General features: G+C 44.6%; 4 non-coding genes across 4 annotated transcripts; 1 reads left to right on the forward strand and 3 right to left on the reverse strand.

Moving 5' to 3' along the window:
* Window positions 1–29,048: 29,048 nt before the first annotated feature.
* On the reverse strand, window positions 29,049–29,121 carry TRNAT-CGU (transfer RNA threonine (anticodon CGU)). The gene has a single exon. It is a non-coding gene; the product is annotated as a tRNA-Thr (tRNA).
* An 856-nt stretch (window positions 29,122–29,977) lies between these two features.
* TRNAT-CGU (transfer RNA threonine (anticodon CGU)) lies at window positions 29,978–30,050 on the reverse strand. Its single transcript has one exon. It is a non-coding gene; the product is annotated as a tRNA-Thr (tRNA).
* A 389-nt stretch (window positions 30,051–30,439) lies between these two features.
* TRNAT-CGU (transfer RNA threonine (anticodon CGU)) lies at window positions 30,440–30,512 on the reverse strand. Its single transcript has one exon. It is a non-coding gene; the product is annotated as a tRNA-Thr (tRNA).
* Window positions 30,513–32,294: 1,782 nt separating this feature from the next.
* Window positions 32,295–32,367, forward strand: TRNAT-CGU (transfer RNA threonine (anticodon CGU)). The gene has a single exon. It is a non-coding gene; the product is annotated as a tRNA-Thr (tRNA).
* Window positions 32,368–72,089: the final 39,722 nt, after the last annotated feature.

Raw genomic sequence — 72,089 nt, forward strand, 5'->3', positions numbered from 1 at the left:
TGTTAGCTCGCCTTGACGACAGACCTTTGTCAGAGCAGTGAGTGCTTGAAAGGTGACATGATCTGTCTTCGCAAAGAAAATCAGTGAAGACCTTATTGAGCTTTTTGCGTGGCAGTGGCCCATTGTATAGTCTATAGGAACCCAGCTCACATTTTTTAAAGTGCGAATGCACTTTATAAGCGACCCTGAATCTGCCGTCCGCTGTGCGCCTCCTCTTCTCCCCTAGGAACGGCGCGAGGAGCGGAGAGGAGCGTCTGTAGCAGCGGCGCAAGGACGTCACACACCACGTGATTGCACGCGCTCCGCTCTCCGCTCCGTGACTGCGCGTGCCCGCGCGCGCAGCCTCGACTTGCTTGAGGTCGGCAAGTAGTCATAGCTATGGATCCTTCGCAGGCATCAACCTCGACTGCGATACCTCCAACAACGAGTACAGCGCAATCAAATGCAAGCATTGCACGCGTCGTTGAAGATGTCGCGCCGGTTGAAGACAAGGTAGCGTGGCCAAGGGCCCATGATGCCGAGCGCAAGCGGGCGAAGCGGGCCGCGGACATAAGCATCATTATAGTGCGAATTTACTCTCACATGTACGCGTGAACTCACCAAGACTTTCCGAGAGGGTCTAATGGTTCCTGGGAATCGCAATGTGGTCACAAGGGGGAGTAACGTTAACTCACTGGCGAATGCCAACGGATTTTAATTTTACTCCCCCTCATAGCATCACCCCGTGCATTCGCACTCAACCATGTTCACCCTCGGGGAAATGCTTTCGAGTTTTTTTTCTTCGCGCATCTATTCCGCTCTTCGCCTCCTTTCCCGTCTTTCTTCCCCATTATCCCTTCCCTTAGTGCAGGGTAGCAAACCAAGTGCTTCAATTTCTGGTTAACCTCACTGCCTTTTCCTAATTTTATTCTCTCTTGCAAGGTGTCATAAGAGTTAAGGAAAGGAAAGAAGACAACTACCCATATGTAGCTCGAAGCCACAGCTTCCTTGTGGCTTTGTGCTACATACGGGTAGTTGTCTTCTTTCCCTTTTTTACAGTGCTTTACATTCACCCCAAAACCCAAAAGGCAAAAAATATTGAGAACTATTCTTCTCCTTTGGTTAGAGCGCTTCAACTGAATTGACAAAATTATGGTTTGAAACTGTTCTTAGGAATTATTCTGCAGGCTGCGCCAAAACTAAGTACAGTACGTAACACTGTTAAAGGGAACACTCGAATGAACACCGTCAGTACTGCTGGCCCTCTAACAGCAAGTGGAACAATGTTCATTCACGTCGTTAGTCTATTAAAAGGGGTCAGAACTGTCACCCACTAGCAGTCTTAGGGAAAATCTAAACCACTGTTCTTATGTAAGAAAGCGAAATTTATCGCATTGTGCACATCGTTCCCTTTCATTTTGAACACATCTGTACACGCTCAGGTTAACATATATCATGAACAATGTTCTTGTAAGCTTCTTCGTTTGGTGGGGGGGGGGGGAGAAAACATGAGGCGCGACATTGTTGTTATGAAACATGCCGTGGTGACACAGCTCCATCGTACACAAAAGTGGGTGTTTCATCGAGGGCTATTTCTTTTGAGTTACTCTCAACCTAATGAAAATCTACAGGCAATTATACTATAAGTGGTATCACTCGTTTTTTACTGTAGTGAAGCAATTACCTCGCAAATCTAGAGGAATTAAAGGGAGTAAGCGTCAACTCACCGCCGGTGATGGCTGAACCTACAACTTTGGATTGCGGGTAATCCGACGGTTGTGGCTTTTAGTACCAACCGCAGGTTCCTGCTGTAAGCTTTCTACAGCTCATTATTCAACCAGTGCAAAGTGGTGTATAGAATACGTCACTTGAAATGTTAAACGAATGCAGGCAGTATTAGGTTTAAACAGATAAAACCTACAATACTTACTTATACAGCAGTCGGCTTGCGAGAATTCGCGTTCGTTAAGCATCTCCGAAGGCCAAAAAATTAGGTTTATTAAACTAATAGCGGAAAATTGCACAAAACGCTCAAAAATTATCCCTTGCGTAATGATTTAGCCTACATTCGTCTATTGAAAGAAGTCACTAATTATTCTGTGCAGTAGTATCTATGCTATTTGGTTTAATATTTATTGTAAATGGCCTTTGATATGAAAAAAAGGAGGACAAGAAAGGGGGGGGGGGGAAGAGGTTCAAGTCGTTAGCAAGAAGTATTCTTTCCTTGCAGCTTGATATGCTGTGTTTATTTACTGACAGTAAAAAAGCAGTGGAATATTCTTGTAGTAGTATAACCACGCGATGAGCTACCAAAAATACACCAAGAGCTTGTTTGGGCTTGAAAGTAGCATCTTGGAAGAGAACAATGGAAGCTATGACTCGCAAAAACACAGTAAAACCTTACGCAGGCCAAGCAATAGTTGTCGATGTGTCATAAGTATTTCCTCTTTATCTTATCTGTTTTGAAAATATAGTTATTATAGACAGCAGAGCAGGGATTCTATGTCATACGCGTTATAGTATATTTTGTCTTACTTCTTCTTGCTTTTACTTAGGTGTCAGCTGTACTCCGACCATTACAATGAACTCACACTGTATAAACCACGCCGTACGTGAGCCTACACAAGCGAGCGAAGTTAATCAGTCCCTCAGTTATCAGAGTGGTGTCTCAATTGGCTTAATTGAGGCTATCTTTTGTACTTGCGCCAGCACTAGTTCCACGCAAGAGAGGCCAAACCAGTCATTCATTTGATCGATTACAAAATCTGACGACGCGTGGAAACCTCGCGCAGCCTGGTTGCACCTTGTGGATGTTTTCTGAAGAGGCGGCTTCCACAGCTTCCCGATTTAGTTGCCTCCAGCTGCAGAATGCCCATTCTCACCCTTTACAGCAGAAAGAGAGTGGTCAAAATACATAGTAATATATCTATTCGCATATCCACGTGTGCAAATATATTCCACGTTAAAACCAAGGCCACAACAGCTGCAGTATTGCATGTAAGTAATAATGTGTTCTGGAGAAGTGGCCGATCAGCATTTCAATAGTCGCCCACAAGCAGCGTGGAAGTATGCAATTGCTTTGGCTTCTAAATCAAGTTACAGCTTACACGTTCATCACTAGGACTTATCCGCTGGCTCATATGAAGCGTTGTACCCGAGATCGTATTGCACTTCGTATATCTCTACGGTATATATGTTCAAGCAAGAAGCAATTAGCACTGTTTCAGCAGCTGTGCTCGAATCCTGAAAGATGAATAAGTGTCGTTTAAATTTTATCTTTGTTTCTTCATTACGGCATGCCACAAATAGTGATTGCGGCGCGTCAAAACCTAGAATGCATTTAAATGCAGCATCTGGATCAAGCTGTAAGATTATGTTTTAAAGCATGCAAGATGGCTTCATGTAGAGGCCCGCTCTTGGGCAGCAGAGTGTGTGGCCATTGGCGAATACAACTTTCTGAAAAGGCCACCACACCACAGATGGCCACTTCGAAAAGCCCAAAATATAGACTGTGAGCTAGTTCGTCACTGCGCTGTCGAAACTCAGACTACTGCGCTGAAATCTGCCCTTAAAATTCCTAAAAGAAGGCAAAGTTTTGGTATCAGGAAAGAGTATATAAAACGCAGCCGCACGCCTACGAATGCAACAGAACTGCAATTTGTCGTAACAAAATTTCAAGCATTTTTCGACCATTCCTTCTCTGAGCCTCTTACACACCCTTCCTTTCACCCGTTATGCTCTCTACACACGCCTAAACCGACAGGTCTAGCCTTCTAATACAAAACGCACTTCCAAGCGTGTTCATGCCTGCGAGGACGACCATTAGATGTACGCACGTGCGCTCTGGTTTGGCTGACGACCTGATCGAGGCTTGCATGTCGATGTTTCACCACGTATGCTCGGTAGGGGGAGCACCTTGCCATTAATGTCCCTTCTTGCGGGAGTGCATTCCAAACTGGCGTTTCGCTTCCCCCCCCCCCCCTCGCACGCGTGAATTGCAAAGTGCGGGAAAGTGACTATCGGTGGGAAGCCAATATGCGAGGAGGGGCCCCGGCAATTGAAATCCCTCTAAATCCTCTCGTATGCTTACGCGTAGCTTTTAACTGCCGTTTTCACGACTGCAGTCAAGGGGAAGGGGAGAAGGCTGCAGAAGGAATTACGTCTTTTTTTTTTAATTTTAACTTTATTGTATTTGTGCTATTGCAAACTGGAAACGTGCTCATGAAACAAAATCGGACACTTTGCTTCCACGCGAAGCACTTGAAGGCGGTACGCGCAACGAGTGCGTCCGGTGGGAATGCAGGAGAGGAAATTACAGGTGACGTCTATCACAAGAAAAGCAGTGAAATTGGGAGACGTGAACAAAATGTTTAAAAACAGGAGGACAAAATCAAGTTTAAGATGAGATCAGTGCAATAACTCCTCAGAAGGAGTGTTTTTATGGCTTAGGAGGTGGGTCCGGCAAAAGAAAACCTTAAAGCAATGAACTCTATGAAGGAAGCTGTTATTGTGGAGATAATACTAAAGCTGACAAGTCGAATAAAGCATAAAAAAACGAAAGATAAATAAAGAGTTAACAAATGGTCAAATATGTGAACAATTTTTGAAATTAGCGCTGCCTTGCTTGGCTGTTCGTTCACGCTCATTTATATTTATTTGTATATTGCTGGTGGCCTGAAAGACCTACCAAAAAGAAAGTTTTGATACCCTAGGCCTTACTTGGAGTAAGGGTCCGTCAGTAAGGACTTTTAGGGTTTATAGCGAGAACAACGAAACTCTCTGTGGGGTATTATAGGAAGATACAAAAAACGAAAGACGAACCAATAATCGTAGTACAGAAATTAAAAATACGCATCTTCTACTACGGAGATACGCCAATTTTACGCTTCTTGTTCATCAGGGTGCGTTTGTCTGGCTTTCGTCTCAATAAGGTTTTCTTGATCTCGTGACACGCCAAGTAAGTCTTGCGCTTTCATGATGTATGATAGAGATGACGTTCCCAACAATATTAGGGCATCGTGATTTTCCTTTTTTCTAACCAATACAGACAATGAAATCGCTGAATATATGAGGGAGTTGTCCGGACATTCAAATTGTGTCATCTATATTTCTATCCTAATTTGGATAGAAGCATCACGTGTCTTTATTTCCACCGTTCTTGGAAACAACCTGACGATAGTTATAACATGATAACAGAATGATGACAAAGAGACAAGAAGGAGACGAGCGCTCTTTTTGTCGTCATCCTGTTCTCGCGTTATGACTATTTTCAAGTCATACCAACTAGCCCAAGCTGCCATACTGGGAACAACCGTTTTGTTTATCTTACCAGGATTCCTTCGTAGGGGTTCAGCTGTGCTGACACGCGTGCATTAAACTAATATAACATTACTGAGCTATGAATCTTCCTTCGAGTGCTAGAGTGAAAGCCATTCTGCTTGTTCTGGCCATCCGTCGCTGTTTGTTTTCACATATCTCCTCGGTTTCATCACAGCGTCTGCATGTCTGATAAATCGACCAGCCCGATGTATTTTCGTGCGAGTCCAAGCTGACTGCTACACATATAGTTATTCGCATCACGTTATCATCTTTATTCCATTTATGTGGAGCACGTACGAGAAAGAAGTTAGTCTCGCTATCTGTCCATTAGTCTGGAGTCGCATAAACCCCCGCACATGCGAATCGATGTGGGCTAAGTATTGCCTGAGGAGTCGACTTCATGTACGGGCAAATAAGAACAATGTGCTTACTGTGCCACATGCATTATGCATTATTTGTACTTATCCCTTAACTAACTGTCAGTGGCAGTAGTAGGTTGACCAAAACATACACATTTATCTTCCTTGCTAGCCCGCCGTCCCACGAGAAGAAAAAAAAACAGCGCAAGATATTTATTACCACTGCTTGAGGTAATTTCTTAAACACCTTATAATATATTTTCGAAGACACTGCTCAAGATATTTTCTTGAACAACTTGAGATATTTTTAAATGAACCGCTAAACCAGAGCCTTCGAAGAAATGGTCAGGCCGATTTCTGGTCCCAGCACAAATTTTAGGCAATCATACCACGACAAACCCTATACTACTACTCTAAAGACAAGAAGCCACACCTAATCGTGTATATTTCTTCTACAAATAAATATTTATTGCAACATCAAGGTCACTTTGAACAGGTTGGCATTAACTTCTTATCAACCACTCAAGTACGTATACACCACAGATATCATAACAGTACCACTGTTTCGATGCATGGACGATGATAAGTGTGGTATATTAAAAAACGAAGAATAAGCTCAATTCTAGCTAACGTAATGTGCTATGTAACTGAAATAGATTCATTGCTTTTCCATACGGCTATTTAGTGATGAACTGTTCCCTTCAAGATTCAGATAAAAAGGGATCGAATTTCAGTAAGAGGCGTGAATTTAAAAAAAAAGACTTGTCACCTCTCACTGATCAACAGCCAAAATATTGCATTCTATATTCCTTATATATTTCATTGAGAAGGAAAATTGTATTGATTGATATGTGGGGTTCAACGTCCCAAACTACCATATGATTATGAGAGACGCCGTAGTGGAGGGCTTCCAAAATTTCGACCACCCGGAGTTCTTTAAAGTGCACCTAAATCTGAGCACACAGGCGTACAACATTTTCACATCCATTGAAAATGCAGCCGTCTCAGCAGAGATTTGATCCCACGTTCTGCGGGTCAGCAGTCGAGTACCTCAGCCACTAGACAACCGCGTTGAAGGAAATAGGAAACTGTAAGCAAACCTTATAACTGTAAGATAATTTTTATTACCTTTTCAGTGCACGTAATTGTTTATAGAAGATATGCTAGACTGTTCACCAACCTATTAACATTAGCGTGCCAACGCTTCCATAATTAAGGTACATTCATTGCTGCCTGACATGCAGATTATCAACACAACAGCACTTATTTGCGCTACAAATATTAAGGTGTAGCACCTTCGAGATTTAATTTTAAAGAAAGTCTGCTTTCAAGAAGCCAGTGGTGTAACACTTATCTTAGAACTATTTACGATTATACTGCATAAGGTAAACAAACCCGCAAAGATATATGTGTTGATGTAAGGAAGCCGCTGTCCTCAGGAATATAACTTTTATTACAACATGCAGCTGAAAAAGGTTTACGAAGCTGATACATGTACAAGCAGTTCACTATAAATAACGATTGTTTTGACATTTATTGGGCTGAAAATAGGAGGTTCACCTTCAAAAATTGCTGCAAAAAATTCACAATTTGCATTACGAACAACTCAATCAGTGAAAAAGAGAACAATCTAATAAAGTCGTGCAGTAACAAAGGATTCGAATGCATAAAAAATGGCAGCATGTCCAGGGGGTGAATGATGGAGAGTGGGGCCAAGCATCCGTCCGTCCATTTGTTCTTGCTTCCGTCCGTCCATGCGGCCGTCTGTGTGAACGTCCGTGCGTTCATCCGCCTGTCCGCGCGTGCGTCTGTTTGTGCGTCCGCACGTCCATCCGTGCGTCCATTCCTGCGTTCGTCCATGCATCCACCCCTGCGTCCGTCCATGCGTCCATCTGTCCGTGCAGCCATCCGTGCGTACATCCATGCGTCTGTCTGTGTGTCCGTTCGTCCTTCTAGCCAACACTCCAAGTATCACCATCTCGCATCTTCTCATCATATATGCGTCCGTCTGTGTAACCGTCCATGCGTCAATCCGCCCATCCGTGCGTGCGTCTGTTCGTGTGTCCACACATCTATCTGTGCATCCGTCCCTGCGTTCGCCCATGCATCCGCCCCTGCGTCCGTCCGTACATCTGTCTGTGTGTCCGTTCGTCCATCTAGTCAACACTCCAAGTACCATCATCTCGCATCTTTTCATCATATATTCCGCATATAGAAGCACCGCCAACCAACGGACATTCCTAGGACTAAACGAGAGGTGGCACACGCACACTTTCTTACGGCTTGCGCTTGGTGTCTACTTCCCACCTTTAGCGACCTTGAGTTCATGGTATATACTAGTTCAATGTATTCATGGCCCTGCGGCCCAACGCTCGCTAAACCTTTCTAAAACCAAGTAGGTTACGCCCAACGAGTATAACGTAGAAACCCTTTCTTGCAGATAGTGCTCAATGTACATGCCAATGGCTGCTAATGGGGAGTGAGAGACAGAAGAGTTCGGCTTTTAGTTAACGCGCATGCTGCGAATTTTTTATTGTTCAACAACGCACAGGAGAAATCTCCCACAGGCACCACCTTGCAGGTCAAAGCGTAAGACAGATTACGCACTACTACGAAGGACGAACGGGTGCCATTTTAAGGAGCTTCGCCCCTAAAAGGTTCCATGCGAGAGCTTTTTTTTTCTTTTTTCAAAGAGAAAAGAAAGCACCGCTGGTTTTGTCACGGCCAACCGAGTATCATAAAGGATGAGAATTTAGCGTACGAGTAGTACGAACGATAAGTATTGTACGGGCGACTGCGACTTTGCGTATCTTTCTTCCGAAAGGGTGGGTAATTCCGAATAACGCACGCGCAAAAAGGCGCATCGAAGAACACGAAAGGGGAAACAGAGCAATCTCTGTTTGATGCCAAGTGACTGGGTTTCATAAATGCGGTGGGGATCCCACCCCGTTCATCATTATTGCGCATGTCACGATAACTAAACCGACGTAGGGAATCGTACATACCGCCAAGTTTATGCGTGAACGAGAGGGGACCAATGTAATTAGCATATACCTTTTTTCGTCATTGTTTTGTTCAAAGTTTTTTTTTTTCATTTCACTGCGTAATGTACCCCGCAAAAAGCGCACTACACATACGTGACTTGACGGCAGATAGAGAAGGGGAGAGGGAATCAGCGTGGAATAAAATGCACGCCATCAATATCTCCCAAAAGACGAGGCCACGAGAGAATGTGAGAGAGGCGGTGCGCAGTAACTGCACGATGCGTGCAGTGCCGGGGGAGCAGATTCATTTGTAAGTCTGCTTATTTGCATACGTCGGATAAGGCCTGCCCGGTTGTTCCGACATTTAGAGCATCAATGTTGCTTCGGCAACACGCTCAATGCCCTACTGAGCTGCGAGGTAGGAATACTAAATAAAGGGACATATGCAAGGAGCAATCTCGCTTCGAACACGGGAGGAATTGCGGACGCTGGAAGGGAGAAAATAACGACGATACTTCGAAGAGTCACAATAAGGAAAGCGCGCCTCAGTTCACACTAGATGAATAATCATTGCGCTGTATAACGAATGGCAGCACAGGAATGGGTGAGTTTGACGAATATTTGTCGTTGTCTTCTTGTCTATGCAGTTTTGGCTCTTCGCCACTTTTTCCGCTTTGGAGGTTGCTGGGGAAATATCTAGTAACGTAATTTGGGCTCTGTCGCCCTTTTCTCTCGCTTTCCTCCTTCATGTTTTGTTTTTTTTTCAATTATATTAACGGAACCACTGAGTTGATTGTGCTCGTTTGCTTTTTATTTCATCGTGGCGATGCTTAGCAATAACGATGAATTGTTGGCAAGAAGCCGCGTGAACGGGTATGCCAATTATTTCCTCCTTAATCTTGTCAGTACTCCAACTTTAATACCGTATGACAAACAATGCTTCGCTAAAATTAGGTAGGCTTGATGGGAGCGGCAGCAAGGAGAAAAAACGCACCGTGACGCCTGCTACGTGTTGAACTTGGGAAGGAAGACCAAGAGAAGGTGAAGGAAACTGCAAGCCGAGATGGTGGGGAAAACAAATCTCATTCGGATCGAAGTTCTTCTGGTGAGGAAGGGATATGAAAGACGGGGCAGTATCAAGCAGAGTTTATCTAATATTGTTGATAGAATTTATTGGAATTAAATGCAACAAAAAACTAGGAAGGGGCAGTTTTCAGGAAACTGTGCTGCACGTAACTTTAGTGTGAGGTTAATTGAGTCATACATACCGAGTGCTCACCTGCCAGGGAAGAAGCCCCACACTGAAATTAAATTGGGAGCGCTGGTGTGGAAGACAGCAATTGTTGGCGACCGTTAAATATACAGAAGGGTCTGTGCGGAACTGTTATGCGGGGTTCCTCAGCTCAGCAAAGGCGCAACTTGCCCGCAGATATGCTCAATAATGCCCGTAGTCTAATTCTCGAGTTAAATGTATGCCAACGCAACCTTTCACGCCGAGAAAACTTGGCCGAGCAAACAAGTCGAATCGCCAATTGGCGCAAAGTTTTCTTCGCTACTTCACTAGGCTACTTTGTCATGTTTCGAAGAAAACTAAGAAAGAACGATCCCCCGTGTGACCATGAAAGCTATTTGTTTTTATTATAACACGATTGACTGGAGCGTATCAACTTGTGTAAGCTTTCATCCCAACGACATGATGTTTTAGACATCATGTCCAAGGTTAGATGGTCTTCACGTAGCAATGGTAATATATGTGTAGGCCTGTACCAGCCATCTAAGGAATGTCTTAAATCAATCTTTGTGTTTCACTTTCATCAGACAGCCTTCTAATAAATATCATTGATAACATTTTTGTCCAAGGCTTAGAGCATTGAACCAAGCCGTTAAAAAAAAGGTTTTCCTTTCTGCAAAGTTTCTTCAGGTGTGTTGACGAAAGAATGAATTGACGTAAGAAACGTACATTCACATCGGTTCGTATATTACGAAAAGAAGCTTTTACGCAGTTAAGGGTGTAAAAACACCCAAACGTATACACTCGCTCAATATGCGAGTATCTGCGGGGATGGTACATTAACTGTTTCAAATGTCTATGCATGTATTTTCTGATGTTCGCTTGAAGCTGCTCCGCAAGAGGTTACGATTCGAGACAAGCAAGGAATAACCTGAATAATAATAAACCCCAATCAAGTCCTTGACAATAAAGTAGATTTTTATTAAAAGTGCCAACAGGACCCCGCTGAAAGGAGCGCACACTGCTGTATCATTGACGGTTAGGTGTGGAATTCACAAAATGTTATTTCTTCCGCACTAGAATTGCCAACAACGTTCTCTGCAATGCCTGTCGTTGCGTGGAGACGCTGCGGCACATCCTGTGTAACTGTGCGGTCTATAATGTTCATAGACAGTCACTGGCGTCCGTTATAGGGCACCTTGATAATAGAAAAACCTCCATTGAATCTGTTCTTGCATGCCGTCAATAGAGAACATCGCATTTGAAGGCGACAAAGGAAATGCAGAGGTCTTTCAGAAAAAACGCACCTGGAAAAGGAGTTGTGACAGTGAGGTCGCGTTCCACGCCAGATTGGTGTACTATTGACTATGTTCTTGTGCACGTGCAGTCTGATGTGCCATCTTTCTTTCTCTTTCCTCTCCCTCTTTTAATCTCCACCATCCACGTGTGAGAAGCAAACCGGTTGTCCTGGGCTGGGTGACCTCCCTGCATTTTTTATCTATCATTTATTCTCTATCGATATAAACTTAAAATATCTTATTCACTGAAAATTATAATTAGCTCTAGTTTAAGTATGCTTACGGGGAAAGGTTGCTTATTAGAGAAACAGGACTGTCTGAATTTAGAGTGTAAATGCTTCAATTCGATCAATACGAACATTGCGTGATGTACTCCTTTGTGGAAGCAGGTAGATAAGAAAAATGAGAAAGAGGACAGTGCATGGGAAGTTTTAAAATTTTTATAGTTCTATTTATTTATTTTGTTAGTAAACGTTTTTTGCACTACAGCGTTTTCGCAAGGGGCTATGGATCCTTCTGTGGTGCTGTTATTGTCCTTCAACATCTCGAGGCGATTCATGAGAACGAGGTGTCAATTTCTCCGCTGAGAATGAGGCACAGTATGAGCGCAATAACATTTTTGTTCATTCATCACACACATGTACGCATACATTTGACCACTGCATACTTTTATTTGCCTTGATTATTTTTCAGCAAGCCCTTCAAGGACTAAAACTGATACCGCGCATTTAAGCTGTGCACCACGTGCTCCTTCACCCGTGCAAAGTGAAGCGCTTTTTTCATCGTTGCATTCAAGGGCGCGATCTCTTATAAGGATTGCGTCCTACTTCTCATTTCGCCATGCTGTAGAATGTGCTTAGTACAGTGTGCAGAAAAGTACATGGTCCAAATATTCATGCCAATATTTTTCTCTCTTCCTTATTTTTAGCTATTTCTCCATACATGTGGGCCATAACGATGCTCGAGTTTGCGTGGTCTTTTAAAAAATAGAAAATTGCGTTCATAAGAAAAATGTCGAAGTAGTTTAATTTTCGGACAGCATGTGATTTATTTCTCGACCCCGTAACTTTCTTGTCGCAGAGATATAGATGAAAGACAAAAAAAAGCTCTTCTGTTGGCATTTCTTTCTTTACAAAAACTTGGAGGATTAGAGTCACAATAGAGAATGAAAGAGTGTGTATTCATGACACTATGGTGTCTTTTATTTTTATGGCTATTCCACGTGCCTTGCGAAAGCCACATAGAATAAAACATTTGAATTCTCTATTTTTTGAATAGCCCCAGTCAATGCTCTCTCATAATGTCATGAATTTGATTGATTGATTGATTGATTGATTGATTGATCGATTGATTGATTTATATGTGGAGTGTAACGTTCCAAAACCACCATCTTATTATGAGAGACGCCGTATAGTGAAGGGCACCAGAAATATTGACCACATAGAGTTCTTTAACGTCCACTCAAATCTGACAACACGGGCCTACAGCATTTCCGCCTCCATCAAAAATGCAGCCGCCGCACCCGGGAATCAATCCCGCGACCTGCGGGCCGGCAGCCGAGTACCTTAGTCACTAGACCATGATGGTGGGGTCATGATGTTATGTACTGGAAACAAAAGACGCTAGGGGCATCTGTGATATAAACGGTAATAAGCCTAAAAAAACCTACCACCATATATGCGAAAGTCTCAATTCACCTGAACATTATATTTTGATTTTGAATAGCAGCATGCATTACATTTATTACTACTCAGTTTATGCGCAAGTATTTATTAAATGTTCCAACTTTTTGGCGATTCTGCCAAAGACAGTACATATTGAAAACGTGATAGAATCTGCCTTGTGTATAAATGCTACTACGCGCGTTTCTCATTCTCTCTTTTTCATTCAGTTTCCGCCCTCAAAGACAGTCAGGAAATTCTCAGTGGAAACTGCCCCCCATTGTTTGAGAAGGTTCGCGGTTATTGCAAATCGTTCTGTTAAGATTGCGCGCAAAATGGGAAATCTTGAAATTATTCCAGAGCTTACGCGACGACCATTGATAAGGCTGGAATAGTCGACGGCACAGTATGAATGTCAACGTTCTTCTGCGCTCGTCAGTTGATCTACGGCTGACGCTCCGCTCGCCGCTATCAGTGCCAGTGTCTTTCTTTAACTTGACTTTCCTTTTACGTGGCCGCAAGTTTGCTCCAATAAAGAGTTTATCCTGAACATGCAGTCTCTTCCCTTCGACCACGTCTCGACACCGTGACAATATTTTCAGCATTCGCATATTGCCTTTGGTAAAGAAGTAAACAGAGGGTATACGCCAAGTCATCCCTATAAAAAAATCACAGCATATCCACGGAGTGAATGACAATGAGCGGGGCGAAACGTACGTCCGTCCATCCGTGCACTACACAAAATCAACATATATACGGTAACCACTAGCCCGATACATCGATAATATTTCCAAACGCAAATACACACAACCCCATCTATTGAGCGATTGATAAACTAAAAGTGGCTACATACTACTACTGCTACGACGACGACGGCTACTAGTACTACTACAAAGGAGGGAATGGCCCACACACTAAGGATCTTTGCCCCTTAAAACCAAAACATTACCTGACGCATGTATGTGCGTAACCGAATGGCTTGTCGGGACATATATTCTTTGCACTGCGGAAAATGAATGGCTTCTCTTGAATTCACGTTGATCTTTTGTCTTATTTTGGCCAGTCGGGGCTGCACTTTCCTGAGAAATTCACTGCCGACTACGGATGCAACCGTAAGTGCTCGACCATGTGTAGGTCTCCCGAAAAGCCAACTGCTGGTTCATGTGGCTTTGAGACTACAATACAGTCCTCGACGTCCATGCTCGTGAATTCGGGCAACTTACTCGGCCTTCCATCCTGATCAAGCAACACGCGTTCTTCTGTCTGCCCGATGTGATTTTAACGCTTGAAATCGGCATAAATATTTCTATGTTCAAATAAAGAGACAGCCTTCATATGCATGCCACTTCAAGCTTTTCCGCATATAATATAGAATATGCTATTATTTCGCAAGTACATGTAGAACTTTTAAATATAACCAGGTTACCGAGAACATTAAGCAAGGTTCGATAAAAATATGAGAACAACACTATACGAAACTGAGCGAAGTAAGTGTTTATCATAACCGACTAAGTTCACAGCACCAAAAACATGGACTTTCTTCGGCGCTGTGAATTTATTCCGTAATGTCATACAAACTCGCCCTATGTTTTCGTGCTGCTCAGTAATTGGTCAATGCTTACAAGTGCTTGTGGACAACAGCATTGCAAATGATAGAAATCTTTCCTACATATTGTTACGGGGAAGATTTATTCACCGGGAGCTGGTCTTGCTAACGGCTTAAAGAGCGCACAGTCATGCAGGCCAACGGGAGAAGCTCTAGAGTCTAACCCACTAGAACCACGTTATCGTCTTCTTCATTTGGGTGCCAATTCAGCTGTGTCTAGGCGACAGTTTCATACACGTATCATCACCCCGGCCCGTAAGGCACCGTCTCGGTGCCTGTTAAATGAGCGAGTCGGCGTTGTAGGGCTTGAGACGAGAAACGTGGACTACTTCCGTTCTGGGTGCAGCAGCTGATGAGTTTGTGGTAGCGGAAATCTCGTAGGTCACAGGTGTGACCTGACGAATGACTCGGTAGGGCCCGGCGTATCGCGATAGTAGTTTCTCGCTGAGGCCAACACGTCGAGACGGGAGCCACAAGAGAACAAGAGATCCCGCAGAAAAAACGGCATCTCTATGTCGACGGTCGTAAAGGGACTTCTGTGCTGTCTGCGACGACGATAACCGAGCGCGCGCTACCGCGCGTGCCGTGAGGGCCCGGGAGATCGCATCCTGAGCGTACGAAGTGGAGGATGGGTGGTCTGATGAAAGCAGTGTGTCGAAGGGCAGTAAGGGATGACGTCCGAAGAGTAGATAAAAAGGGGAGTAGCCCGATGTTTCATGACGCGACGAGTTATAGGCGAAGGTTACGAACGGAAGAGCTATGTCCCAATCAGTGTGGTCGGTAGATACGTACATGGAAAGCATGTCCGTCAATGTGCGGTTTAGGCGCTCCGTAAGGCCGTTAGTCTGAGGGTGGTAAGATGTGGGGAAGTTGTGACGGGTAGCACAAGATCGGAGTAGGTCATCAACCACACGAGATAGAAAGTAGCGACCACGGTCTGTGAGCAGGTGAGTCGGAGCGCCATGCTGGAGAATAATGTCGTACAGCAGGAAGTCGGCAACGTCGGTTGCGCAGCTGGTTGGTAGCGCTCGAGTGATTGCATACCGAGTGGCATAGTCTGTGGCCACTGCAATCCATTTATTTCCAGTTGTAGAAGTAGGAAAGGGACCTAGCAAGTCCAACCCCATTCGATAAAATGGCTCGGCTGGAACTTCAATAGGTTGAAGAAGACCGGCAGGGGGAGTCGTAGGCTTCTTTCGGCGCTGGCAGAGGTCACAAGATGTGACGTAACGGCGAACAGAGCGGTACAGACCCTTCCAGAATACTCGTCGTCGACTGCGGTCGTAAGTTCTGGAGACTCCTAGATGTCCAGAAGTTGGAGCGTCGTGGAATTGTCGCAGAACATCCTTTCGCAGGTGATGTGGTACGACGAGTAAAAGTTCCGCGCCATCGGGGTGTAAGTTGCGGCGGTACAAAATGTTGTCTTGAAGCAGGTATCTGCTAAGAGAAGGGTCAGCATGACGCGATTGAAGGCGGTCAATGATGGTGAGCAACGATGGATCTCGGCGCTGTTCGTCAGCCACGTTCAAAAAGTCAGTGATGGCTAAAACGCAGGCATCGGATTCCAAATCAGTGGAGCTAGGTGGATCAACGGGGTGCCGGGATAAGCAGTCAGCATCGCTGTGCAGCTTTCCAGATTTGTAAACAACCGAGAACGTGTACTCCTGTAATCGAAGAGCCCATCGGCCGAGTCTTCCTGTAGGGTCTTTAAGCGTCGACAGCCAGCAAAGCGCATGATGGTCTGTGATGACTGCGAACGGACGTCCGTATAAGTACGGACGGAATTTCGCGATAGCCCAAACGAGGGCTAAGCATTCCCGCTCAGTTATAGAATAATTTTGTTCCGCTTGCGACAAAAGGCGGCTAGCGTAGGCTATCACACGGTTGATGCCATTCTGTATCTGAGCGAGTATAGCACCAATGCCATGGCCGCTTGCATCGGTGCGAAGCTCTGTTCGAGCCGTTGGATCAAAATGAGCCAACACAGGTGGTGAGGTGAGGGCGGTAATTAGCGACGCGAAGGAATGTTCTTGGTCCCTTCCCCAAGAGAAGGCCACATTCTTTTTGAGGAGATCCGTGAGGAGCCTAGCAATATCCGCGAAGTTGAAGACAAAGCGGCGGAAGTATGAGCAGAGCCCAATAAAACTGCGAACTTCTTGTGTGGAACGCGGAACCGGGAATTCTCGGACTGCACGGACTTTGTCAGGGTCGGGTTGAACACCAGTGGCGTCAACAAGGTGGCCGAGTAGCTTAATCTGCCGACGTCCAAATGAACATTTCGACGAATTCAGTTGGAGACCCGCGCAACGAAAAACGTCAAGAATTGCCGAGAGACGAGACAGGTGGCTTTCGAAGGAGGGCGAGAAAACTATTACATCATCCAGATAGCAAAGGCAGGTCGACCATTTGAAACCGCGAAGAAGAGAGTCCATCATACGTTCAAACGTTGCCGGGGCATTGCACAACCCAAAAGGCATGACCTTGAATTGGTAAAGCCCGTCGGGTGTGATGAATGCTGTCTTCTCGCGGTCGCGGTCGTCGACCGAAATTTGCCAGTATCCGGATCGAAGGTCAAGGGTCGAGAAATAGTTGGCACCGTGGAGGCAGTCGAGCGCATCATCGATTCGGGGTAAAGGATAAACGTCCTTCTTGGTGATCCGATTCAGGTGGCGATAGTCGACGCAAAAGCGCCAGGTGTTGTCCTTCTTTTTAACTAAGACCATAGGGGAGGCCCAAGGACTCGATGACGGCTCAATGACGTCTTTACTGGGCATTTTCTCGACCTCCGTCTGTATTACTTGGCGCTCAGCACGCGACACGTGATAAGGGCGTTTGTGGAGTGGACTGGCGTCGCCGGTGTCGATGCGGTGGGTTACGGCACTTGTGCGGCCCAGGGGACGGTCGTCGACGTCAAAGATATCCAGGTAAGAAAACAGAACACCCCGGAGCGCCGCAATTTGGGAAGGTAAGAGGTCGCTGGATATCATTTTGTCGAGGAACGCCTTATTTTGCGACGTGATGACAGGTTTCGCCATGGTCCTAGTGTCAGGTGTAAAAGAACAAATCGAACATTCATCAAGGGTGGAAAGATCGGCTAAAGTGATGCCTTGGGGAAGAACTTGGGTCGACGTAGAGAAGTTCAGAACTGGAAGTAGCACCGTGTTGTTAGCAACAATCACTATAGTATGTGGTAGTGCGATGTGGTGCGTAAGGGTCAAATCAATGAGGGGAGCTACCAGATAATCTCCATCAGGAACGGACGGGAAGGGCGACAGAGGAACGTACATAGCAGCCTGGGGCGGTAGCCGTAGAGACTCCACGGATCGTAGCCGAGTGCGACTTGGAGGAGTGAAATCGGAGCGCAAAGGCAATTCGAGCCGTAAGATACCGGTAGAACAATCGATGAGGGCGGAGTGGGTGGTTAAGAAGTCAATTCCAAGGATGACGTCGTGTGGGCAAGCATCGAGGACTGCGAAGAGAACAGAAGTGTGGTGGCCAGCAACAGTAACACGGGCAGTGCACATACCAAGTACCGATGTTCGACTTCCGTTAGCAACTCGAACAGTAGAGAACATAGCTGGTGTGAGAACTTTTTTCAGGCGAGATCGAAGTGTAGAACTCATAACAGATACTTGGGCACCAGTGTCAATTAGAGCAGTAACGGCGTGGCCATCAACGAACACCCGAAGTAAATTGCGTCTTGAAATTGTACCCGGTTGAGGGTTTTCGTTCCGAGTCGTCAACGCAGCGCCACCTCCAGGAGCTGCACTCGTCAGTTTCCCGGGGAATGGCCAGAATAAGCCGGTGACGGAGAGCGGCGGCGTTGAGGGGAGCGTGACGGCCGACCCTGAGGTGACGGCGAGCGGCTTGACCAGGTTCTTTGGGCGACGACGTCAGCGTAGGACGGTTCGGAGCGTGGAGATGAACGGCGGGCTGAAGAGTCCTGATTATGGTCATCCGAAAAACCGCGTTGCGAATAGTGTCCACGGTCCTGACGGCGGTCGACAGTACGAAAGCTTGGCCGGAAATACCCCCTGTTGCGACAATGGCGGGAGATGTGCCCAACTCGAGAGCAAGAAAAACAGATGGGTCGATCATCATGCGTACGCCACTCAGATGGATTTCGGTAGCGTGGTGTAAACCGAGGAGTCGAAGCTGCCGCAGCGACAAGTGGGGCCGAGTGGTGGTCAGCGTTGTGGACAGGAGTGCTCATGGGCTGCGGCTGGGGAACCTGGACGCCCAGGTTAGCAAACTCCTGGCGTACGATGGCTTGAATGAGCGAGACTGTTGCCCAGTGGTCTTGCGCAGGGGGCTGATAGGAAGCGGGTGCCATGGCTTCCAGCTCCTGGCGAACAATTCTTGCGATATTGGCAGGAGGCGCAAGTGAACGGGGCGCTGCAGAATCCTCGCAAGACGAAGTCGCAGCAGTGTTTGGTAGTCTCGCGATGTGGTGGGTGATTCGCCTGCTTTTTGCTTGTTCAAATCGTCGGCATTTGGATATGATGGAGTCGACAGTGGTGCAGTTCTTGCACATTAGTATGTTGAAAGCATCATCAGCAATGCCTTTCAACACGTTGCTGATTTTGTCCGCCTCGGACATGTTTTTGTCCGTCTTCCGGCACAGTGCCAGTACGTCTTGGATGTACGTGACGTACGACTCCGTCAATAATTGAACACGCGACGCGAGGTCCTGCCTGGCTGCCATCTGACGAGCAACTGACCGACCGAACAAATCGCGAAGCTTTTGCTTGCATGAGTCCCAGCTGGTTAATTCTTCTTCATGCGTCTCATACCAGGCGCGTGCCGTACCCCTTAGGTAGAACAGAATATTTGCCAGCATAAGCGTTTCGTCCCACCTGTAGTGCTTGCTGATGCGCTCGAATAATGCGAGCCATTCTTCGACGTCCGTGCTGTCTGTCCCGGAAAACGTGCCAGGGTCGAGAAGATAGGGGGGAATCACAGGTGATGGAGCCGGCGCGGATGGCGAGGCCTGAGTGCCAGTTTCAGGCATCGTGGCTGGAGAAAGCTGGCGTCCACTGCGGAGTTCCAGAGCCGGGTTGTGTGAAGAACCCGCACCTTCCACCAAAAGATGTTACCGGGAAGATTTATTCACCGGGAGCTGGTCTTGCTAACGGCTTAAAGAGCGCACAGTCATGCAGGCCAACGGGAGAAGCTCTAGAGTCTAACCCACTACAACCACGTTATCGTCTTCTTCATTTGGGTGCCAATTCAGCTGTGTCTAGGCGACAGTTTCATACACGTATCAATATGACTTCATACTGCGTCAGGTTTGTGCATAGGGGTGCTATAAAGAGTTTCCCACCAGTGAGGTGGCAATGGCTGTAATTGTTTCTCGAACGTGAAGGCAATAACATTGTCTTCGATGCGCAACTTCTTCGCATAGCAATGGACTTGTTCACTGTATAATTACCAACCCACATTAAATAAATAAATTACCTACTTCGTACAATACCTTCTATCGAGTGGGTCTCACGCCCGAAGGTATTTCATATTGAATGTATGTCAAAGCAGCCAAATCGCAAGAACTTGACAGCGCAAACAAACTGGACAAAATCATAATGTATGCCTTTTTTGCAGTAACCTACTTGTGATATCGGCCGTTATTTGCTATATGAACATAAAGGTAAATAAATAAACAAGCGCGCCTAAATTTTGATTGAATTAGGTGCATGAAACAACACAAATTGTGCCAATAGCCAAAAATAACGCATCAAGGAAGGGCACTTAGCTCTTACATAAACTTTCGCAGAGACAGTGTCGCCTTATAAGCGGATCTCCTGTCAACTGACGCCTAATCCTAGAAAACAATGGCAGGCAGTAGAAGAGATGTGGGCGTGTAATGCGGGGCTTCCCCGGAGAGCAGCCTAGTGTGTGATCTACATACTTCTTTCTGTCATCGCGGCCACTTGTCTCAAGGGCCTCCGCAGTAAAGTTGTCGCGCGTGCTGAAGTAGATTCGTATGGAAGCGTAAGAAGGGGAACAAGTACTTATGGTTGCTGCTAATGCGAACAAAAGAACGTTGTTTCCGGGAAACGTCTTGGCAATTTTCTCCTGGTTTTTGGAGGTGCTTCTCTCGCTTTCACTCTGCTTATTTAACCTAGTTTGCTTTCGGCAACTTGATAATTTGCATGTTACTTGTTGTTTACTACTACCTGTGATAGAATCTTGTAGCTTCTCTTTTCTTCATATTCAACATTTTCTGCAAGCATCCCGGCTGAACAAAACCAAAGTTATTAGTCACGTATGCATTTGTTAAAACGGTTGTCTCGCAGTTCCCAGGGGTGCTGCACTGACATACTTCTTCCCATATATATATATATATATATATATATATATATATATATATGGCTGACATGATTAGCATAAGCAGAGAAGGAAGAAGTGCTTGGAATAAATATGGCGTATGAGCCAGTCCATGCCTCCCGTTCATACTAGCGTCACATGAGTCGACAGGATGAAGACCCTGCCACTGCTCATCAGCCTCACATCATTCACGAAGCCACCGGCAATATTATCGACCACAGAAGAGGTGATCTCAGGCGAATGCATTTACCGGCATCATGACAGAACCATGGACTGACCGTCCCCTCCCCAAGTACACCGGAGCAGCGGACGATGGACCTGGACAGGACCGGTTGGACCTGTTCGTGCTCCACGCTACCGCTGCATCATGGTCGGAACGGTAGATGGTTACAAACTTCAGTGAGTACGTGACTGGTGAGGCATCCAAATTTTATCTCACTCACATATTTGAAAATGACAAATCGTGGCAAAAAATCAAAAAACAATTGATAATTAGATTTGAAGATTAGGATAAACATTCTCGTACAACCCACGATCTGAAGGCAATCATTCTCAGAGGTCACAACCACCAGCAGTCTTCAAGCACTAAAACACCCAAATTGAGTCAGCTATTCCCATTCCGACAAGATCAATTCAAACATACGCTCACTGAAAGACATCAAGATCTGTTTCCAGGTAAAGTTAATCTTCCACCGTGTTATGCTACGGCACGAAAATCGACCTTTACATCATTACTGCACCATAGGACTTGTGTTACCGAACCACCCAGCGCACTGTACGCCCCACCTCGTGCACTTTGCCTACCACCTGGTTTTCCATCACATGGCTCTTTAGTTACTCACAACGCCCACCTCACGCCACACACGCTTGCTACAGTTGGTATAGAGCTGTGAAACTCAGAAGATACTCAGCCATGCTCTGCAGCTTCCATCCAGATGCATGGGTCAGAACAGCTTAGCTCATTAGTTGCACAGAAAGATGGTCACTCAGAACCGAAATCTCACCAAACCACGCCGTTTGTGGTCTCACCATTCAGAGTGCAGCGATCTGAAAGTTCAAACACCGAAGGCTCGTACGCAACAACTCTGACAGGTTGGCAGGTGCCAGATGCCTACGTAATGAATGCAGTCGCAGGCGCCTCTGATGTTCCTCCAGTCAAATCTGTCCAACCAACTTCGCTGCCTGAAAAGCGTTGCAACAGCAACCAACTGGACACTATACGTCAAGTTGCCAAGAAAAACAATGTCCTATTCCAAAAGGGCTGCCACCTCAACACTTTTCGCAACATCAGCAAGACCAGCGCAATAAAATCGACCAGGTTGAGCGCCATGTTATTCGACACGGATAACTACAGTCGTCGGAAGAACACACACGGCTTAAAAAAAGAAGTTTGCACACGAGTCAATGAAAGCGATGGCATATTCAAGATGTCTTGCTCGAGACAAAAAATGTATCAAATCTAGGATATTTTCCCACGGGACATCGAGTAAGTTTTCTTCAGCAGAGATCAACACTGAGACAACACGACACAGAAAGGCGAAAAAGGTGCAAAACCACACTTTGTATTCCAGAAGAACGTGGAAATTGCCACAACAGCCTTGGTCAACAACGGGTGGCACCTCATATTGGACAACAACGGGTGGCATCTCATAATGGACAACAACGGGTGGCACCTCATATGTACCTATCAAGGTCAAGATCACGACGCCTGCGCAAATCGTGCTGCTGGTACTCCAAAGACTTCACACCACGTTCATTCCTCGCAGGAATACAAGCAGTTTTATCACCTGATGTTTTCGCGTTCAAGGTGTACTTGTGTTTTCTAGTACGCAACAGTCAGCCTCGCCTGCCCGAACTTTAGCATTCACCGGACTGCTGCCCTCTCCTGTGAAGCTGTAGTGTGTTTACGGAACATTGTTAGGACATAGAACATTCCGCCTTTTTTTTGAAATTGTTCACTTCTAAGCCGTGCATGCTCAGTTTTGGTTGCTGTTCGTCTGACGCGACTTCTTTCGGGGATAGGGGGAATCCTGTGACTTAAGAAAGCAGGGATGGTTAGTAGAAGCAGAGAAGGAAGAAGTGCTTTGTGCTTTGGAATTAATATGATGTATGAGCCAGGCCACGTCTCCCAGTCATGATAGCGTAACACACACACACACACACACACACACACACATATATATATATATAAATATATATATATATATATATATATATATATATATATATATATATATATATATATATATATATATATATATATATATATATATATATATATATATATATATGCTTTCGACAGTATACTAGAGGGTGCGACGAAGCTCTTTGAGCCGCCTCAGCATTGTTGGTACTGACCGCCAGGGATACTAAGAAAATGGAACGCTCACTGAACACAGTGACACGCTGAATTGTCAATGCCCTTTTTGGCACGTTTTCAAAGAACGCTTCCTGGGCGCTTACATAATCAGCCGTGACCCCCTTGCCCACAACTAAAAAAGAAAATGATATGCAAGTGCAAGTTCAGTTTTGCTGCGACTACTCGCCAGGCTACGCCTTGGAAAACTCGGTTTTTGCTGCGCCTACTTGCTAAGGTGTGTGTCCTGGCGCTACCATCATATCTCGTAAACTGCATTGCCGGGTGTCAATATATAAATATATATATATATATATATATATATATATATATATATATATATATACGTCTCGGTTGTAGCGATGTTTATTGGCCGTGAACTCGGGAACGAACAAGCGCAACGGACCCGCCTAAGAAGCGCTCGTGCCAAGCAGATGATGATTGTCAGCCAGAACATATGATGATGATTGACTGCTGTTCAGATGAGGATGAAGCGCATAATAGATGCCTACACTGATTCCCCCCCCCCCCCCGTGGAAGCGGCCAGCCTGGCCGCTGCGGGCGGGTAGTCAAGGTGACGAGGAACATCGTGTGAAACGCTTCATGCGAGAAACGTGTAAAATTTCGGTGCTGCGGTGCGGTAACGGCGGTCAGTTGGCACGACAAGAGGCGTCACACGATAGTTGACAGGTGAAGTCTGCTCTAAAACAACATATGGGCCGATGAATCGAGGCTGGAACTTGTCGCAGAGACCAGGTGTGCGAATTGGTGTCAATAGCAGCACCTCGTCACCCGGTCGGAATGATACCACACGATGAGAGGTGTCGTAGACGGCCTTCCTTGCTTGTTGCGTAGCTTCCGTGTTCATACGAGCGCGCTGGCGGCACTGGGCAAGGCGAGAAATATATTCTTCGCAAGAAGATGGTGATGTAGGGCCATTGCTGGTGAAGAAGGAAACATCGATTAAGAAAGTAGGTGAACGTCCGTAAACGAGATAAAACGGTGAGTAGCCTGTTGTGCGCTGAACAGCGGTGTTGTAGGCGAAAGTGAGGAACGGTAGAAGTTTATCCCAGTTTCTGTGATCCGGTTCAATGTATACGGCGATCATGTCGGCAAGGGTTCGATGAAATCTCTCGGTCAGACCATTTGTTTGAGGATGGTAGCTAGACGCCATCTTGTGTGTGGTACCAGAAACGCGAAGAACTTCACCTAAAAGCTGTGATAAGAACACCTTTCCACGGTCACTCAGAAGTACACGAGGTGCACCATGACGTAGTATTATGGCCTGAAGGACGAAGTCAGCAACTTCCTATGCTGAACCAGTAGCTACTGAAGTTGTGTCGGCGTAGCGTGTCATATGGTCTACGGCGGTGACTATCCATCTATTTCCAGCACCAGTAACAGGAAGGGGTCCATAAAGATCGACACCGACGACCTCGAAAGGTGTTGTAGGGCACGTCATTGGCTGTAACTGACCAGCTGGGGGAGATGTCGGAAGTTTGCGAAGTTGGCATGGAGAGCAGGAACCCAAGTACTTTGCTACGCTGGTAGAAATCCTAGGCCAATAAAAGCGGCTTCGAATGCGGTCGTAGGTTTTTTGAAAGCCTAGGTGGCCAGCAGTCAAATCGTCATGAAAGGCGTTAAGTACATGATGTTGAAGAGCGCGTGGCAGAACAGGTACCCAGCGTGTGCCGTCAGGATGATATATGTGACGATACAGCACACCGTCCTGAAACTTGAAGTGCTCGAGTTGTCGACGAAGGCGTGCATTGGGTGGACGCGTAGCTCCTGAAAGGTGGTCTATAATGCGCCGACAATACGGGTCAGCCTGCCGGTGAGAACTGAAGGGTTGTTCATCGTCGATTGGCGGTTGGTACATCGAGGCGAGCAAGGCAACAGAAGTGGGAGTCACGTCCGCACTGGTGTCGTTGGAGGTGGCAGCTGGAGTGTCGAACGACGCTGTAGGTAGTGGGCAACGAGAAAGAGCGTCGCCGTCTTGATGTTTTTTGCCTGATTTATAAATAATCTCAAACTGATACTCCTGTAGGCGTAAAATCCAACGACCCAAGCGTCCGGACAAGTTCTTCATTGTAGAAAGCCAGCATAAGGCGTGGTGGTCCGTTACGATGGTGAATTGACGGCCGTACAGATAAGGACGGAACTTTTGTATGGACCAAACCACAGCGAGGCACTCCTGCTCAGTGATGGTATAGTTTTTTTCGGTAGAAGTTAGCACTCGGCTAGCATATGCGATGACCCTTTCCCGTCCAGAGTTATCGCGTTGGAGGAGAACAGCACCTATACCGCAGCCGCTGGCATCGGTATGCAGGAGTGTTGGGGCGGTGTCATCAAAATGGCAGAGTACAGGCTCTGACGTCAAAGCTTTCTTCAATAGGTGAAACGCCGACTGACATTCCTCGGACCACACAAAGGGTGCATTAGATGCAAGTAGTTTGTGAAGTGGCGCAGCTATTGAAGCGAAATTTTGTATGAAGCGACGAAAATATGATGCGAGGCCAAGAAAACTTCGCAAATCCTTAAGTCTTGTGGGGCATGGAAATCGAAGGACGGCAGCGGTCTTTTCGGGGTCAGGGCGAATACCGTCCTTGCTGACGACATGACCGAGAAGCTTGATGAATTTGGTGGCGAAACGGCACTTCTTAGTGTTGAGCTGCAGACCCGCACCGGCGAGGCATGTTAGGACGTCATCCAAGCGGCTCAGGTGCTGAGAAAACGTTGATGAAAAGATGATAATGTCGTCAAGGTAGCAGAGACACGTCTTCCATTTCAGACCACGCAGGACGGTGTCGATCATGCGTTCAAACGTCGCGGGCGCATTGCAGAGCCCGAAAGGCATCACGTTAAATTCGTATAGGCCATCGGGGGTTGCAAATGCCGTTTTTTCTTTGTCGTCATCGTGCATGGGAATTTGCCAATATCCCGAACGCAAATCAAGGCTTGAAAAGTATTCGGCGCCTTGCAGTGAATCAAGGGCGTCGTCGATGCGTGGCATGGGGTATACGTCCTTGCGTGTGATGTTGTTTAAGTGCCCGGTAATCAACGCAAAAGCGCACGGAGCCATCTTTTTTCCGTACCAAAACAACAGGGGATGACCAAGGGCTAGTTGATGGACGAATTATTTCTCGTTGGAGCATGTCAGCGACGTTTTCCTCGATGATTTTTCGCTCAGCGAGAGACACGCGGTACGGGCGGCGATGTACAATAGATGTTCCCTCCGTCTGAATGCGATGCGCTGCAGTGGTATTTCGGCCCAACGTTGAGGAGCAGGTGTCGAAAGAATTGGCGTGTTTCGTTAATAACGCAAGCAACTGCTGCGCCTGCATAGCTGTTAAGTCATCACTGATAAGAGCTGTGAAGGGAGAGGATGAGGCAGGCTTACTCATAGAACGGTCGTTGGTAGAGGCAGGGTTAAGTGGCGTGACGCTGACAGGCACAGCATCCACAACACAGGCTACTGCAGTGCCCTCTGGCAGGAGAACTTTCTCTGGCGTTTCATTCGTAGCAATGACGAGCGCGGAGCCATGGTGAAAGTGTACGACACGTGATGCAAGGGCTGTACCTTTTGCGACGCAAGTCGACGAAGGGGACACCAAGACGTCACCGTGGTCAATGTCCTTAGAGATCAGGGTCACAATTCGTTCTTGGTGTGGCGGTAGTTCGAGATCTTCGCGAGCGAACAGGCGTAGAGGCTTATAGACGCCTTCGTCGAACATGGAGTCCGTATTAGTTAGGTGCAGAATCCGTTCACCACAACATATAGCGGCTGAAGAAGAAGATAGGAAGTCCCACCCTAGAATTAGCTGGTGAGAGCACCGGGTAAGCACAGTGAAGTCGATGTAATGCAAAATGGCATCAATAAACACACGAGCAGTACAAAGAGCAAAAGGGCGGATAGCGTTCCCCTGGGCTTCGACTAGATTGGGTCCATTATAAGGTGTCATTACTTTCTTCAGGTGTTTGCACAAATCATACCTAATCACAGAAACTGTAGCACCGGTGTCCACCAAAGCGTCCACGAGAACTCCTTCCACCGTAACAGAAACCATGTTGAACGGGCGTGCTGGAGGAATATGAGTCCTACTGTTACATGCAGTTTCTCCTCCGAAAACTGCATCATTTAGTTTATTGACCGGCTATCAGTAGTAAACGAGGCTGGCCGAAGAGGAGAGGAGGAGCGACGGAAGGGCGAAGGTGATCGGCGTCGGCTTGAATGGTAAGTGTTCCGCGTCTCAGTCGACGCGGGTGGAGATGGAGACCACTGCTGTCCAGATGAATAACTCCGAGAGTAAGAGTCCCCTTTGGAAAAGTCCCGTTCGCGCATGTCGTACCCGCGACGCTCGTCCTGCTGGCGCTTGCGGCAGAAGCGCGATATATGGCTACGATATCCACAGTAAAAGCATGTTGGGCGAGACGGGCGCCAAGGCGGGTAGTAGAGGGCGTTCGGCACACCGGGAGATAGCGCACTCAAGTGGACTGACGGAGGTTCGGGTGGGATTGGTCGGAAGTGGACCGGTGGTGCAGCAGCAACCGGCGTGAATGATGGCAGTGGTGAAGTAGAGTTTACGTTGCGGGGAGGCGCGGCCGCAACTTGCGCGTACGTTGGAGGGCTAGATGTAGGTGGCTGGACCTAGGCTGGACCGGTGAATGATGTTAGTTCCTCCCTTACGATGTCACGGAGGGCCATGCTTGAAGGCTGTGTGACAGATGGAGAAGGTTGTGGATACCCATTGATTGAAGTTCTTCTCGTAGGATCTCCCGTATCATGTCACGCAGTTCCCGGTCTGCGGTACGGTGTTCACTATTGCCCGACTGAAGGCGAACATAAATCAAGTTCGTCGAGACGCTGACACGTAGAGACGACGTCCGTGACAGTAGAAGGATTCTGGGCAACAAGAGCATTGTAGGCAATGCTTCCGATGCCCTTCAGGATGTGGCGCAGTTTGTCCGACTCGGACATCGAAGAATTGACGCGCCGGCAAAGCGCAAGGACATCCTCGATATAAGATGTGTATGACTCGCCGGGATGTTGTTGGCGAGTATCTAGGGCCCTCCTCGCTAGAGCGGATCGAACGGCTGGCGTGCCGAATACTTGGCGAAGCTGCTGCTTGAAGGCAGACCAGTCGGTGAGGTCGATCTCAAGGTTCAAGAACCATGTCTTGGCAACGCCCGTGAGATAAAGCGATACTCGGCGGAGCTTGTTAGAGTCGTCCCAGTGATTAGTTGCGCTTACCCGCTCGTAGTTATCGAGCCAGTCCTCCACATCTTCGCCGCGGAGACCAGCGAAGATCGGAGGGTCACGCTGGTGGTTTACGATGTAAAGAGGAGGGGCTTGCGGCGCAGTGACGGCTTGCGGCGCAGAGACGGGAGCCGAAAGGGCATCCACTCACTCACTCTGAGACATGTTGGCGGACTGAGGGTCCAAGCGGTGGCCTGAACGGAGCTCCAGCGAGTAGGCGTTGTAAGTAGAGGTACTGGGAACGTCAATCCACCTCCACCACGTATGACGTCTCGGTTGTAGCGAGGTTTATTGGCCGTGAACTCGGGAACGAACAAGCGCAACGGACCCGACCAAGAAGCGCTCGTGCCAAGCAGATGATGATTGTCAGCCAGAACATGTGATGATGATTGACTGCTGTTCAGATGAGGATGAAGCGCATAATAGATGCCTACAATATATATATATATGGCAAATATGCCAGAATATATATATATATATATATATATATATATATATATATATATATATATATATATATATATATATATATATATATATATATATATATATATAACACAATATTAATGAGATATAACAGACAGTAATGCCAAGGAATGTACAGGGGAAGTTATTAGAACCAATGGAATGTAAATAAGAAGAAAGAAGAAAGAAAAGTGGATGAAAAAATTACCAACTGTGAGCAGGAATCGAACCTACGACCTTCGAATTACGCGTTCGATGCTCTAACCACTGAGCTATCACAGCGGCCCTCCCTCCATCCACTTTTTTGGGTTTATCTGTGAATTTAGAAGTAGGAGCGACAGTCAGCGCCATCTATAAGCCAAACAACGAGTGTGAAAACACTCTTATGCGCATGTTTGGCGTCACGTAGCACGTGAACTTATTATGAGCGGGCAGCTGATTAATTGTCCCTCTTATACAACCTAAACACACCAAGTCTGCCAGTACGAGACCCTCGTTCAATGAAATAAGGAAAAGAAGTGTATACCTAAGGGCTCGTTTTTCCGTGTTTTAACACAATATTAATGAGATATAACAGACAGTAATGCCAAGGAATGTACAGGGGAAGTTATTAGAACCAATGGAATGTAAATAAGAAGAAAGAAGAAAGAAAAGTGGATGAAAAAATTACCAACTGTGAGCAGGAATGGAACCTACGACCTTCGAATTACGCGTTCGATGCTCTAACCACTCGACCGAGCTATCACAGCGGCCCTCCCTCCATCCACTTTTTTGGGTTTATCTGTGAATTTAGAAGTAGGAGCGACAGTCAGCGCCATCTATAAGCCAAACAACGAGTGTGAAAACACTCTTATGCGCATGTTTGGCGTCACGTAGCACGTGAACTTATTATGAGCGGGCAGCTGATTAATTGTCCCTCTTATACAACCTAAACACACCAAGTCTCCCAGTACGAGACCCTCGTTCAATGAAATAAGGAAAAGAAGTGTATACCTAAGGGCTCGTTTTTCCGTGTTTTAACACAATATTAATGAGATATAACAGACAGTAATGCCAAGGAATGTACAGGGGAAGTTATTAGAACCAATGGAATGTAAATAAGAAGAAAGAAGAAAGAAAAGTGGATGAAAAAATTACCAACTGTGAGCAGGAATCGAACCTACGACCTTCGAATTACGCGTTCGATGCTCTAACCACTGAGCTATCACAGCGGCCCTCCCTCCATCCACTTTTTTGGGTTTATCTGTGAATTTAGAAGTAGGAGCGACAGTCAGCGCCATCTATAAGCCAAACAACGAGTGTGAAAACACTCTTATGCGCATGTTTGGCGTCACGTAGCACGTGAACTTATTATGAGCGGGCAGCTGATTAATTGTCCCTCTTATACAACCTAAACACACCAAGTCTGCCAGTACGAGACCCTCGTTCAATGAAATAAGGAAAAGAAGTGTATACCTAAGGGCTCGTTTTTCCGTGTTTTAACACAATATTAATGAGATATAACAGACAGTAATGCCAAGGAATGTACAGGGGAAGTTATTAGAACCAATGGAATGTAAATAAGAAGAAAGAAGAAAGAAAAGTGGATGAAAAAATTACCAACTGTGAGCAGGAATCGAACCTACGACCTTCGAATTACGCGTTCGATGCTCTAACCACTGAGCTATCACAGCGGCCCTCCCTCCATCCACTTTTTTGGGTTTATCTGTGAATTTAGAAGTAGGAGCGACAGTCAGCGCCATCTATAAGCCAAACAACGAGTGTGAAAACACTCTTATGCGCATGTTTGGCGTCACGTAGCACGTGAACTTATTATGAGCGGGCAGCTGATTAATTGTCCCTCTTATACAACCTAAACACACCAAGTCTGCCAGTACGAGACCCTCGTTCAATGAAATAAGGAAAAGAAGTGTATACCTAAGGGCTCGTTTTTCCGTGTTTTAACACAATATTAATGAGATATAACAGACAGTAATGCCAAGGAATGTACAGGGGAAGTTATTAGAACCAATGGAATGTAAATAAGAAGAAAGAAGAAAGAAAAGTGGATGAAAAAATTACCAACTGTGAGCAGGAATCGAACCTACGACCTTCGAATTACGCGGTCGATGCTCTAACCACTGAGCTATCACAGCGGCCCTCCCTCCATCCACTTTTTTGGGTTTATCTGTGAATTTAGAAGTAGGAGCGACAGTCAGCGCCATCTATAAGCCAAACAACGAGTGTGAAAACACTCTTATGCGCATGTTTGGCGTCACGTAGCACGTGAACTTATTATGAGCGGGCAGCTGATTAATTGTCCCTCTTATACAACCTAAACACACCAAGTCTGCCAGTACGAGACCCTCGTTCAATGAAATAAGGAAAAGAAGTGTATACCTAAGGGCTCGTTTTTCCGTGTTTTAACACAATATTAATGAGATATAACAGACAGTAATGCCAAGGAATGTACAGGGGAAGTTATTAGAACCAATGGAATGTAAATAAGAAGAAAGAAGAAAGAAAAGTGGATGAAAAAATTACCAACTGTGAGCAGGAATCGAACCTACGACCTTCGAATTACGCGGTCGATGCTCTAACCACTGAGCTATCACAGCTGCCCTCCCTCCATCCACTTTTTTGGGTTTATCTGTGAATTTAGAAGTAGGAGCGACAGTCAGCGCCATCTATAAGCCAAACAACGAGTGTGAAAACACTCTTATGCGCATGTTTGGCGTCACGTAGCACGTGAACTTATTATGAGCGGGCAGCTGATTAATTGTCCCTCTTATACAACCTAAACACACCAAGTCTGCCAGTACGAGACCCTCGTTCAATGAAATAAGGAAAAGAAGTGTATACCTAAGGGCTCGTTTTTCCGTGTTTTAACACAATATTAATGAGATATAACAGACAGTAATGCCAAGGAATGTACAGGGGAAGTTATTAGAACCAATGGAATGTAAATAAGAAGAAAGAAGAAAGAAAAGTGGATGAAAAAATTACCAACTGTGAGCAGGAATCGAACCTACGACCTTCGAATTACGCGTAATTCGAAGGTCGTAGGTTCGATTCCTGCTCACAGTTGGTAATTTTTTCATCCACTTTTCTTTCTTCTTTCTTCTTATTTACATTCCATTGGTTCTAATAACTTCCCCTGTACATTCCTTGGCATTACTGTCTGTTATATCTCATTAATATTGTGTTAAAACAAGGAAAAACGAGCCCTTAGGTATACACTTCTTTTCCTTATTTCATTGAACGAGGGTCTCGTACTGGCAGACTTGGTGTGTTTAGGTTGTATAAGAGGGACAATTAATCAGCTGCCCGCTCATAATAAGTTCACGTGCTACGTGACGCCAAACATGCGCATAAGAGTGTTTTCACACTCGTTGTTTGGCTTATAGATGGCGCTGACTGTCGCTCCTACTTCTAAATTCACAGATAAACCCAAAAAAGTGGATGGAGGGAGGGCAGCTGTGATAGCTCAGTGGTTAGAGCATCGAACGCGTAATTCGAAGGTCGTAGGTTCGATTCCTGCTCACAGTTGGTAATTTTTTCATCCACTTTTCTTTCTTCTTTCTTCTTATTTACATTCCATTGGTTCTAATAACTTCCCCTGTACATTCCTTGGCATTACTGTCTGTTATATCTCATTAATATTGTGTTAAAACACGGAAAAACGAGCCCTTAGGTATACACTTCTTTTCCATATATGTATATATATATATATGCAATTACTCCTTTTTTAGGGGCAACATTTCATATGTTGCCCTTAGATATAGTTGGAACAGAATGAGAAAAGAAGCAAGGAAGGTAAACAAGCTTGGCTCGGTTGGCTACGCAGTACGAATAATAGATCAGACATTGAAAAAGAACACGATAAATTAAAAAGAAAATTAGAAATCAGAACACAGACCACAAACTCGCGCTGTTAATACATGGAAACTGGTGAAGTCCGGTCGCCTTGAAGTAGCTGAGCAGTGCTTTAATGGCCTTGTGCAAGCACGTCACCGTGGGCCGATCTAAGGTATAGTTCGTAGCAGAATGGTATTACTGCCATGATACAGCCAGATACACGGTATTATACACTATTGCCCGATACACAGTATTATTGCTTGTGCAGCACCAACTACACTGACATGCCAGAAAATATTCTAGTGTGGTTTATACAGTAGTCGCACTGGCTCTCAACTCAAATACTTTTTACCAGAATCTGACTACCCTATAGTAGTTCTCTCTTGAATATTACACTTTGTTTTCCTTAAACACGTTGCGCTTCTTCCAGTTATACAAGTAACCTAGCTGCTACTCCAACAGTTCGAGAAAGTACGTTTGTGCGGATTTATTTTCCAGAGAAATGCAGGCTAAATTTCGAGTGTAGGTCGACCATATTTCACACCCGCGTGCAAAACGCAACACAGCATTAAGCATGTCCTTTAGTAGAGGACAACTAGTCTGTAGTGGGGAAAACTAGTGCAACGGCTGTCAAGGTTGCGTCTTGCTGATTGACATTGCAACGGCAAATATGCCAGAATTCTTTTACTTAGAAAGATTTCGCAAATCCATGTAGCTTTAGTGAAGCACTTGCGATGCGTGTAAATTAAAAATATTCACTTTCGTGACTAAACTGAAAGAACTTTCTTGCCTATGAAATACAGCTTTTTTTTTTATCTGGCTTGCGGTGCCTATGTGGAAGAAACAGTGTGGAAGATTTGTTGGATATTTCGCTTGCGCACGCCAGCAACGCCGTGGTCTACGCGATTTCCCTGCCACCCCGCTCATATTCCACAGAGTTTGTCAACTCTACTGCAGAACCTCACCCTCTCATCTCCATTGTTATTTCGCCCAAACAAATTCACAGAGGAGTAACAATTTTTTGTCGCATAAACACCAACAAACTTCTTCTTGTGCTCGTTGTTTACTTTACCATGCGACATTGCTTACTGGTCGTCAACACTATTTCTTTCGTAATTTGTATCTTCCGAACGGCCTAGTATACATGGGCCCTATATTTTGTTGGGCATGAACGATATGAAGTACAGCGGTGTGAATATGTATATAGTGAAACTTGCAATGCACTGCTGAATAGCGCAATCCCTTATTCCTTTTCGTCTCATTTGCAGGTAACCATGGTCACAGAAGTAAAGCCAAGTTTCTATACAATTTCCATACCTGCAAGGGTAAGCCATTTCATTTATTTCATGGACACACTACCACTGACGCACATTTTACTCCTGTATGCTTCTTCCACACGCCGCTGCAAGGTACCCTTGATATTTTGCTCTACTATTTTTTACGTTTTATTCATGCTGAGCCCCTCATGTGCCGTAATATTGCACTCCTATGTCTAAACGCAGAGCTTCAGGTGTGGGCTGGTTCCACTCTGCACACGCAGTGCAAGTATCCCCACCAAGGGTTGGGGGTGGGGTGGGGATTTCTATTTAAACCAAATTATTAAGAAAATCTTGACAGTAACGCGCAAAGAAACACGCATAAACTGATAAAAGGGGAATAACCACACACACAAAGACAGGCTACGGAGGCCGATGGGAGCCATTACGGCCTTCGTGGCGGGGAGCAGATGTCATTCAAAATTCGATGGCCTGGGTAATAAAACACGACCGGGATGCTGTCAGATACATCCCGAGGACGCCAACCCTCGGCACGGCCTCTTCGCTGAGCCGCAAAAACGCATATCGACCCAGCTCAAGATGGTCTTTCAGCCCTCTCCACGCTCCCTAGACATGAAAAAGAGCAGAGAAATGCAACAGCGGATGTTTCTGTAGGATGGGGTCGCGAGACGGAAAGACTCTTTTAGCTGTTTGCTTTATAAGTTTTCTTACACTTCGTTTTATCGGTCATGTTAGCGCTTCCCTTTCTTTTTGTATCATTAATGGGCCTCCTTTTGGTATGCTCGAATGCCTTCCCTCGTCTGGCCATTTAACCATAAAGCTACCTCTTGATGCTTGAGGTACGGTCTACCGACTATTCATATCTGCTTTTTCTTTTCTATATATTACCGATGCTAGTCCCCAAATTCAATCGATTTGAACTGCACAACAAAAATACGGAATGAAAAAAAAAAGAAGTTGGCAATAAGGCTCTCTAATCTTGTTTCTGCTTAGGCTAGCGGTCCTGTGATTTCAATGGTCGCGATGCAGCGTGCCGAAATTTGTACAACTTGCACGTTCACGTTCAAGACTACGCGAAATTCACTGCGTCTCCCTCTTCACCTTCTCCCTCAAATATATTTCACTTCCTACACTTAGTCTCATATAAGATGTCGGATAAGAGCCAAACCAAGCGTGCCTTGATGTCATTATTATTATAGTACCTTAACAAAAAATTTAATATCTTTGATTTCAGGCACTTCATATTTCTGCGAAATTGCGCGCGTGTACTAGAGTAAATCCCAGTACAGCACATTTCTAACGAAAAGCGTGAAACAATTCTCCCAGCGTATCTGCGGGATGCAATCAGTACTTGCTAATCAGGTTGCATGAAATAACTATAACTCATCGCGATAGCGAGTGTCAAACCAGACAGCATCAACCTTAAACTACCCTTCACTTAGCGTAATCATTGAAACCAACTAAGGATTGTATTTTAAATTCCAGTATTAGAATTATCTAAAAGACACAAACAACTTATTTAAAGAAGCCATTAAACAGCTTCGCATAAAAGTGGTGCCGAAGCTTGAGGCATCCTAAACAAACGCTACACGATGGCTACAAAAATTAGAACACATTTTTTTCAGGATTGTCATGGCTAAGTCAAGCTGAAAATTGGGGACTGTGATGGTTAACGTGAAGTCTGAAGGTTACCCCGAACGCGAACAAATTACAGAACTCTTATGCTAAAGTACCTGTTACCACTACTACCCAATATTCTCGAGCAACATACGTAACACTTCCACGTAGTGAATTCGCATCTGTATGAAAATAAAAATATGCGTGAATCACTCCCCCTCCCCATTTTCTTTTTGATTGATTGCATTTCAATCTGCTGTCACACTACCTTTTTTTTTATTTTTAGTGTGTAGATTTTTCAGTTTGGCTAGCTTATTTATGTGTATCTAATGAAGAGAACTGCCATGAGCCCGTTATGCCTTTATGTATACCCTGTATGACATGTTTGCCAAGCCCGGGGGTATACAGACCCTGTCAAACCTGATCTAGAGCTTTACTTTGTGTGCCCCAACTGAGCTCCGTTGACTGTCTTTGTAGCTGAAAATAAATCCGGATGATTGGTTGATTGGTGACTAATTGATTGATGGATCAGATAATCGATTGATTGATTGATTGATTGATTGATTGATTGACAGGCGAAGCTGGGGAGCCTGCCTTCCTTCTCTTTTTCCCTTTCTTCGTGTCTCTCTTTCTCCTCTCTTTTTCTCTCTTTCTTCTATCTCGCTTTTGTGTTTGCTCATTTTTGTTATTTTCTTTGTCTTCCTACCTCTTTCCTTTTCCTCGCTTTCTTTCTTTCTCTCTGTTTCTTTCTAGCTTCCTTATTCCTTCAGCTGCTCCATATTTCTCCATTTCTTCGCCTTTTCTGTTTGTTTTACTCCTCGCTTTTTACTCTCGTTTTTGTGTCTCTTTCTTTCTTTATCATTCCCTCTATATTTCATTGTTTGCCTGTTTTTCCTTCTCTTATTTCTCTGTATATTTCTCTTCGTGTTTATTTACATCTCTTTTTTTGCCTCTCTTCTATGCTTGTTCTTTCGCCCATCAGTATTATTGCATCCCACGCCTTTAAAATCGGTGCACGTGCTCTGGGAGCGAAACAGAAGATGAAGAAAAAGTCGAATAGGATGAAAAGCGCGTGTACTGGTTTATGATGATAACAGTTTGCTATTCACTCTGCACGGACTTGAGATCGGCTCAAGCTGCTACACGGTGTGAAAATGTATTTATTTAGCAAAACGACCTTAATGAGTAAGTATAAATACAGAGAGATGATACCAGACCTATACGAATGAAACGATTGAGCTGGTGACTAAACGTATTACAAAAAACAAAGAAAAGAAACTTCTTGATCTTCTAGCTCATGATTACATCGTAAAGAATTTGATATGTCAGCCGTGCGTACTTCCTGCTAAGGTGAAATTAGCAAAGTCATTTCTATATTCGGCCGTGGAGTCACTCTATTAGGAGCAAACGCGAAGCGTAAGGAAAAACAGAAGCCAGCACAAAATTGTACTTATGACTTCACGGGGCTCGAAAACATCTTTTGAATTCCGATCAGGCTGTAAATCGCATTCCAATAAATGCTCAGGCCGTGGTACTCAGGGCAGTCACACCTCACCATTGCACTGCTGACTAGCCGCCTGTGGCTGCGACAAAATGAATGGTTCAATTTATTATTAAGCAAATGAAATGAGGGAACAATTAATTGCTGAAGAAAGAAAAAAATAGGAAACATAGAACAAACTGGGAGAGACTAAGAAAGGGGATTGGAGAACGTAATTAGAAAACGAAAGAAACGAGAGGAATTCTAAGATAAGAAGAGAAAAAAAATAAGGCAGAACAGTATGCAATCATGAGATCGCTTTTGCGTCTTTCTCGGTCGCTTTTGTGTGATTCTGTTGTCTTCCGAAAGCATTTCCAAAATTATCGCACTAACATTTGTCTTGATTAACTTGTTAAACATCTTGCACTGTTCCACGAGTGCTCACAATGTCTTGGTTCACAATTTACGCGTTTTTTTTACGTTTTTAGGTTTTTTCTCTCTCTCGTCGTCTTCTATTTCCTCTCTCTCTCTCATCTTTATGCCCCCTTCCCATTTCCCCAGCGTAGGGTAGCATACCAGCCATGTGCCTGGTTAACCTCCCTGCCTTCCCTCTTGCTGTTTATCCCTCCTCCTCCCTACGCGAATAACATGTCTCTTGATATTTCCCCATTACAACGTGCCTCTAAACCAAGCTGTTTATATAATTTTAGTTCTTACTTGCGTAGCCTGCTTAACCACGTCCACACAAAACCATTTTCTCAGCTCAGACCATTTTATCAAGTTGCCTTCTATAATTACAGGAATTTTCTTGCAGAACAAACTCCTACATGGGCTCTTTTTTCCCACGAACTATACGCGAGTGGAATCGCCTCCCTGGTGGGATTGTGAAGGCGGCGACAGGGACGTCATTCTTATCGGAGCTAAAAAACTTATATCATGTCTTCCTACCATATTTGTACTCTTTGTTTTGTGACGTTGCGTTGTTAGTACACAAGTGATGTTAGTACGCACTTATATAGGTATTATGCTATGCGCAATTTCATGTCATGCACTGTATATTTTTCTTTTTACCGCGTTAAAACCTGTGTGTCCGTGGCATTCTCTGTGCGTAATATATTGTGAAAATGTTCAGTGTGCTATATTGATATGTTACCCATTCCTGCTTATGGCTTCACTTTGAAGACAGCAGAAATCCTGTAAACAAATAAATAAAATAAATAATATTCAGTAGGTAAGAGCACGGGAAGAAAACAGATATTAAAAATCAAAAATGGCTTATTGAAAATTTCGTGCTTCATGTGCGGAGTAGTTTAAAAATATTAAGTGAAGAGTTGAGTATCCCTTCATAAAAGGCAGCACTATTCCCATGGCTCACTTTTCAGACAAGCATGAAAGCCATGTACATTCGATATTGTTTCTTAGCGCTATAGTAGACGTTGTTACGCAGTACGTGTGAAAAAACAGAAGCACGGTAGATGTTCCGTCAACTGATTATACCTGATGCCGAGTAACAAGGGTGTATCGAAAGCACACACGCATGTGAATCACTCTTTCCAAGTTTGTTTTTCCTCCCACACTTTGTATATTCTTCCTTTCCTTTAACATAGTCACACGGAGCGGGATTTGAAGTGGGCATTTATATCTAAGACAAGCATATTATACATGCATACCATGCAGCACCTGTTACATGTTACCAGTACCCAATAAAATGGGCAAGGCTTGAAATTCATCAGTACTAAGTCACGGTTTAGTCAGATCGTTCTATCCCGCCTTCATGTTTCCTCATCAGTGGAGTTGGCCGTGTATCATTTTGCATCGTTTTCTCTATTAAACCTTGCACGAAAAAAAAGCAAAACCACCGGCAGAAAAAAAAATGAAAAAAATGTTTCGTTACAAAAAGTTAGAAAGTTGTGCGAGAAAAAGACTCAGACAACATTCATTGCAAGTGCGAAACTGTTGCGCCCCTTCGAATGCGTTCTGTGGTTGTTATAGAAACTAGATTAAATTGTGGCGCCACTGCTCGTTCAATACCTTTTTTTATTTGTTTGTTACAGGATTCAGCAAGAAATCAATGAGAACACGCTAGTATAGAAGCAAGAGCAAAGCTACGGATCAGTTCAGAAGAAGGAATCACTCTTCCTTTGTTTCTTGTTCTTGCTACTGTGGAAGCCAGAGAATTTAAGGAGTGGGATGCAAGCCGCACACAAGAGAAATGTAAGAGGTGTCTGCCGGCAGAAAAATACAGGGTCGTGCGTATTATTGGTGAGATATTGCTACCAAAACTTTTCTTTGTGGCCGTTATCTTTTCGGAGCCGCAATTTCTTTCTCATCGCCACATCGCTCGGCTCTTTTCATTCAGCTGCGTGCGACGGGAACTCGCTCCCTGTATAATCTTGCCCCATTAATGAAAGCCGCTGGGAATTCTTCAGCTCACGGGAAAAAAAGCAATTACAATAAACAGTATGCGGTGCAGAAAAAAGGTAAAAAAAAACAGCTTAAGATGGTGTTTCTTAAGAACCACTCGTTTATTACAAGGACGTTTTAAGAAATAACGTTAGTTTTAAAACTGACTTAACCTCTAAATTATGAAGAGGACAAGACTTTGGCTTTTTGATGTTGACGAGAAAGGCCCATCTCAGGGCTTCTTTTAGTTTTTCGGCGAGCGAAAAAGGGACGTGCCTACTGACGTGTAACCAATCAAGAGGAATTTTGTATTTACAACATTTATGACTACAGATAATTCAAATGACAGAAACATGTCACCATATCTCCTAAGAGTAATACACATTTTGCATTATCACGAATACAAAACAAACTGCACGGTTCTACGATAAGGCTGTACATTACGCTGTCGTATTCATTGTTCCCGACCATTTGTGATACCATAAAGAGTTTTTATGGCAGCTGAATATTCTGCACACTCTCGAAGTATTTTGCCATTAGTTTAAAGGTGATGTTATGTTTTCAGACTACATCTATCTAGTGTTTCTTTTCTCATTCTCTTTGCAATTGTCGTAGTGTCAGCGCAAAAGAATATTTCTCTTGGTAGGCTGGACGCAAGAACCATCGCAAGAACCAAGGCACCTGGACGCTGCTTCCAATTAGTTTCGGCCAGGAAGGCTGTCAAAATTATATGTTTCTTTAAAATTTAGTAAACTCTTATGAGCAATATTAGGTGGTAATAATGCTTTCTTTCCCATTTTTTTCTGCTTATTCTCTCTGTCCTTACACCATGCTCCTCTGCACAGTATTTGGCCAGATTAATAATGCGGTTAATTGTCTGCACTTTCTTCTTTTTTTTTTCAGTGTGTTTTTATTTCGTTGAAGTACTTTTTGTGATTCCATGGAGTCGCACTATCAGGCTTCAGTAGCTGTTGCGCATATTACTTCTCAACGATTGTGGTAGTAAACTCGAACAATTGTTTCAGTTGTCGGTATATTCATTTTCGTTGCATCGTTCATGCAAGCTTTCTGTGCGCCGAATGAGAGTAGGCCACCACATATCGCTTACGCAAATCTATTGTCATGATCGATGCGCGTATTAAGAGTTTCGAATGGCAGATGACTTCAAACGTAACGTCATAACTTCTGAGGCGCATTTTTGCTCTACGCCAAGTCCTATATAAAATAATATAACAATAAGTGGGGTTAACGTCGAAAAACAACGATATGATTTTAACGGACGCTGTAGTGCAGGGTTCCGGAAATCTCAACCATCTAGTGTTCGTTAACGTGCATTGACAAGCGTGTAGAAAACAGGACTTCGCCGCAGGACAATACTTCCGTCATGATAAAATAATAAAAATTGGTTCATTTCAACTACCTTCATAACTGTTATCTTTACAAAAAATAAGATGACGAAGAAACATTCATAAAAAACTAAGCAAGGCTAGAGTTTAAAAAAAAAATGATGGTTTAGGTTGCTGAATACGTGAAATGTTTAGAAGTCCTTGCTTTCAGCTGATAAGTTATTTCGTGATACATTTCGTATACATTGGCAAGTGGTTGAAATCTACTAAATTACATAGCAAAATAGGTGCAGAATACTTAGAAACGTAAATAAATATGATCAATATAGGAACTGCTATAAGCATGCTATTGTCATTCAGCCAATGTGACAGCCTTATGTGAAAGAATATTTTTAATAACTAAAATCAGAAGAAAATAACTCAGTAGGCTTACAGCCGAGCTCAACTTGAACACGGCCTGCTAATCGGCGACTTCGAATACGTACGTTTCTTTTGGTTAAGCAGGAGCCTTGGGAAAATTGAGCAATGTCGCAATGCACTTAACTTGAGCTACTAAAATCGGCTTGACGAAAAGATGTGCGGACTGGGCGAACAGTCGTACTTCAAACCAACACCGTTTTTAAAGTTATTCCATCTGTCCGCTGTAGTAGATCCAAGGATGCTCTATACTATGTCTTCCGAAGTGAAGGTGCACCCCGATAAGTGACGCCAGTCGCCGCCATATTGGAAAAGGAAAGACTCGGAAGAAGACGACAAAGTGCGCTTCGTAGCTCCATCCACGCAGTGACCTTTGAAGACTGTGACATGCTTTTGTAAAGCAGTTAAAGATTGTACAAGGCCATGGCGACTTCATGCGTCGCTTATGGCTGCACGAATCGCATCAAGAAGACGCCTGGGATCCCTTTTCACGCGTAAGTATTCTCGCTTCGTTCGCTGACGATCGCCTGTTTTTTCGCGTATTTTGTTAAAATAAAACAATATAAAAGGTGCGCATGCCTTCAATAAATGTGCATAGCTGTATGGAAGGTAACTTGAAGCTTGAAATGCTTGCTGACACGACGTCGTTCATGAGTTTTAATTTTATGGACGAAGCACTTGTGGTCTATGGTTGCACGTAACAAACATTGCAACAAGTAGGATGTCTGAATGCCCTTAAATTTCAAGTTTTCTGGTGTCTTACAAAACAAGATTGACGGTGTGCATGCATATTTTTTTGGTGAGTCAATAGTGAATTTGGTGATTGTTTATTGAGGAATTTGCAAACGTAGAGAATATTCCATGGCGTGATTATCCTTGTTACAGGTTTCCGAAACAGAGTGCACTGCGTTCTGCCTGCGAAGGTGCTGTTCGAAGAAATAGTTGGAAGGCTACGGATGGTAACCACCTCTGTTCCAATTACTTCGAAGAATACTGCTTCGACAGTATGGGGCAGCAGTGCACCTTTAATTTTTCCTGATTTCAAAGCGCATCTGCAAAAACCTGTTAGTTTCTATACCTCCTTGACGTAGCTTCAATAGAATGTAGTCACGAAAATAAGCAATTGCGCCTAAAACATGATGAGACACATTTAAAATTCATTCTATCTTGCCGAAGGAACCGAAACCAAAACACCGATAGACGAAGTTGCCAAAAGCAGGCAATGGCTTTATATCTAACATTGAGCTTCCTCGTTTCAAGGCTCTGAGGGGTGTGCTTGCCATGACAACACACGTCGCCAACGGAGGTTGATAATTATTATGCAGAACTAATGCCACTGCAATCGTTCTTATAGACGATTCATTTTGGGTACATCTTCTGGAGTACATCTCCAGGAGTTTGTCAGTTGCACGCGACATCGGTGCTTCGGTTTTGGTTCTGCCTGTAAATTGGGTAGAATTCGATAACTCTGGAAAAATTACTGGCGACTCCGAGTTTACAGAATTACCTCTCTTTTAACTTTAGCTTTAAATATTTCAACTTCCTTATATAATTTCTAACATTGTGCTGACACACACAAGCACATATATAAAAGAGGCAAGCAAAATGTCGCGTTCCCACAGATCTTGCGTATCTCCAGGCACATTTCTTAAAATACCCAACATATAATTTAACCCTTTTGTACCGCAATCGTGCGGCAGCAAGCTCGATATGAGAAGCATCCCTCGACAACAGATTGTCTGAAAGCGTGCACCTGACAATGGGTGCATGAAGTAATTTGTTTCATAAACAAGAAGAGGCATTTATTCGTTGGTGTAACCTAAAGGTGCTTTGCATCTCATTTTTTTAATCATAAAACTGTAAACCAACGCGCGCAACGTGCGTATTTCATTTCGGTCTATGGCGGTTCCACCCCGTTTTTCCTTCAGCAATATGGCCGCCGGCGGCTCCGCTTGCTCCCGTTGGCGGTGGCCGGGACTGCCACTCCAGAGGTTCTATAGAGCCTCCTTGAGTAGGTAAGTGGCTATATGGTGCTCGGCTACGGACAGAAAAGTCGGGGGTTGGATGGCGGCCGCGGCTGTCACACTTTATGTGGAGGCCAAATGACACAGGCCGGTGTTGTCTGCAATGCCTGTGCAAGTTAAACAAAACCAGATGGTCAATATTTTCGGACCCATCCTCTACGGCGTCTATCATAATCATATTATGGTTTTGAGACAACTATGAGCTAATTCACCGTATAATCTCGTCTTCAAGTCTGTCTAGTAATAATAAGAATTAACAGACACTCTTTTATTTCTTAATATTTTGTATATAACAATTAAAACAAGCCCTTATTTAACAAGGCTATTATTTAGTAGGAACTTGGCGCCTCAATCACGCTTCTCTAAAGGGCACTTGCACCCCAAGGAAAACGAAGGAACAAGAATTGTATGACTGCTGGACCACTACACCAGTGCACAAGTACCACATTGCCTGCGTGCCAAGCCTGTTGCTAAGCGTCGATAAAGAAACCTTTCAAGTTGTTTCCTAACTTTTGTGTAGGCTTCAAGACATAAGTGGCTTAGTTTCAAGTGACAAAAACGGTGGTGGATTTAGCTACACATAATATGAGTGGCTTCAGAGCTGTCAAGAAATGTGCCAGAAAACGGCAAACATAACAAGTAGAACCTACGATACTGAATGATTTTTTTACGATTGCTTCAGGCCTAATATATCTGTCACTCCCTTTCAAAATGAAGGTGCCGCAACTGTTCAACCGCAGTCTGATAGAGGCTCTGCTATGTAGCAACCTAGCAGTAAGTTTAAGGTCTTGTCGTCACTTTTGCTTACGCTTAGTCAACTCTATAGCCATGTACGATATTTTAGCAACTTTTTACTGACTATCTTACTATGCCGTTACACACGCTTGCTTCGTCACTATAACTGTTTGCTAGTAAAGCAAACAACTCATAGTGAACGTGGTCTTTACTTTGTTGTCACAGCAATTGTGGCAAGTGGTGATGTGAATCATCGCTGCAAAAAGTGAAAGCGATGCCGTGTCACGAGTGGTTCGGTAAAAGGAAATTTGATAGGCTAGTCAAATTTGTAACGTAACATGGTATGTGCGCATGTGAAACTATGCGAAATTTCCACAATATCTTAGTGTTGCGATCTCTGTTTCAAGCAAGACGCTCAGACCACGCAGTATATTCATACTGCGTTTAAAGCTAGGGAGCTTGCAAAAATCTGAGCCTGCGGTAAAACACATTTTCACAACGCAATAAATACCGCGAGTGCTTACGGGCAAATTGCAGACCTGCTGCATCGAGAATTTAATTTGATATGGACATACAAAGAATGTTTCACTCACTGCGAGCCGAACAGGCAGTTTTTGTTCTCGGCAGAGCCGACAAACAGTATCATGTTCGTTCAGTACTGAATTGAAGAGACATACTCCAGATTTAGTTTACCCTATCTTTCCTATCAAGTCAAAGAGAGTTCTCGAACGGTTAACGGCCGTAAAGGTACACTGATATGAAAGCGTGGCCCCGCCGTGGTGGTCTAGTGACTAAGGTACTCGGCTGCTGACCCACAGGTTGCGGGATCGAATCCCGGCTGCTGCGGCTGCATTTCCGATGGAGGCGGAAGTGTTGTAGGCCCGTGTGCTCAGATTCGGGCTCACGTTAAAGAACCCCAGGTAGTCTAAATTTCCGGAGCCATCCACTACGGCGTCTCTCATAATCATATGGTGGTTTTGGGATGTTAAACCCCAGATATCTATCTATATCAAAGCGTGGGTAAACACTGCAAGTGAAATAGTGAACAATAGTCAGCTGTTCTATCTGCGCGGTTTTCTTTTTCTTCCGCGTTAAATCAAAACATCAAACTAGACCCCTTTAGGCGCTTGAGAGTAAAGGAGTGATGACGCTGATAAAGAATAAGGGTGATAAGATGGCGCTGCTGTAGCGCATAAAAGAGGGCTGAGTTCATAAGGAATAGCTTCGCGCTAGTGATGAAGCCTTTTAATGGCTTTTCTAGTTCCGTGTTCCTTATTTTCGCGGAGGCAAGCACCAGAGAAAACGAGAACATTAACAATGAAACAGCTAACATTCGACGCTATTCTCTAAGCTGCGTCTAATTAATCTGCCATGCATAGGTGCTCGCGCTATCGCGATTCCAGTTGCGTGCATGTTTTTTAACGTAGAAGCTAGTTTAGGCCAATGTGCTGGAGTTTAGATGGTGATCGCCTTTACTGCAGCTGTTTCGCCAGAGCAAGTTGCGTTTAGTTATATTTGCTGGCGTCTCCGCTATAAGGTTTCAAAAGAAACAGACGAAAAAGGAACAAAAATGCTCTTATGAGAATATTTACCTCATAAATATGTGTAATTTTTTTTTTTTTGCTTTTGATCATGAATGTCGCATTTCGATATCGTAACTTGCCCTTTCACGCCTTCAGTTCAACGCCACGAAGAAACAAGTTAGGGGCATTGCTTCGTTAAATTGATTCTTATCTCCACTCAATCTCCTGTTGGTTGGAGTGCGTGAAAGCTTTTATTGTCTGAAATAGCAAATGATACACTTTACAAATCAACATAAATTTTTTTCTTCGTATTTTTGTCTCTATTGTGAACGTTATTCAAGTTTTAGCTACTTTTTGTTGTGTTTACTGGAGCATATATTCTGCTTTTGTGGCCAAATGAACATAGTGGAAGGATGTTTTCAGTCGACCTTGTCCTTCTTTAGCACAGAAGCGAGTATCTATCATCATTAACCGAAGAACCTGTAAATATTTAACACTAAGCAAAGCTTGTGTTGAGAAGCTTTACACAACATCATGTCTCAATGAGGTCTTAATAAGAAATTGTTGTTGCGTGCCTTACTATATAGCAACATGTCTTAAAAACCATAATTCATGCCATAAACTGAAATTAAGAAGGCTTTACTGAGTGCCTAGAAAAGATATTTTTTTTCTTTGCTAGAAATGGATAACTGTAAATAAATATTGAGGTTTGTAGCCATTCTCTTAGTTATCCTAAAGGCTTACTGTAGGTTTTTCTCATACGTTTGCGTTGAGGCAAGGAGGTTTAATACTATGTGAAAAACCACTACATTTTAGTTTTCATACAAGACAAACCTCTCGCTAAGCGTCATTGGTTACTCCACTACGCTTCTTTCTCTAAAAATCAATTTAACTGAGGCGTGGAAATCACATAGACGATTTCTTCATTTGCGGAGATGGCGAAGTTATGCTTAAAGGAAAAAGCGTACGAAACAAGGAACACAGAAATATGGAACGTTCCTTACTTCCGCACACATTATGGATTTCAGATGCTTCGATGTACTCTTTCAAGAATACTAAATAATTATATTAGCAAAGGTATCGATCTGTCTCATTTAGGTGCCGCATAATTAGCGGCTCTTTTTTATGTGTAAACCATGTAGATATTTATAGGTGCAGAACATCGCTTCAGGTTTCTTTTTGTGTAAGCTATGTATAAAACACGTTTTTCAGTTTTATTTTTTTACGACATGACCTCTACGCAAAACAATGTGGCAGTTTTAGGAGGAAAAGTATAATATATTGTGATGCCCTGTACGAGGTGTATGATATGGTGTTAGTGTTGTGATGCCCTTCAGCTGCTGCCATTGTTCTTAAAGGGGACCAAGGATCCCTCAAGGCATCATTACGGCTTTTCCCTCCACCTCCTGTTACACTGTACTTATTTGTTTTTTGTGCACTTATTTCACGCAGTCCCGAAGTTCATGAAGTGAGTTCAAAGAATCAGAGACCAATTCTTCAGCCAAAATTCTTTTACTGGTGATATAAACTATTGGTTTATTTAAATCTCACTTAACTTAGCACTCTTAAACACCCTATTTGCATTACTAAAAATTTGCGCTCTCTAAATAATTTTATATTGCATGATTAGGATGACTTATCTCAAAGTAACGTTGTTAGTTGCTGCATAAAATGCTTGCATTGGCTATTCGCAATTCCAGAAAATGCTCCGTGTGCTGGCAACAGTGATAAAAAACAAAGATGGGTGCGCCTAACAGGGTCAACTCGGCACTTTCACCTGGCGCTGTGCTGAAGTTTCCTGATTGTCACGTCAGAATGCATTGCTTCGTCAAAGACGAAATGTTGCTTGCCATGGACCACTTTTCTTCGGAGGCAAGAGTTTCGCTGGCGAAACAGCGGAAATAGTTGTGCTATGTGTGCAAACATCGAGTATATTCGATGAACCGCATCATATTTACTTCAATTTGAAGAACCTGCCGAAGGATGATGGAGGAAGGAACCGAGCCGAAGGGTGAAGAAGGCAACTGCTCTTCACTAGCGGGCCTCTCCGAATGGTGCTACCGTTTTTGAGTTGCGTTTCTGTAATCCTAGAGCCATTACCTTAACAGTTTTCGAAGTAACTATGCGCTGCTACTCTTGCTGCCGATGGCATGAATCCTATTGAGTTGCGTTGTTTCGTAAAAAGCTGAATACGTATGCCGTTCGCTTGATTACAGAGGGGAGCTAGGCATGGGTCAGTGCGTCTTGAGATTAGGCAATTCGTAGTTTCGACTGAAATAGGAGTGTTCCTTTCTTTTCGTTCACGGATACATCGTAATAGGTTTCTAATGAATAAGGTCGTCTGCCTCCAAACGCTTGTTTGTTCGTGGTGGCAGTAGCTGACATTCAAATCAAATATATGCACACACACTACGCTCACTACGACTCCGCCGACGTGTAAATATAAGCACGAACATACATACACGCACACGCGACCTTCACACGTGCGTGTGAGTGCGTGCACACACGCACATATGCGAAATCAGAAATGTTCGGGAGGAAGGATCAGAGCAGCTTAACTTGAGAATGGGTATCACTATACGACTTGCGCAGAAAGCAAGTATATGCGAAAAATACAGTCACACGCGTAACACATCAAATTTCCTGAAACGTTTGTTTATATAAACAAAGTGTACACACGAGGGTAATTACACGCGAGGGTAATGTACACACGAGGGTGACATAGTGTACACACGAGGGTAATTGGGTCGTCGCGAGCGAATCGATTGAACCAAACTACCGTAGTGTCCGTCACCTTTGTTCGGATGAGTAAGTTTCTGATTTGCGCCGTTCTCTGTCGCGCGTCGTCTGCATCCTTCGAGAAGTGATAGAACGATATAGTAATTGCCATCTTTCCACCGCGATGTCATGCAATTCAGCACTCTGCAGTGTACTATGAACATCGCTTTCTTCTTTTTCGGGCGCGTGTGTGCGGCACGACGAAAATAGAAGAATTATGCGGCCGCTTCTCAATGCGTGCCACGTGGGAGCGTACCGTATCTCATTTCAAGGTTGACACTGTTAGCACCGTTTCCCAGCGCTGCCGATAAATGGCGAGTGCTCACTTAGAGTCACGAATAATAAAATTGTAAGGCGTGAAAGGTTGACGTCACTATGAATTCATTTTTACAGAAGATGCAATTAGATCACGCCGTTCGCTTTTCTCGGTTAACCTACGAGCTAGTGCCTTAATTGGGGCTGCTCTTCCATATTATCAATTGTGAAGTTAAACACTGCTGAAAATTCAACATCGTTCTTATATGCTTTCATGCCAGCATAGGGACGCCACCAACACAGGGTCTTCTGATAGCTCCTAACTCGATGGATGAAAACGCTTTCTGCATATGCTAATCCTAATGAGTTTAAATTCTCACATGAAAGTCAAGCTTTCATTCACATTGTTTGTTTATAATCTTTCTAAACCTTTACCAGCTGCGTCTCAGCACCGTACCTCTGATGCAATAGTACAATGTTCTCGCATACTGAAACCATAGCCCTACAACAGTGTAACATAGAATTTTTTTCTGGGATACGTTGGAATCAACAAGAAACATGAACACTATTGTGCTCTTTTTGCTGATTAATACAGCATTATTGCTAAATTAGTGCGCACTTCGTCCTTTGCTCAACATCATACGGATGCTGACATCCATACTCAACAATAAGTAGGGAGAATTTCGTTCCGCACGTTCCATTGTGAGAATGATTAGCTAATTCCATAATTATTTTTTATGTCATCGCTCTGTTTTTGCATGGTTTTTAAGTAGAATAGAATTACAAAAAAGCTGGTGATTAGATAAAACTTGTAATACATGAAAAAAAGCATTTAAGTACAAGTGATATGATGACTTACAAGCGCGTGCACACACACACACACACACACACACACACATATATATATATATATATATATATATATATATATATATATATATATATATATATATATATATATATATATATATTTATATATATATAGTGTGTGTCTGTGTGTGTGAAAAATCTCGTTCCCTGCTTCAGAGTCTTGATCGATCGATGCTATTCTCGTGGACACCATATTTTTCAATCAAGGCTAATGCAAGACCCATTTGCCCAAACCTAAGGGATGGTTTCAAAATGGAAGGTAATGAAACGGCTGTTTTCACTTCAATCTCGAGAAACGGAAGAGCTGCGTGTCTCATTCACTCTTTATTAACTGGTCGAGGAGCGCCTATCAGGAAATGTGCTTGATTGCTCTCCATAGAAAGAAGCTATGCCTGCAGTTACACGTCTAGTGAACTCAGCTCTGGTCCCAGGAGAAGCTTTTCGTGCATAAAAATTGGTGGTCTCCTAAAAGTAGCATGGTCTAAAACCTTCAAAGTTCTCACTTTCAAGCATGCCTCACTATTCTGAATAAAGCTATTCAGCAAAGCCTTTGTTTCAGAAGGAGGCATTTCAACTCTTTACTCGCAGTGGTGGCTTTCTATGCAGCCTATACATAAATGAACTGTTATTAGCGTTGTTGTAAAAAAAAGAAACAGTTTTACCGCAAAGGCGAAGCGATGAATGTGAGAGCAACAAATTGGAAGGTCACGTGAAAAATGGCAAGCAGATTGAAACGTGACCCGCGTTTCTCACGCACCACGGACGCGCTAAACGTACTCGCAGGTACAGATGAACGCGAATAAGCGTCTCAGTTGTTACTTCACTGTGTCTGAAAAGCGCGCCCCTTTTTGGAAACTTAGACTGTTTAACCAGTGCAGTGATCATTGTGCACCTGATAACTACAACTGAATTGTTTCGGTGAAAGGCCAAGGCGTACGATTGTCCCCACCGTTAGATAAGCGAACGCACGCGTGAGCGTCTTCTCTCCGTGGGCAAAGTACGCGTGGGAGGTAATAAACGAGTATCCAAGGAAAGGCAAACACCACAGTGAGCCGCAGATAGGATGACAAATTGGGATGAGTAGTTTGCGAGGCTGACGTAGCCGTAGCAAGTACATGACCGGGTTAGTTGAACAACTACGGAAGGTATATTTGCTCTCCACGGAGGGTAGTCAGGCTACTGCTCCTGATGATGATAATTATTACTAAGCTGCGACTATGTAGATGGCGAGAAAAGGGCAACTATTCTTCTGAACAAGGTGGAATGGGTGTCTCTGCCCTCCTGTAACCGAGACAGCATCCACGAGACTCGCTTAGGGGCTCAGGCGTTTTAATCTGCCCTCATGTCACCCTCTTCAGTAACGCTCTGATGTTGCTGTAACCTAATTTAGTTGTATCATTATCTGTAATCCCAAACCAAAAAAAAAAACGCCAGGCCTGAGCAGAAGGCGCGACACAGTCAAAGCGAAAGCTGGAAGAGCGGCCTTTCAGAGCATTTTCTAAGCACTCATTGGGTAACTGTTGCAAGCACACTTGCTTGATGCACACTATGGCATTATTAATAAAAATTTTAGGGCAGTAGGCCGGTATTTGCTATGCTATTTTTCATCATTCTTCTGAGAAGCGTAGTATCCGCTAAGCTATTGCGAGGAATTTTGTGCCAATTTTCATGCAATGGCTGACAACAATGACAAATTATGGCTGAAGAGGGTATGCGCCACAGTTAATAGCTGAACAAAAACGAGCTTTTGTAAAGGGTTGGAGCATTGGGTGACCCACTTGTTACGCTATTTGCATTGTGCGACGACTGCTTGTTTTTGAGCTGTTTTAAAACGCTTGATAAGTAGCATTAAAGCGAATGCTTTCCCGACATCAAAGCCTACATAAGGCAAGTTTGCCAGCATGTCCCAAGCACCAGCATGACTGTAAAAGGAAGCTATGTACCGACTATGGAGACAGTGAATTCTCCAAATATTTAATGAAATAATTATTTATCAAATGTTTGAAGGCTACCGATACCAGTGCATAGCTGGAGAGTCTTTCAAGGTGGGAAGACAAGGGGACATGATAGTATAATCAGCAGATCTGAGTTCTTTTCACTGTGTCACTGGAAGGCAAAGGATTCTCTTCAGGGCATTTACACCAGGCTCAGAGTCTCTACCCGAGCCGCTTATATGCTACCCGCCCATTCCTCCTGTTTTGATGATGTTACTACAATTCCGTAGAATGATCTTGCCTGTGCAAACTATAATTATTTGTTTTTTGACCAGCCTTCACGACGTATTCGTTTTCTGTGAAAACTAGAGCTTGTTACACGACTACCAAAATCACAGCCACTCCCGCCCTCCCTCCTACACAATGATGCTTTTAGGATTGTGAGCCCAAAAATGAATATGATGTGAGCTTTTTTTGGCATTTGAAGGACAAGTGTACTCTAGGATTATGAACACGGAAATAAGGACTGTCCTGAACTTCAACATCACTATGAGACAGCGTAGTGCTGCGCAGTGCCTGAAGCAAGACCACAAAAAAAAAACATCTGTATTTGTACATTGCTCTGTTCTTTCAACATATATAATTTCTCTCGTTCCTGTTTATCCTTTTTAGACACATTTTAAATTGTATAAAATTTAATGGCTGCTGATCATTCCTCCGGTTCGTCTGGCGTGCCAAAATAACTTTTTTTATTACACTCCTCATTCACACTCCTCTTTTTTCTACACACCTTAGGCGGGCATCTCTTTACTCTATGTCCCCTTCCATTAAAATAAAAAAGTCTGGTTTTGTTAGATTGAGCGCCTCTGGAATAATATGTTTTCACCCCGACCCCAGCCTCTCAATCGAGGTCGGCTGAGCTTCATTGTTCAATAGAGGAGACCGGGGTGCACCGCTGGGATAGTTCACACTTTTTTTATGCACTTGCAGTCTATTTTTTGTTCAGAGCACTGTCACGTTGTTTCCTCCCTCCCATCCCCACTAAAGCCTCCGGCTCCCTGCTATCTTATTTTGATCTAGTGTTGCAGCTAGTTTTTGCTCATTTTCATAACGCAGCTACCACACCCTTTGTATGGTCACTTCCCGCACCAACACACTCGATATTCCAGATCGACTTAGGTTTAAACAGGCGCGCATGCCGAACTTTATTCCGCCACGTGAGTAGGTCACGTGACATCAGAGGCTCTCTACATTCTGAGTGAATGATTTATGCACCACTTCGTGTCTTCGCTTCTCCATGAATCAACCACGCCGAAACGTGAAGGAAACGAGCAAGAGCACTCATTGGTTTTTTTTTTCACATTTAAATGTTGAAAGGTATCACTTCTTTCGCATTTTCAACGTATCTTCTGTATAACAAAAATTAGCAGAAAAACAACGGTGAGGGAATGGTTAGCTTGAGTCAAATATAGCTTGAGTAGGGTTCTGTTAGTGCTTATTATTGACAGCATTCGTCATGCGCATGATCGCTTAAGAACCGTAGGCTGTGTGAGAAACTTCACACCCTGTGCTGAGCCCTCACTTTCAACATTCGGGAGCCGCTCTGCTTGGCCCGCTGTTATTATTTTCGTGAGTGACAGTTCGCCTCCTGGCTGCCTTCGCGGCTGATTTTGTTGAATTTTTTCCACAAAAACCACCTCCTGTCAGTTCGCCCATGCGATACCTTTCTTTTTCTGCTTTTTTCTGGGCAGATTAGCATATGTGTATATGCAAAAAAAAACACACAAGTAAACATGTAGAACAGGTCCACATATTTGTACGTAACATAAATTAAATGCATATGTATTTTCTAACCGCCTGTATCGACAATCACCTAAATTTAACTAGTACCATTACAAATTTAGGCTATAATATAATAGTAAGAGTGCAGTTCAATATATGAATATCTCAATGCAACAGCAACGCATTGGTTTGCCAATGAAGTGCATGCAGTTAGGCTATGATTCTTCTCCGCATTTAAGTGTGCACTGGTTTGCGCTACTACGTACTTTATGAAATGCCGGTTCTTATTCCAAAATGTACACCAGTGCAGGAACAACTCGTGCAGCAAACAAAAGCGGTGTGTATTATTTTTAAGTATAAATTATCTTGATTAGCACTATGAGCTAGCTTCCTCCTCCTCGCACAGAACATCGCCTGCATTTCTTACTTCTTCTTGCTTTCTTGTTTACTTTCAAGTCTACATCGGTTCATACTTGGGATTCTTTTTCTTTATTTGATTTAGATATGCCTTGTGATAAATATTGATACATAAAACTGCGTGTGGGAACGTTTCCACACAAAAAGTAGGGAGCTGAGTAAAGTGCGTCCACATCTTGCCCAGGCAGCTCTTTTTTATTGAACGCTCAAATCAGTTCGCACCATGCTGATTTAAGGAGACAAGACGATGAACTCTATTTTGTGGTTTCCGGTGAATTACTGCTTTTTTTGGAAGCACCGGTCACTGCCGAAGCTCAAGGCAGGCACCTTCTTCCTCTCGAACATGTCTGCTGCAATTGATGCAAAGAAGTGCTTAATTCAACAGAGCGCTCTTATCTTCCTCGCTAAGGCAATCCTAATTGATCAAGGGTGGGTGGTCGATGCGGCTGCACCTAGTTAAAAGTTTTGTGCGACCACTCGCTGTCAGTTTCTCGTTTTTTTTTCGTTCCAACTCCCCTGCAGAGTTTTTCATCCTTTTTTTGTTACTTGAAAGCTGTGTGTAAGAAAGTACGTCAAAAAAAAGGCATTGGAGCAAAGTAACAAGCATCAGCGGTAAAGCAGTTCTCATTAGTTTGGCTTATGAAAGGCAGCATTTTTTTTCCAGCTAGATTCAGTGCTCTATGGTGTTTAATTGGTTATTCTGAAGTGAGAAGCAATACGTAAAGTAATATGTTGTTAATCATACCGGACTTTCTCAACAAGATCTTATGTTTCAAAAGTACTCTGTCAAATTCAGTGACGCCTGTCCGCAATATTCATCCTATGCACACAGGTCTAAGATTTACGAAAACGCTTACGAAATAATTAGTTTTTATTTTTCATTTTAAATAGCTTATGCTACAGCGAATAAAAAGAAGCCGAACCGTAACGGCATTTTTGCGGGTCTTCCGCAAATATCGAAAGTTTCATGCGCAATAACTCATAACATATGTCGACAAATAACGCGTTTTACTTGCCCTTGCAAGCACCGAAGCTTTGGTAGCCGACGTTGTTTCCAATGTGGCCTATTCATGTTTTAGATTACAACTGAAGTATTTTTGTCATGCATCTGTTCACGTGATGCGGCCATCACCTTCGCATTGTGGTTGTAATTGTCAGTTCCAACCATCATACTACATTCAAGCCTTCAATTATTTCTATTGAGCACACTGGCATAAGCTGAAAAGGACGCGGAATACTTGTTTAAAGCCTGATGTTTTGGAGGTGTTGGTATAGTAGCAGCTGTTATCACTAGATAAGAAAAAAAAGGAAGCAATATATCTTTATCAGAAATTCATTAAAGTAATCTTTGCTGGAAGAGCAAAAGAGATCAGCTAGACAACGCGTGAGGCATTATTAGAAAGCGCAGCCTTCAGAAAAATTATTATTATAATCTGGAGTTTTACGCCACAAATCCAAGACATGATTATGAGAGAAGCGTTGATAATGAAGGGATTCACCAAGTTTAGCCATTTGGTGTTCATAACATGCACTGACGTCACACCATACATAAACTAGAAAACCTTTGCCTCCATCAAAGGGTGGCCACTGGGGCCAGAATCAGACCCACAACCATTGGGTGAGCAGATGAGCACCATAACTACTGCCCACTTCAAAAAAATAAATTTTTAGCTCTGATTTCCTTAATCTCGTGATGGTTATTTTGTTGAGCCGTTTTAAAGGCGGACTAAGCTACAAAGAACATGAAAGACGCCATGCGAATCCGGGAAAAAATAGCGTCATGGGCGTGGCTGCTTTCTATAAAAAAAAAGTGAACGCTTACGGTAGGCAGGATCATTGCGTAATGAGAAAGAAAGAAAGAAAGAAGAAAAAAAAGAAAATAATGAAGAGTCATATTTCTTTCTGCCCCTGTATTCGAAGATGAATATCTTATGACACATCCCATGTACTCTTAAGACATTCAAGGTATTTATTTGGAAGAGTTTTTATCCAAGCGTATCGAGCAAGTTTCACTTTTCCCTGTATTGAAATATATAATTTAGAGGCAGTGTTCCGAGCAAGCTTCCTTGCGCGAAACATGTCTGTAATGCCAATTGTAATTTCACTTTGTACAAAAGACAATGGTCACTGCAACATCGCTTTCACATTCTCACCGATAAAATATTTTCGCAACTCAAAGAATGCATTTTCACAAACTTTGTGAGAATGCATTCTCACAAAGTTTTGTGAGAATGCATTAAGTTCGTTACTTTGTCTTTCACGGGTTGTCTTTAAGCGCCAAAAAATGTGGTCGAAACAAAGAATATTGTTCTGGCAACGCTCGCACGACAACAAGGCACCTCATTCAACGCTCACAGAGAAAGGTTGCAAAGATATCTGCCGAGTCTCTCCGAAATTTTGTAACTTTCCCACTCAAGTTCTCAAGTCCCACCACAACCACTACTTTCAAAACGCGTGCGCGCCTACAGCCTCAGCAGAAAGGAGCCGAGCTTTCACACCCACCGCACATAAAAATACCCCTGTTAGTTTTGTTTTCGTGGAGCAACACCTTCCCGTACTTCCCCAAACGGCTGCACATGACTAGTGAGCCACGAATAAAAGGATTCATTCCAACTCCTGACTACAGCATCCATTGGCTCCTCCACACGGCTGGTGTTGTCAACGCAGTAGCGGCATCACAAAGAGGCATCTTCTCCGGTTCGTTGAGCGCGTGGCGTGCGTGGTGCCAGCCGCCATCGTCACCTGCAGGGCGAAGCGGGCCGTTCATCGCACAGTTGGAAGCGCCAAGTGGGGGTTTCAGTGGAAGGGAGGGCCCCGGAGAGCGGCCGACCCGGTGACTCACAAGGCATGTCGGGTCGTCCATTGTGAGGTTTAGTTTCACCTCCTAAAAGTGACCCGACCCGCCGACTGCTTTTCCCCATCCGGCACGGAGCACTGCACTCCGGTCATCCGGTCGCTGTGAGCTGTTCTCATTTGCATCCTTTTGTTCCTCTTTCCTACCACTCCCATCACCCTTTGTTTTGTTTTTTTTTTCGTGTCCCGTCCGACTCTAGGCTCTTCCATATCCTCACCGTAGGGAGCTCACCTCTGCCTAAGCTGGAAATAATGACGCGGCAGCAGCCTCTGCTGCGGCCGGGCTCTTTCTATTGCCCCAGCGCAGTTCTTTGCATCGCCTGGCACTTCCTGCCTTCTCCCTCATTCATCAAGCCGACCATCATCCAGGTTAGTGAATCCATAACACTTCTGTGAAATGAGAAGGCTGTTTGACACACTCCACGTGAAACAGCCGGAAGCGGAAGCTCTACAAGCAGCTGGGGTACAAGGGAATCATGGCAGAACGAAAAATATACCACTCTTTCTTTAGATGTAATATAACCACAAATATTTTCCTCGAAACAAACCTGCGATTTAGCGATCTTCATAGGTAAAAAGCTGCGCCCCCATTCTCACAGACAGATGATGTTAAAGGTAGCCCTTGCTTAAGTTAACGTCTTCAAGAACTCTTTCGCACACAACTTGGCTACTTTCAACTTCTGCTACATGTATGAGCATATGTTTTTTTTCTTTTGAGCGAAGACAAAATATGAAAGCTTGCTGTTTCATGTACATCTTAAGCATACTCTGGACCTTTGTGTTGGCAGTGACAACAGATCACTCAGATACCTATATATGTAGTTCTGCGTTCTTCTACAAGAGCACCCAAATGTAAACCACGTCACGCGGACAACGCCCGTCACTATACCTTGCCACAAGACCACTAACCATTAGCCTGTTGTCCCTGTTGAGATAAAGAAGTGCAATCAGTGCTGTATACGTAGCATGGTTCTACAGTATGAGTACTGATCACAACAGTGCATGATGGGTTACATGTTTTTTTACAGTCAGAGAGCTTTTCAATGCACCTAAATCTAACAAAGCAGCAGCTTGAAGTGAGCTAAGTTATTCTTCATTAGTAACTTGAGCTTTGGTTATTTCAGGTCTGTAGGCATACAATTGACCAAGTTTAACTAATTATCCACTGCCCATATTTCACGAATCTGCACTCGTGCCAGCCAAGAATTGATTTGATTGGGTAAAATAAAAACCAGACAAAGTAAGAGGCTTCGAAAATGTTAAAAGACAAAAGCTTCCGCTATAGTGTGTATGAAGCTGCTGTAAAAGAGAGTATTTTGATAATTGATCCACGTAGCGCTATACAATCTGTACAATACAATACAAAATCTCAGTACACAAAATATCTGTAAAAGAGAGCTCTGGCATGTCGACCCATCGCAAACACCCGCTCCCGCTCACTGGAAATCAAGTAAGATGCGTCCAACTTCGCAGATAGACGCATTGTAGCTATTTAGGTACCATGACATGCTACTCAAGCACAAACTGCCATATATATATATATAAGGTTCTGATAAAATGACTTCATTATTCTGTGTGTGGTAATGATTACTACAGAAGAAAACCTATGTAAATGGCCATAACTGACAATGCAAACGGCGACGTGAGAATCTTACTTCTGATAAATATTAAAAAGTAGGATTAAGATTAGGACGATGTAGATAGCCGGCGAATCTAGCCTTGCATAATTTCCAGGCAATGGCCTGGCCGGTTTTCCTTTTGCTAATTGTATCTAATGTCATTTTGTTTGTTTTTGCCTAAGAACGGGAGGATCTTATAAAAGTAAAAAACTTTGTAAATGGGAGTTCTATATTTTTGCGGTCAAAATGACCTCACATGACTGGTAATTAACCCTCGGCAGCGCGGCACGCTTCCTGCTTGGGGAGTTTTAGTGAAAAATGATGTTGCTACTATAAAGTGTACATCTACCAACATCTTAATTGGTCTAATAAAGAGTGTTTGGCAAGCGGTTGCATGTACGTAAGTGCATTGACGGCTCAGAATTCAAAAACTTTAAATTTTGTGAGAAGCACAAAATGAACTGGACGCGTCGCTTGACTTTTTTACCCCTCACTCTCTAATACGCGTGAACGCACCGTCTCTAACGGTGTGTCCACGCATTCTGATGTTGCAAACAGGCGGATGTATTCTTTATATGTAACACTGCTCATGCATTGATCATTCTGAAGAGAAGGAAAGGCCCACTGATGTGTGATTGACAGCCAGTCTGTCCAACGTTCTGATACACGCCCTTGACTCACAAGTGATCCAGTGAATGTGTTAGCCCAGCAGCAACAGTATAAAAAATCAATAATAAAAAGATACACATTGCTGATTTTGCATCCGATGCTCGCAGCCACGCCCTGTCAAACACTCGCTGACAGCGTCCGCGCCCCAACAGAAGGGCTGAACAACACCCGCCAAAACACGACCGGCCGAGGGCGTATGATGAGAACGACAGTCGTATCTTTCACCTCGTGAAGGATGCCAAGCGGGGTACTCTTACTCTTCCGTCTATTCGATTCTTTCTTGCCCTCTATGTCGGAAAGCGATATCATGAAGGAAACCCCCGATATGTCAGCTGCACGCAACGAGTAAACGGAAAGGAATGAGTTCGGGGAGAGGGCAGTGAAGGCGAAGACGCAAAGGAAATGGGCGAGTGGCCGAGGCGGGGCATCCAGGAGGGACCATGAATCATAGAGCAAGTGGCCTAACGCAAGAAAGCAGAAGGGCGGTCGCCGGGTTATGCACTGCAGCCGGATATCGGTGGCGTTTATCTTAGCTCGAGCCAGTGATCGAGAGTTCCTGGGTGCGGGACGTTCTTTGTATGAGAGGGATGCCAAAGAGGGTGAGAGAGCAGCCCAGCTTTGCCCCACGCAATGATCCTGTCCTACGCGAGCCCCTTTGATGCATCCCTCCTGGAGCGGCCACCCAAGAGACGGCACCGAAGCATCACTCTCGTGTCAAACGGGCCTTTTCAGGTTCCTGCCAGGCGTCTTTCACGGCGGCTACGTCGCACCCATCGAGTGCCTCCGATTCGCTCGCTCGTTTATGAATGAGTCCTGCCAAATAAGCGCTATTGTTCAGCCGCTGACGAGCCGACCTCTGAGAAGAGCGTGGACGGCTCCTATCGCACTGTTCGGACATCGCCGAGTGAAGCCTGCTTTATATAACGAATGCATGCGACCAATATACTTTATAGGAATCTAGAAAAAAGATGACGGGTGAGTTGCGCCCACTGTTCACTCAAACATCCCGTCAGATCGCTATAGCTCCAGTACACTTTATATAGAATTGATAGATTTTCGATAAGTTTGTGAGATGTGATTACCGACGAGGCAAATGTTATCAGTGCAATATTAACAATATGTGTGTTCTCCCGTGCCAGAACAAACATATTATCAGAGACGCCGTAGTGGAGGGCTCCGGAAACTCGGACTGTCTGTACTTCTTTAACGTGCATTGATATCGCACAGTACGCAAGCCTTCATCATTTCGCCTCCATCGAAATGCGACCGCCCCGGCCAGCATCGAACCCGTGACTTTCAGTTCAGCAGCCGAGTACTCTAGTCTTTGAGCTACCGAGGCGAATATGTTATCAGCGCAGAAAAAGAGCTCAATGACGAATTCTCACCAAAAAATAAGATGCTGCGCAGATACGCGTTCTCTTAATCAATTAAATGCGGTTCCAAATTTTGTTATAGGGGGAGCATTATTAGCGTCCTAAACCATCTAATGATTTCGAGAGACGCCGTAGTGAAGGATTATAGAAACATAGGCCACCCTGATTATTTAACGTCCACCTGAGCCTAACATAGCAGCGATAGCGTAGTGGTTAGAGCATCCGCCTCGCATGCAAAAGGTCCGTGGTTCAAATCCCGGTGCCGCGCAGCTCCCAACGGGATAAAAAAAATCCACGTGGTGATGGAACTGCATTACGAGGCCTGGGGTGCGGCCTTACTGGTAACCACCGCCGGGAACGCACTCCCTCACCAGAGAAGGATTGGCCACCCTGGTGCAGTATCTGACCACTACCTCCCACATGCATACGTCAAATAAATCACGGCCCTCAGTCCCCAGCAGCTGCGAAGCAACTGACCATGGTGACGGTCAGATCTGCAACGCAGCAGAGGGTGCTAAGAATCTCTGGATCCGGACAGGCCGCCATTGGAACTTGAGCTTGGCAACGTTTAACGCTAGAACCTTATCTAGTGAGGGCCGTCTAGCTGTACTATTCGAGGAGCTAGAGGGTGTTGAATGGAATATAATAGGGCTCAGTGAGGTTAGGAGGACAGATGCAGCCTATACGGTGCTACAGAATGGGCACGTCATTTGCTATCGGGGCTTGGCTGACAGAAGAGAACTGGGAGTGGGGTTGCTATTTCACAGAAACATAGCTGGCAACATAGAGGAATACTATAGCATAAATGAAAGGGTGGTAGGTATCGTAATTAAACTGAATAAGAGATACAAGATGAAGGTGGTTCAGGCTTACGCGCCTACATCCATTCATGATGACCCTTCTGTTGAAAGCTTCTATGAAGACGTGAAATCGGCAATGAATAAGGTAAAAACACAGTATACAATACTGATGGGAGACTTTAATGCAAAAATAGGGAAGAAGCAGGCTGGAGACGAGGCAGTAGGAGATTATGGCATCGGTACTAGAAACGCCAAGGGAGAGCTACTAGTAGAATTCGTAGAACGCAATAATTTACGGATTTTGAATACCTTCTATCGAAAACGAGGTAACCGCAAGTGGACATGAAGGAGCCCTAATGGCGAAAATAGGAACGAAATAGACTTTATAATGAGTGCACACCCAGGCATCGTGCAGGATGTGGAAGCGGTTGACAAGGTACGATGTAGTAACCATAGAATGGTACGGTCTCGAATTCGCCTAGACTTGAGAAAAGAACGACAGAAACTGATACGCAAGAAGCCAATCATTGAGCTAGCACTGAGAGAGAAAGTACACGAATTCAGAGTCTCGCTTCAGAACAGGTACTCGGCTCTTAGTGAGGAAACCAACCTTAGCATAGATACAATGAATGATAATCTGACGAGTATCATTACGGAGTGTGCAGTGGAAGTTGGAGGAAGGGTAGTTAGACAGGACACTGGCAAGCTTTTCCAGGAAACGAAGAATCTCATTAAGAAGCGTCAAATCATGAAGGTGTCAAGTACAACAGACAAAAAAAACTGGCAGAGCTTTCGAAGTTGATTAATAGACATAAAGTATGCGATGTAAGAAGGTATAACATGGAGAGAATTGAACACGCTCTGAAAAACGGAGGAAGCGTCAAAGCAGTGAACAGGAAACTTGGGATAGGCAGAAGTCAGATGTATGCACCAAGGGACAAAGAAGGCAAGAGAGAGAGAAAATTTTAATGCGGAAAGGCAGGGAGGTTAACCAGAAAACATATCCGGTTTGCTACCCTGCACTGGGGAAAGGGTAAGGGGAAAGGGAGGAAGAGAAGCACAAACACACATACACACACTCGCACACAGTAGTGTCACAATCGTTCTACGAGGCGGGTCGCTCGCAGAAACTTCATCAGCGCCTTCGTTGCTTTCTGGCGTGAAGCTCGATCTTTCCGACATTCCAAGATTGACTGCTCAGAAAATGGCTGGTCGTCGAGGCGAGCAAACACTGCTGAGAGGGACTGTCGCTGAGAGCTGTACTGGGGGCACTGACATAAAATATGTTCAATTGTTTCGTCATTGTCGCAATGGTCGCATGTAGCGCTGTCTCTCATTCCGATGCGGCAGGCAAAAGCGTTCGTGAAAGACACCCCAAGCCACATACGGCAGAGAAGGGTCGTCTCGGATCGGGGTAGGCCAGATGGAATAGTAAGTCGTAGGCATGGGTCCAGGCGGTGAAGACGGGTGTGGAGAAAACCGGGCGTATTCCGCATAGACCTTGCGACATCCTGCGCAAGCGTATTAATCTTTGCTGCTGCGTCGCTTCTTGATAGTGGAATAGGTTCCATCACTCCATTTTCGTGAGCATTCTTAGCTGCATTGTCGGCATGCTCGTTACCGATGATGCCGCAATGGCCTGGTAACCACTGAAAAGATATGTCATGTCCTTCGTCTATTAGGTGATGGTACAGTTGTCGTATTTCGAGCGCCAATTGATCTTGAGGTCCACGACGTAGAGTATTGTGTAGACATTGGAGAGCTGGTTTCGAATCAGTAAAAATGCTCCATTTTTGTGGTGTCTCTTGGTCAATCCTGCGGAGTGCGCTGCGGAGTGCCGCGAGCTCCACGGCTGTCGATGTCGTCTTGTGTGACGTTCTGAACTGGATGGTTTCGGCTCTTGCTGGGAAGATCACAGCTCCTGCAGATCCTCCAACAGTTGTCGAGCCATCCGTGTAAAGTTTGACATGATCTTTGTATTCTTCGTGTAGCATGAGTAGAATCATCTGCTTTAAAGCTGGCGCCGAGAGCTCCGCCTTCTTGCGAATCCCCGGCACTGTCAAGCGCAGTTTTGGTCGGTCCAAGCACCAAGGAGGTGTTAGTATCCGTTCCGGAGGTGTGTAGACTGTTGGAAGGCACTCACGGAAAGTCAATACTCTCTTACAGAAGGAGGCACTCAGTCGATCTTCTGGAAGCGAAGCTAGGTGGTGGGCAGGGGCGCGAGCAAGGTGTCTAATATGAGCTCTAAGCACCTCCAAAGTAATGTGCACTGTGGCCGGATGATCTTTGGCGATTGCGATGGTTTCCGCTGTTGATGTACAGCGTGGTAATCCAAGACAAACTCTGAGTGCCTGGCCCTGGGCGTTTTCTATTGTGCGTATACTGCTTTTGCAAGCGTTCGTCAGAACCGGCAAGCTATACCGCAGGTACCCCAGAAACAGCGTTTTGTACAAATGCAACATCGCGTGCACTGATGTGCCCCACGTTTTGCCTCCGAGGAACTTGAAAAGTTGTGCGATGGCCGTTAGGCGCTTCTTTAGAGTGGCCACATGGGGACTCCAGCAGAGATTTCGATCGATCGTGACCCCCAAAAACCTGTGGGTCCTGGCGTAGCAGACACTGTGTCCATTGATGGCGATGGGATATGACGTCATTGCCTTCCGCGTGAACGCGACCAGCGCCGATTTCTCAGGAGAAATCTCGAGGCCTTGTTCTCTAAGGTACGCCGATATTGAATTCGCTGCTTTCTGGAGTCTCGCACGTACCTGAGGACGTGTTACACCTGATGTCCAGGCACAAATATCATCTGCATAGAGAGATATCTGCACGGAATCTGGTATGCGTTCAACGAGACCGATCAGAACCAGGTTGAACAGTGTGGGGCTCAATACACCACCTTGAGGAACACCACGGTGTGTATAATGTTCAGAAGTCGGCCCATCATCAGTTTGCATAAACAATGATCTCATATGTAGGTAGCATTGGATACAGCGGTACACTCGCCCACCCAAACCAACTGACTCGAGGGCGTCAAGTATGGCTTCGTGAGAAACATTGTCATATGCTCCTTTGACATCTAAAAATAGTGCGACAGATAACCGTCTGCTCATTTTCTGGTGTTGTACGTAGGTCACCAGGTCAATGACATTATCAATGGAGCTCCGAAGACGACGAAAACCGGCCATGGCGCCTGGATATATTCTATGGCGTTCTAGGAACCACTCGAGTCTGGCAAGGATCATTCGCTCCATCAGCTTCCCTACGCAACTAGCCAGCGCTATTGGGCGGTATGATGTCAGCTCTAGAGGCGATTTTCCAGGTTTGAGAAGTGCAACCAACCGGCTTGTTTTCCACTCTCTGGGGACCGTTCCATCTCTCCAAGACTCATTGAATACTTCCAGCAAAGCACTTCGTGCTCGATCACCGAGATTGCATAATAGGCGGTATGATATGCCATCCGGCCCAGGCGATGACAATCGATTGCATGAAGCAAGAGCCACATTCAGTTCTTCCATTGAAAAAGGCAGGTCCAGGTGCGGGTCAAGTGAATGTGGCGTGTAATGAGCAGTAAGGGCTTCTGTGCAATTTGGTGGGCCCGCAATCTTCCTACAAAAATCTTCCGCTACCTCGATATCCCTTCTATTTTGGAAAAGGGCCAAGGCTTTAAACGGAAAACGTTGTTGGGGAAATGTGCGTAGGCCTCGCACGGTTCGCCATATTTGAGAAAGCGGTTTGCGAGGGTCTAGACTCGCGCAAAATTTCGCCCACCGTTGAAACTCCAGTTTGTCTGATGAGTGCGGCGAGTTGGGCAGGTTGGTAACGATGCATGACTAAGAAATCTTAGCGCCACAGAACGGAAACAAAAGAAAGAAACGCAGACAACACGAGCGCTAACTTCAAACCAAGTTTATTAGGAAACACACATGAATATATACGAACTCAAATCACAGAAATCTCACGCCTACTTTTTTACACATATATTGTTATACAACGTCATACAAAAACAAAAAATGTAATATCAGGAAATAAACAGGTAAACGCGCATGTGTAAATGGAACCAAGAAAACTTAGAAAAACTTAACAGCCCCCCGAAAAACCCTACAAACGAAAAATGTAACACCAACTGCGCATGCTTACCTCGGTGAAACTATGAAAACGTGCTCATTAGGAATGAAAATTCTTTATCGTGAAGGAGTACAGACGGATGACTCACGCACTTCTCGCCACGTTTTCGGATGAAGCAGGCCTCAACTAATTCTCGGGTTAACTGCTCTCTGTGTCTATACGACGTTTGTCTATACGACGCTGGATCTTCTTTTGCATGCGCCTGGCCATCCGTAGATCTTGAATGGATTTTGTGCGTCGATATCTACGCTCCGCACGCCGACGAGTCGCACGGAGTCGCTCTAACTCCATGTCCGTTTCTGAGGGCCTTGAAGAATATGCCAGCGTGTGCATCGCACTCTGCGCTGCTTGTTTGATCGCTTGCTCAATGTCAGAGGTTAAGCCTTTTTCACAAGCGTGTTCAATGTTGGTTTTGAATGCTGAAAGATCGATCTTCCGTACGGTTTTCGGCGGGTGGTCGCTAGCAAAGCCTTCGATGGTGAGATAACTGGGGATGTGATCGCTACCATGTGTCTCGATGTCTAAAAACCACTTAACGCTTGTGGCGAAGCGACGTGACACGAACGTCAAGTCCAAACAGCTGCTGTACGTTGATCCTCGCAGAAATGTAGGGCTCCCATCATTAAGTAGAGACAGTTCATGAGTCGATACAAATGAAGCCAGCCTCCGGCCCGTGGTATTGACTTTTGAACTTCCCCAGATTGGGTGGTGGGCGTTGAAGTCTCCTATAATTATCCACGGATCCGGGACGCTCGAAAGAATGTCATCCAGTCTTTGGCAATCAAAACGGGCTGAGGGAGATAAGTAGACACCTATTAATGTGAAGGTGAGGGTTTTCTGCTTCACAGTCAGGCAAACATATTGGTTCTCATCATGAGGCGACACAGGTTGAATGATGTAGGTAAGCTCCCGACGAATATACACAATGACCTTGCTGCTTTCGTTTCGGGTTTTGGACGGGATTGATTCGTAGCCATATAGCCTGATCGGGTTTGATAATTTCGGTTCACATATTACGATGATTGGGAAAAGGTTAGAAAACACGTACTGACGAAAATCGGAAATCCGTGATCTAAGTCCTCTTGCGTTCCACTGGATGACTGATGCTTCTCTGACGTCTTTGCGGAACGATTGTTGATCTCCTGCCATGACTCTACGCGAGGGAGGCGAGGACTGGGCTCAGCGCGTCCAACACCTGTAACCCGCTTCGAGCGGTTGGAGTTCCCAGGCTTCTTAGTATGTCTGCCATGACAGCGACGAGGGATCGTAACATCGGGATGATCTGTCGATCGACCCTTGACACATCCTCAACGGAAGTAGACTCGGTGGAAGGTGTAGGGCGGCGAGGCCTCGCAGGAGGCTCCTTTGCAGGCTGTGTACGCGGAAGCGTAGGCCACTCATCCGCAGCTGTGAGCTTCTCCACTTCTTTTCGCTTCGTGCTTACTACTTCACTCGTGCTCGGAGGAAATGGGTTATGCGCAACACTCTGTCCTCCACGCCTCCGTCGGCGACTACGTCGCCGCCGTACCCTTTCAGCAGCCTCTCTGTGGGTTGAATTGTCCCTAACCATTTGTTTGATAATGGCGATTTCCTTCTTAATCCGAGGGCATTCCTTGGATGCAGCATCATGCGGACCATCACAGTTTCTGCACTTCAGACTTGTTGCCCGACATGCGTCTGCAGTGTGCGGCTCAGCGCATCGGGGGCATACTGTGGTGTTTGTACATACACTCTTGATGTGACCAATTTTCATGCAGTTATGGCACTGGAGTGGTTTAGGGACAAATGGTCGAACAGGATGTCGGAAGTGTCCCACTTTGACATGCGACGGAATGGAATCTCCTTTGAACATTATCTTTACACATCGGGTGTTTCCGAGGCGAAGTACATTCGCGATAAGAACTCCTTCGTTCGCTGGTTTTATGAGAGTTGGGAGGTCCGAGTTTGCTATGGCCAAATCAATGTCGTAGATTACTCCCGCCGTGCAGGCACCGTCCATTGGAATAACCGGTCGTACTTTGATGCCTCCCAAATCTGATACTCTGCGAAGCTTGTCTATGGCGCTGGCAGTCATTGTGTCCACAGCAAGAATATTCTTCCGCGTGTTCACCCGGATATCCTTAATGTCGTTTGGTGCTACCCCCTCAAAGTACATAGAGAGAGCTTGCCTGTTTACTGCTCGAAGGCTGATGGTGGAGTCCTCGGGCATGAAGAGGATGGTGTGCGGCCAGCATTCTCCTTTTGACTGAGACGTTAATGTCCCTGCTGGTGAAGACGACTTGATACTTCTTCTTTTGGCCTTCCTGCTTCTCACGGTCTCGAAGTCGTCATCCGACGAGTCGTCGCCAGTGGCCGAGTACAGTTCCGTGTCCTCGCTGGTGCTCGAACAGGTGCTTCGTTTCCGCGACGAGCTTGCCAAAGGTGGTCTATGGTCGGACATAGCCGCAGAAGGCTCCACGTCCACAGCCATGATGCAGTGACTATCACCGTTGGCCTTACTGGTTCTGGGCCAGGCGCGCTGATTTACCGAGGAGCTCGCCATAGCAGACCTCTGGCTGGGCGGACCAGTGGATGACTCCGCGTCCGTCGCCTTGGGGCAGGGAAAGAAGGCAAAATAACTACCAATATGAATAGGACAGTTAAAATAGTGGAGGAGTTTTACAGAGATCTGTACAGTAGCCGGGACAACCACAACTTTAATACTATAAGAACTAGCACTAACCGAGATGACACCCCACCAGTAATAATAGAAGTCAGGAAAGCTTTGGAGAGCACGCAAAGAGGCAAAGCTGCTGGTGAGTATCAGGTAACATCAGATCGTCTGAAAGATGGAGGACAGATAGTGTTAGAAAAACTAGCCACCCTATTTACGAGGTGTCTCCTGACGGGAAGAGTGCCAAAGTCTTGGAAAATCACTAACATCATCTTAATACATAAGAAATGCGAGGACAAGGACATGAAGAATTACAGGCCAATTAGCTTGCTCTCTGTAGTATACAAGCTATTTACAAAAGTAATTGCTAACAGAGTAAAGAAAACATTAGAATTCAATCAACCAAAGAAACAAGCAGGATTTCGAACAGGCTACTCAACAATCGACCACATTCATACTATCAATCAGGTAATAGACAAATGCTCAAAATATAACCAACCACTATACATAGCCTTCGAAGATTACGAGAAGGCGTTTTATTCAGTAGAAATATCAGCCGTCATGCAGACACTGCGAAATCAGGGCGTCGATGAAGTATATATAAACATCTTGGAAGAAATCTACAGGGGATCAACTGCTACCATAGTGCTTCATAAAGAAAGCAACAGAATACCAATCAAGAAGGGTGTAAGGCAGGGGGACACAATCTCCCCAATGCTATTTACCGCGTGCTTACAGCATGTTTTCAGAAGCCTAGAATGGAAAGAGTTAGGGGTAAGAGTTAATGGAGAGTACCATAGTAACCTGCGCTTCGCCGATGACATTGCACTGCTGAGTAACTCAGTGGACGAATTGCAATTCATGATTACGGAGTTAGACAAGGAGAGCAGAAAGAAAGGTCTTAAAATTAATCTGCAGAAAACGAAAGTAATGTACAACAACCTCGAAAAAGACCAGCGCTTCGAGATAGGTAATAATGCACTTCAAGTTGTAAAAGACTATCTCTACTTAGGGCAGGTAATAATCGCGGAGCCGAATCACGAGGTTGAAGTAACTAGAAGAATAAGAATGGGGTGGAGCACACTTGGCAAGCACTCTCAAATTATGACAGGTAAATTGCGACTATCCCTCAAGAGAAAAGTATATAACAGCTGTATCTTGCCGGTACTTAGCTACGGTGCAGAAACCTGTAGACTAACAAAGAGGGTTCAGCTTTAATTGAGGACGACGCAGCGACAATGGAAAGAAAAGTGGTAGGTTTAACCTTAAGAGACAAGAAGAGAGCAGAGTGGATTAGGGAACAAACGGGGGTTAAGGATAATATAGCTGAAATCAAGAAGAATAAATGGACATGGGCCGGGCATGTAGCGCGTAGACAGGATAACCGCTAATCGTTAAGGGTAACTAACTGGATTCCCAGAGAAGGAAAGCGGGTTAGGGGGAGACAGAAGGTTAGGTGGGCAGGTGAGATTAAGAAGTTTGCGGGTATAAATTGGCAGCAGCAAGCACAGGACCGGGTTAACTGGCGGAACATGGGAGAGGCATTTGTCCTGCAGTAGACGTAGTCAAGCTGATGATGATGATGATGATGATGATGATGATGATGATGATAAGCCTAACAAGATTCTCAAGAACTTTTGCACCCATCGAAAATGCGGCCGCCGTGGTCGGAATTCAATCCCGCGACGGGCGATTTCAAACCTGATGCAGCTTGGTCCAAGATTAGAAGTACTGCACAGGATTTTTTCAATCCTAAACTGTCAAGCCGAACCTAGACTTAACCGTGAAAATGGCTTACCATAAAATACCATAAAGCAAGGATCGCCAAGTAAGAGGACATAAACATAGTGCGTAATCTCCCTCGTTCATGGCGTCCTGAGCTGCGCCACGTCGGTCTCATTCTCTTCAAGAAAACTGACGACCACGACAGTAGAGGATTGGCGGCCGTCACTGAAAACGGTGACGGCACATAGGAAGTAAGACGTCTAGTATGTCCTGTTACATCTGAAAGCACTTGGTGCCATAATTACGAGTACCACTTCGCCAGTTGGACTGCATTTAGGAAAAGTTACTTAGAAGTGTTTGGACGCCCTAAAAAACGCTAGCGCCGTTCATTGATTCGATCATATTATGCAAGCGTATAATGTTTTGGTACTAGTAGTATTTTGCGATGATTTTTGTTTAAGCTTCGCATGTTTCCTTTACAGCCTTGCATTTTTCAAATAAAAAAGTGATTGATCTCTCCGTGATATGAATCGGTATAACACGAAAATGAGACATGTCCTTACAAAAGTAATTGAACGTTTTATGTACATTGATATATGAGGGCTTGCATAATGCGTACATGAACACAACCAGGTTTACGCTTAGTGATACATTGCCATTCATGCTGAAAGATAAACAAACCCTTGTGTTCATAGATGCTTGTGGTAGTTGTAGTAGTTAACGGGGAGAGCGGAATCAGAGAAAGGAATGTGACGGTGAAGGAAGCCTCACTGAATGCATGCCGAACTTGGGCTAAGTTTGCCTACTCGGCGCATGTTGCAGAGTTCAACGCCATTGAAATGCAACGCCCGTAGTGTATAGACCCTTCTCACGAAGGCCCGCCGCCAGAACGCGCCAGCATTCCACAAACAGGAAGCGCTCCCAAGAAACATCCGGCGGCCTTGCTCGCTGCCTGTTTTTAAAGACAATAGTCCTCATTGGGGACCATCGACGCAAAAATTTTGGTCTGTCTGTGTGTCTGTCTGCCTGTCTGTACATTCGTGTGTTTTTACACCCTTATCGGTACCCTAAACGGCACCAAAGTGGCCAAACGATACTTCAAACGGCCGACTCCATCCGCAGCGCCCACCGATATTGCTCAATATTCAGCGTTCATACTTGTATGATTGTATATTAAAAAGCAATTATTGCGCATATCTGAGGCACCATGACAACTTGTCTTGGTACCGATCCTGTGCGGTCGTGTCGAGGCACTTACCATATGCACTTGTCATGGTTGTGAAGCAGTGCTGAGGTGCGAACGATTACGCATACTACGACGAAACATTAGCGATGTGGTGCACGACGCGCGCCTTTTCACAAGAATCCTCGCTTCGCAGGCGGGCGGAAGTTGTTTACCCCAAGCGTTGCGGGAACACAAATAGGACGCGCGCGCGATTTCTTTACAAACATAAAAAGGGTCTATATGCTGTTGGCTAGCCGCAATTTATCGCGCGGTCGGCGTAAGTGGAAAACGCAAAGTTAAAGCCAGTTGACGTAAAACTATTAACACGACAGCGTTAACGAGTTCACTTTGCAGAAATTCTGGTGTCGGTGTCGTTGGTTGTGAGCGAAAAATCATCATTTTGTGTGTCGCCGGAAAATTGAGAAAATTGCTAATAAAATGAATAATCGAATAATATGATGCATGACTGTGTGGTCACACAGTCATGCATTATTTTCCTTTATTTCCGCTTGAATGTCACGCACCAGGGGACAAGAAAAATATATTACAATAAACAAAAAAAACGTGACAAAATAGCAGTGCTTGGCGGCCTTGATAGCGTTTGTTCTGTCATGTTTGTTGTGCATTGTAACACCATCACGTTTCTGCTTGGAGAGAGGGTAGGGAGAGAGTTGAGCATGCGTAGTGCAAGAGCGGACGCCGACGCCATGAGACATAGACCCAAGAAAATGATGCTTCGCGTCTAAAAAGTATGCAAGAGGTGGTTGAAGTAGGCTCTAGGGACAGGGTATCGCTGTCGCGTTCAGCTTTAAAATGCGAAGCTTAAAGGACACTAAAAGCAAATGTCAATTTATGTTCGTGTGACAGTGCATTGTGTAACGACGTCTCAAATGAGAATATTATCAACAGCAATGCCCTATTTAATTAAGCTTAATGCACGAGAGCACATGCGCCACGAGTTTAATATTTCCAAAATTATCCCTATTACGTCAGAGTTACCGCCCACAATTAAACACTTGTAATCAAACTAGCTGCAATAAATCAACTTTCCGCGCATGTTCTGCTTGATTCATAAAAAAAAAACCACCGAATGATACTATGGGGAATGGCGCGAGTGGTTCATACCCTTCCTTGGCACAAAAGCTAAAGGATTTCTTGAACGCTATTTTAGCAACCAATATCGACTTAATATTTTCCTTTAGTGTCCCTTTAAACATCCCAAAATTTTTTGTATGAATGGATGCTGTGAGAGAGGCCGACGCTATAGTGTAATGTATCCAGCTGGCCTTGTGTTTATGCGCTGAATAGTACGGACGCGTAGAAACGAAGCGTTGAAAACTTATCGTGGTTGCCATGACCATCATGCATCGCTTCGCTTTACCAAGAGCACTATAGAAGAACAGTGTTAGATATGAAAGGCGCGTTTGTAAATCTTCGACAGCATGTGGCCGTGGCGTGATGGGTAATGGGCTCACCCTCTGATTTCGCAGACCAAAGGGTCCTAGGTTCCACT

This window comes from Rhipicephalus microplus, chromosome 4 (assembly GCF_043290135.1).
Source record: "Rhipicephalus microplus isolate Deutch F79 chromosome 4, USDA_Rmic, whole genome shotgun sequence".
In the NCBI taxonomy this organism is placed as follows: Eukaryota; Metazoa; Arthropoda; class Arachnida; order Ixodida; family Ixodidae; genus Rhipicephalus; species Rhipicephalus microplus.